The sequence below is a fragment of the Dermacentor silvarum genome, chromosome 8 (genome assembly GCF_013339745.2).
Source record: "Dermacentor silvarum isolate Dsil-2018 chromosome 8, BIME_Dsil_1.4, whole genome shotgun sequence".
Classification (NCBI taxonomy): domain Eukaryota; kingdom Metazoa; phylum Arthropoda; class Arachnida; order Ixodida; family Ixodidae; genus Dermacentor; species Dermacentor silvarum.
In genome coordinates, this window is record NC_051161.1 from 140,077,284 (window position 1) to 140,143,748 (window position 66,465).

The 66,465-nt window shown below is 44.0% G+C and overlaps 1 protein-coding gene and 1 long non-coding RNA gene across 2 annotated transcripts; one reads left to right on the plus strand and one right to left on the minus strand.

Annotated features, from left to right (window-relative positions):
- Window positions 1-34,380: 34,380 nt before the first annotated feature.
- LOC125947399 (uncharacterized) lies at window positions 34,381-49,113 on the plus strand. The gene is made up of 4 exons (XR_007468263.1): window positions 34,381-34,617; window positions 42,314-42,415; window positions 43,106-43,187; window positions 49,007-49,113. It is a non-coding gene; the product is annotated as an uncharacterized LOC125947399 (long non-coding RNA).
- LOC125947398 (uncharacterized) lies at window positions 39,927-52,051 on the minus strand. The gene is made up of 3 exons (XM_049672050.1): window positions 51,719-52,051; window positions 46,046-46,740; window positions 39,927-42,315 (listed from the first exon to the last, which is right to left on the minus strand). The coding sequence occupies exons 2-3, from the start codon at window positions 46,544-46,546 to the stop codon at window positions 41,848-41,850; spliced, it is 969 nt and encodes a 322-aa protein (XP_049528007.1). The 5' UTR covers window positions 46,547-46,740; window positions 51,719-52,051; the 3' UTR covers window positions 39,927-41,847.
- Window positions 52,052-66,465: the final 14,414 nt, after the last annotated feature.

The following is a 66,465-nucleotide window of genomic DNA, read 5'->3' on the forward strand; positions in this document are numbered from 1 at the left end:
CCGCGGTCTAGCCGGTCGTGGAAAAAAGAAAAAGAGCATTGTCACAATCAAGTCAAAGAAACTTATATCGGTCAAAGAGGCACGAAGGCGGGGGGTTCTGTCATACTGCCCAAAAGACACTTTTGCCGAAGTGGCGCGTCAGGGGCAGCGTCGCAACGGCTTCCGGCGGCTGTCCGGCCCACACACAGTGAGCCGGCAGTGACGCCGTCCGCCCCCTCGGCGGCTGCAGCTCGCGCTGCTCCGCAAACTCACAAGAAGGGGCCTCGACCTCCGCGCTGGTGGCCTCCAGGGCCTCGTCCCTCGGGCGGCCTTCTCGTCAAACCAACCGCTCGCAAGAGCGCGTGTCCAGCGCCTCGCAAGAGGCTATGGACACAACAACCAGCCAGACGGCGCCAATTGCGCCTAAGGAGCCGCGAGAATCTCGCGATCGCTCCAAAAAAGAAAAAGCCCGCATCACAGGGCCCGACAAGGGCTCTGTAAGTTAAGTTAGTCTCTTAACACACAGCACACAAAACACTTTCAACATGAATACACAAATAATACATTGGAACGTCAGAGGACTCCTACACAACCTCGATGACGTTAAAGAAATCCTACACAGGTTTAATCCTAAGGTGCTGTGTGTTCAAGAGACACACCTTAAATCTACACAATCCAACTTTCTCCGCAATACGCCATTTTCAGGAAGACCGAGACGACGCTCTTGCGTCGTCCGGTGGTGTAGCAATAGTTGTAGACAAGTCCGTAGCTTGTCAGCATGTACCCCTTCAGACGGCCCTTGAGGCAGTGTCAATTCAGGCAATTCTTTTCAATAAATTGGTCACAGTATGTTCTATATACATACCCCCAAATTATATTCTCGGAAAAACTGAATTTCATAACCTCATTGACCAGCTTTCCCGAACCTTACATTCTCGTGGGAGATTTTTAATGCTCACAACACGTTGTGGGGAGACTCGCGATGCGACGCGAGAGGTCGACTCATTGAAAATTTCCTTCTGACCTCTGGTTCCTGCCTTTTTAATAAGAATAAGCCGACCTACTATAACGCCCAACACGATTCGTACTCATCAATAGATCTAGCAATTGGATCTGCATCTCTTATGCCTGACCTTGAATGGAATGTCATTAACAATCCTTTTGGAAGTGACCACTTCCCTGTAATTTTAAACTTAATAACGCAGCACGATAACCCTCCCAATATTCCTCGATGGAAATTAGCATCGGCTGACTGGGAGCATTTTAAAGATTCAACTTTTTTACCACGAGATTTTATAAACAATTTTAGTATCGACGATGCCGTTGCATATTTTACCGCTTTTATTATTAATGCTGCTGAAAAGTTTATCCACCAACTAACGGTGGTTCACTTAAAAGACGTGTTCCCTGGTGGAACAAAGACTGCAGAGAGGCGCGAAAGAGACAGAATAAGGCATGGGGCATATTGCGTAGATCGCCAAATGCAGAAAATCTTATTCAATTTAAACTCATTAAATCGCAGGGAAGGCGGACACGACGTCAGGCAAAGAGAGAATGCTGGGTGAGGTTTCTATCGGGTATAAATTCATACACACAGGAGGCAAAAGTGTGGAACGGCGTAAGGAAGCTAAAGGGGCAACAAATCCATCCGTTGCCTCTGGTGAATGACCAAGGCAATACCTTGCAGGACCAGGCAGACTGTCTTGGGGAGCACTTTGAGCGTGTTTCAAGCTCAATCCATTATTCACACCCCTTTATTAAATATAAACAGAGAGAAGAATGTAAGCCATTCGTACGCAAATGTCGACAGAACGAACCATATAACCTTCCTTCAGTATTGCCGAGTTGAGAGCTGCCTTGATCGCATGTAAGAGCTCTGCACCGGGACCCGACAGAGTCATGTATGACATGATTAAGAACGTACACCCTGATACACAACTGACACTACTCGCACTTTTCAACACTATTTGGGCTGCCGGACATCTTCCGTCCGCATGGAAAGAAGCGATTGTGGTCCCTGTATTGAAGCAAGGTAAAGACCCTACCTCGGCGGCAAGTTACCGTCCCATAGCTCTCACAAGTTGTGTATGTAAGCTATTTGAAAAAATGGTTAATCGACGACTCATACATTTCCTTGAACTGAACAAAATGCTTGATCCCTATCAGTGTGGCTTTAGAGAAGGGCGATCCACAACTGATCACCTTGTGCGCATTGAAGGAAATATTCGAGACGCATTTGTACATAAACAGTTTTTCTTATCGGTATTCCTCGATATGGAGAAGGCGTACGACACAACATGGCGTTACGGAATCCTGAGAGACTTGTCGCGAATGGGTATCCATGGCAATATGCTAAGCATAATAGAAAGCTATTTGTCTAAGCGTACCTTCCGTGTCAGAATCGGCAATGCACTGTCACGTCCATTTATACAAGAAACTGGTGTACCCCAAGGAGGAGTGCTCAGCTGCACACTCTTCATCGTTAAGATGAACACACTCCGAGCCTCATTACCACCGGCTGTTTTTTATTCCGTCTACGTAGACGACATACAAATAGCTTCAAGTCATGTAACCTCGCAGTGTGCGAGAGACAGGTACAGCAGGGCTTGAACAAGGTGTCCAAGTGGGCAGACGAAAACGGATTCAAAGTGAACCCCCACAAAAGCTCTTGTGTTCTTTTCACCAGGAAGAAAGGGCTTGTTCCAGATCCCACAATCAAAATGTATGGACAACAAATACCTGTGAACAAAGAGCACAAGTTCCTAGGCATCATACTTGATTCTAAACTTACTTTCATTCCGCATATAAAATATCTCAAGATGAAATGTCTAAAAACAATGAACTTACTGAAAATTTTATCTCACGCATCCTGGCGTAGCGACAGGAAGTGTTTAATGAATCTCTACAAGAGTCTAATTTCATCACGACTGGATTATGGTAGCGTGGTATATCACTCTGCTGCCCCTAGTGCGCTGAAGATGCTGGACCCCGTCCACCATCTAGGTATCCGCCTGGCCACTGGCGCTTTCAGAACAAGCCCCATTGAAAGTTTATACGTCGAATCAAATGAGTGGTCACTCCATCTGCAGAGAACATACACCAGCCTCACATATTTCCTTAAAGTCCACTCTAATCATCAGCATCCGTGTTTTAATACCGTTAACGATATGACGTGCGCTACACTTTTTCGTAATCGTCCCTCTGTAAGACAACCTTTCTCACTGCGTATCAGGGAGCTTAGTGAAGAAATGGATATCCCACTCTTCGAACATCGTCTAATGCCCTCAGCCAAGCTGTTACCACCTTGGGAGTGGCAGGTAGTAGCATGTGATATATCATTTGTAGAAGTTACAAAGCACGCTTCAGAGGTCGAAATCCGAATGCATTTCCTAGAATTACAATCCAAGTACTCGTGCACAGAATTCTACACAGACGCTTCTAAATCGCATGTCGGAGTATCTTATGCAGCCGTCGGTCCGTCCTTCTCGGAATCTGGCGTACTCCACCCCGAAACAAGCATCTTTACGGCTGAGGCCTACGCAATATGGTCAGCTGTAAAGCATATAAAGGAATCTAAACTTCAAAAAACTATTATATTTACAGACTCCCAAAGCGTCGTAAAAGCCTTGAAGTCACCCTGTAAACAGAAAAACCCTGTTCTCATTGAGCTCTATTCTGTTCTTTGTAGAGCATACGCAACTAACCAGCATGTCATTATATGCTGGGTGCCAGGGCATAGAGGCATCGAGGGCAATGTTCTTGCCGACCAAATGGCCACATCAGTCACATCACCCGCTATCAACCCTACAGCTGCTGTTCCTGCAACAGATTTAAAACCTTTCTTGCGAAGGAAACTGCGAAGCCACTGGCAACGCTTGTGGGATGCAGAAACAAGTAATAAGCTTCATTTGATTAAGCCACAATTAGGTTACTGGCCTTCCGTAACAAAAACCCGGCGAACTGATATCCTATTCTGTCGTCTAAGAATAGGACACACGTACGGCACCCACAATTTTCTATTGAGTGGTAACGACCCTCCAACCTGTGGTAGATGTGGCGAGAGGCTCACCGTCCTCCACGTCCTCCTGGAGTGTCGGGAAGCCGAAAGAGAAAGAAAGAAACACTTTCCTCTAGCATATCGCTATTATGTCCCTCTACATCCCGCTATGTTCCTCTGTAAAGAACCGCTCTTTAACACCAAAGCAGTCCTCGCATTCCTGAATGATGTCGTGCTACATGTTATTAGCCCAACAAGTTCGTAGCGCATCCTCTCTCCAGAGGATGTTGCTGTGATTGTTTTTTATAGCACATGCCTCCAGGCCCTTGTGTCTCAAGGGCTCTGTTTAGGCACTTGTGCCTTCTGGCTAATTCTTGCATCTACAATATTTTGGAAGTCATATCATTCTTTCGCAATGTATTGTTCATGTCTATAGTACACATCATTAGTCATTGCCATAATCTTATTACGTATAGATTTTACGCACTTTACAGCGACTGCTTTTAGGCCCCTATACAGCCATGCCACATCTAACCTTCATATAATTGACTATTCATATACCACTAACGAGCCATTACCATCGTCCTGGCGCTCTTTGGCCACACCTGGCCCTTGCGCCAATAAACAACAATAATCATCAACCTCGAAAAATGAGATCACTTCCATGCATGTAAACATGTTTCATAATCCTAAAAAATAAAAAGTCCAAGCTTGACTTGAGCACCTCTCATGCGCTCACCAACAGAATTAGATCAACTGATGCATTAGTCTTCATGACTTGATGAATTAATTTGAGCTTCAGTCCACTGCAACACTTTTGGTGATAGCCATGCACTTCGCTTAGACATAAAGCAGTTGCCCCAGAAAGATGGATCATAATTTTTCAGTTACAAGCCTATATTTTGAAGAAAGTACATACGGTTAAATTATAGCAGCCTGCTACAGTTCGACGGATGACACAATTCAGAATTCATAAATACAACTACTCTACCTTAATATTGACTCTATAACTCACTTTCCAGAGTCAATTGTACCTGCAATCTTGAAATAAACATTCAAATTCCGATTAGTTCTTTTCCACCTTATTAAGTAACTCACACAAATATGATACGTCGCCAACAGAAAACACACTGCAATGTTATATCGCCAACACAATACAAGACGTGGTTCTCAGATAGGAGGCGGATGACGGCGGCACATCAAATGCACCGGGTGCAGTGAGCAGCTCCTGGCAGTGAAAATACATAGTACCCGAAACAACATAAATGGCTGAGATATAACAGTACATGCCATCGGACATTTTTACATAGGAAGAGCACGTTTTTCTTGGAACAGAGTACTCAGAACTGTGAAGACAATCGGGCCAACCTGGCACCTCAAATACTTGCACATTTGTGGGAGGGTACTAAATCATGATACGAAAAGCCTTTTCACATTTTGTGGAATATCATGAATTGGTCGTGCTTGTCCAAGAGCACATGTTTGAAAGCACCTCTTAAACATGTTCTCCAGCTCTTTCTTTGCAGACAACAGACAAGGCGAAAGTTCCACTTGTGCTGAAGCAGTCCGGTGGGCCTGGTGCATGATGCACCGTTCAGCAATTTGAACAGGCACATGCTTGGCAGCTGTTTCAAGCTGGAGTGCCTTACCAATGCCATCTTCAAATGGAAATGTTGAGGTACCCCAAAGAGGGATAAAATCCCCGCAGGGGCGTCTGCGCAAGCAGGCGTTTGGTGAGTTGCGCCACCACGTACCCGAGCACACGAGGGTTGGACCCTCCCGCGTGTAGCCGTGCGCGGCTTAGCCGTGTCCGGGGAAAGGGGGATCCTGGGAGTTGAGCCGATGCCGGGTGCTTGGACCTTTACGGCCCCCCGGCGGAGGCAACACACTCCTTTGGCCTCTGCTTCACGTAGACGGCACCCTCGGACTGACCCACCCGGGGGAAATCGGCAGTCGCCCTTTCCTGTCCTCCTCCTCTATCTTCGTCTTTCTCTCTGACTTTCAATCTTTCCTGTCTCCTACTCGCTTCCTTTTACTTCTGATTTTCTGGGCGGCAAGGGTTAACCTTGTGTGGGTAGCCAACCTTGGGTATTCCATATTTCGTTATAGTAGTGACGTACAGCTGGCGTCTGCAGGTCTTGTGTTCACAGGCCATGCAGCGTCCCCTTGTTGGGCTCCATGGTGGGTGGCTGGCGTTGCTGCCGAAAACCCGGATATTCTTATGGCTAGCCCTTTTCCACCACTCCCTGATCGCCGTCAAAAGAGAGGGCGCACCGAAGATGTATTCCAGTTCTTTGGACGTCAAAGACAAGATTTCCCACGATTTTATGTCATCCACTCAGAAAAACCAGAAAAACAAGTTCGAACAATCTCCCCTTTTCTTGTTTCGAAATCTCTAACTCAGGCTCTAGGACCAAGCTATAAGGCAACGAGGATGGCAAGTGGTGATCTCCTCTTGGAGCTCCACGATCGCAAACAATATGAAAAGCTGCCGAATCTAGTGTCCTTTGGGGACGTCCAAGTAACAGTAACTCAGCACCGTACTATGAACACCACCCGCGGAGTTGTTTCAGACGAAGATTTGATGGAGCTGACTGAGGCTGAACTCTTGGAGGGCTTCAGTGAGCAGAATGTCATCCATGTTAAACGGATTAAGATGAGACGAGACGGCAAGGAAATTCAGACTAAGCACCTTGTGCTCACTTTTGGTTCATGTGATCTGCCCGACTCCATCGAGGCCGGGTACATTAAACTTCGTGTTAGACCATACGTGCCAAATCCCCTCAGATGTTTCAAATGCCAGCGATTCGGCCACAGTTCGCAAAACTGCCGAGGCCGCCAAACTTGTGCGAAATGCAGTGCACACGAACACACTTCTGAATCTTGTGAAAACTCTCTCCACTGTGTAAACTGTGATGGGGAACATGCCGCATACTCGCGGTCCTGCCCATCCTGGAAAAAAGAAAAGGAAATTGTTACAATTAAAGTCAGACAAAACATTTCGTTTAAAGAGGCACGAAGGCAGGTGTCCTACCTGCCAAAAACCAGCTTTGCCGAAGTGGTGCGTCAGGGGGCTGCGCCACAACGGCTTTCGGCGGCTGTCTGGCACACGCGTAGTGAGCCAGCGGTGACGCCATCCGTCCCCTCGGCGGCTGCAGCTAGTGCTGCTCCGCCGTCTCAGAAAAAGGGGCCATCGACCTCCGGGCTGGTGGCCTCCAGGGTCTCGTCCCTCGAGACGAGGCCTTCAACACGAACAAACCGCTCTCAAGAGCGGGTGTCCAGCGCGCCGCAAGAGCCGATGGACACATCTTCTAGCCAGACGGCGCAGCCAGCGCCTAAGGAGCGGCGAGAATCTCTCGACCGCTCCAAAAAAGAGAAACCCCGCATTACAGGGCCTCTAAAGGGTTCTGTAAGCTAACTTTCTTGTCCTAAACACACAGCACAACACTCCTTTTAATATGGGCACTCAAATAGTTCACTGGAACGTCAGAGGTCTCCTCCAAAATCTTGATGACGTTAAAGAACTCCTCCGCAAGTTTAGTCCCAGGGTGCTGTGTGTTCAGGAAACACACCTCAAACATACACAAACAAATTTCCTAACACAGTATGCTATTTTTCGCAAAGACCGCGATGACACTGTTGTGTCATCCGGTGGTGTTGCTATTATAGTTGACAGAGGTGTTGCCTGTCGGGAAATAAAACTTCGCACGCCCCTGGAGGCAGTTGCTATCCAAGGGGTGCTGTTTGACAAGCTAGTCACTATCAGTTCTATATACATCCCTCCAAGTTATCAAATTAATAAAACAGAATTTCAAAACTACATAGATGAACTTCCGGCTCCATACATAGTTGTCGGAGATTTAAACGCACATAACTCATTGTGGGGAGACTCTCGTTGCGATGCGAGAGGTCGCCTAATCGAAAACTTTCTCTTTTCCTCAGGAGCATGTATACTTAATAAGAAAGAGCCAACATACTACAGTGTGGCGCATAATACATACTCCTCCATAGATTTAACTATAGTATCAAGCACACTAATGCCGTACCTAGAGTGGTCCGTTCTCAAGAACCCTTTTGGGAGCGACCACTTCCCTATTATATTAAACTTAACGAAACAAGATATAAGCTCACCACACATTCCCCGATGGAAGGTTGACACAGCTAACTGGGGACGTTTCCGAGAACTTACGTATTTAACCACGGATGATATTGCCTCCTTTAATATAGAAGACGCTGTGGCGTATATTACAGGCTTTATAATTGACGCTGCCACGAAATGCATCCGTCAAACTAATGGACTAGCGAATAAACGTCGCATTCGGTGGTGGAATGAAGAATGTAAACAAGCCCGGAAAAATCAAAACAAGGCTTGGGTACGACTTCGCGACTCACCAACTGCCGAAAACTTGATTACTTTCAAACAAATAAAGTCCCAGGGTAGAAGAACGCGTCGACGAGCTAAAAGGGAGAGTTGGGAAAAGTACATCTCCGGTATAAATTCTTACACTGATGAGACAAAAGTGTGGAATAGAGTAAATAAATTAAAAGGCCGGGAGGTACACCCACTCCCCTTAGTCAGTACCCAAGGTGAGAGCCTGGAAGACCAGGCAGACTGTCTGGGCGAACACTTCGAACATGTATCCAGTGCGTCCCATTACACAAAAACATTTCTAAGGATCAAAGAACGCGAAGAGCGCCAGCCCCTTAAACGTAAAGAATCATCGAGTGAGGCCTACAACTATCCATTTACTTTAACTGAACTTAAGGCATCCCTCGCTTGCTGCAATAACTCGGCGCCAGGTGGTGATCGTGTCATATATGAAATGATTAAGTACGTACATCCTGAAACTCTGAAAACACTCCTGTATCTTTTCAATGCCATGTGGGCGGATGGGTATATCCCGTCTTCGTGGAAGGAAGCTATAGTCATCCCCGTGCTTAAACAAGGCAAAGACCCATCCCTAGCCAGCAGCTATAGGCCAATAGCGCTAACAAGCTGCCTGTGCAAACTATTTGAAAAAATGATAAACAGGCGCTTAATCTGTTTCCTTGAATATAACAAACTACTAGACCCCTTGCAATGTGGTTTCAGGGAAGGTATGTCCACAACACACCACCTTGTTCGCATTGAGTCTTATATCAGGGATGCTTTTATACATAAGCAGTTCTGCCTCTCAGTGTTTCTCGACCTAGAAAAAGCTTACGACACGACATGGCGCTACGGCATTCTCCGAGATCTCTCTGCGATGGGTGTCCGTGGCAACATGTTAAACTCAATCGAAAGTTACCTATCGAATCGCACATTCCGCGTAAGAGTGGGTAACGCTCTTTCTAAGTCATTCACCCAAGAGACCGGTGTGCCACAAGGGGGCGTGCTTAGTTGCACACTATTTATCGTAAAAATGAGTTCCCTGCACACAGTCATCCCACGCACTATGTTTTATTCTGTTTATGTCGACGATGTGCAGATAGCCTTCAAGTCATGCAATATTGCCATCTGCGAACGACAAGTGCAGCTTGTAATAAACAAGTTGTCCAAATGGGCAGATGAAAATGGTTTTAAGGTAAATCCCCAGAAGAGCACTTGCGTACTCTTTACTAACAAGAGAGGCGTAACGCCAGTCCCAAGTATTGCAATCAAAGGAGATGCGCTCTCTGTGAGCAGCGAGCATAAGTTTCTAGGCATTGTTTTAGATTCGAAGCTTACATTTATTCCTCATATTAAGTATCTGAGGGCAAAATGCCTGAAGACAATGAACCTTTTAAAGCTTCTGTCGCGTACGACTTGGGGCAGTGATCGAAAGTGTCTGCTGAACCTCTATAAAAGTCTTGTCCGCTCACGCCTCGATTACGGAGCTATAGTGTATAATTCCGCAACGCCAGCTGCATTAAAAATACTAGACCCCGTTCACCATCTGGGTATCCGCCTTGCGACCGGTGCTTTCAGGACAAGTCCAATCCAGAGCCTCTACGTAGAATCGAATCAGTGGTCGCTTCATCTGCAGCGGTCATACAGCAGTTTTACATATTTTCTGAAAGTACAAGCAAACATTGAACATCCTTCTTATTCAACAATAAACGATGTGACCGCTGCCACACTCTTCCGTAACCGACCTGCAGCGAGAAAGCCGTTCTCTTTGCGTGTGAGGAACCTCAGTGAGGAAATGGGTGTTCCGCTGCTTGAACAATGTCCTATGGCTCCAGCGAAACTATTGCCACCGTGGCACTGGCAACTCATAGAGTGTGACACATCGTTCATAGAGGTCACTAAACACGCGCCAGAGGCACACATTAAAATGCATTTCTTAGAACTCCAATCTAAATACTCGTGTACACAGTTTTACACAGATGCTTCCAAGTCACATGCCAGGGTATCTTATGCAGCCGTCGGCCCATCCTTTTCGGAATCCGGTGTACTCCACCCGGAAACGAGTATCTTTACCGCTGAGGCCTATGCACTATTGTCGGCTGTGAATCATATAAGGGCATCAAAACTTCAAAAAGCAGTTATATTTACAGACTCCCTAAGCGTGGTGAAAGCTCTGATGTCACTCTGCAAAAACAAAAATCCTGTACTTACTGAGCTCTATTCCAGTTTATGCAGAGCATATATATCTAACCAGCATGTGACTGTATGCTGGGTGCCTGGCCATAGAGGCATTGAGGGTAATGTGCTTGCAGACAAGTTGGCCACATCAACTACATCGCAAGCTATTAATCCTGCGGCTACTATTCCTCCCGCAGATTTGAAGCCTTTTCTGCGAAGAAAACTGCGAGACCACTGGCAGCGCTTGTGGGACGCTGAAAGAAATAATAAGCTTCACTTGATAAAACCACAGTTAGGTTTCTGGCCACCCGTAATGAAAACACGACGAACTGATGTCCTGTTCTGTCGTCTAAGAATAGGACATACATATGGCACCCACAATTTTCTGCTTACTGGTGATGAACCACCAACCTGTGGTAGATGTGGTGAGAGGCTGACCGTCCTCCATGTCCTCGTGGAGTGCCGGGAAGCCGAAGCCGAGAGAAGGAAACATTTTCCGGTAGCATACCGATACCATATCCCTATCCATCCCAATATGTTTCTTGGCAAAGAACCGATTTTTAATACCAAAGCAGTCCTAGATTTCTTGAATGACGTGGTACTACATGTAATTAGCCCAGATATTCGCAGCACATCCTCCCGCCAGAGGACGCTGTTGCGATAGTGTTTAGTATAGCACATGCCTCCAGGCCTTTATGTTCAAGGGTTCTGTTGAGGCAATAGTGCTTCATGCCAATTTTCGCATCGGACATATTTTGGAAATAGTAATATTTATTTGCAATGCATATTCAATGTTCATAGCACACGCCATTAGTCATTCCCATAATCTTATTACCTGTAGATTTTATGCACTTTACAGCGACAATTTTAGGCCCCTTTACAGCCACGTCATATCCACCACTCGTAATCCATCGCATCAATTAAAACTCATTAACACTGGCCCGGCGCTCTTTGGCCAATATTGGCCCTTGCGCCGTTAAACCCCATATATCATCAAAGAGGGATAAAACATCTGTGCGCACTTTGAAAGATGCAACAACTAATGCATGTTAAATGTCATTGCACTTTCTCCGTACAGCTTTGCAGTCTGCTGAACAAATGCTAAGAGCAAGTTTTCAGCGGCACAGATTTGAGCTTCTGTGACAATATCTTTCAACAAAAAAAGACTGCTTGTGTAAGTAGCACAAAATGCGCCACGTATGCTCGAGGAAGTATGCATCATGACAGACAATACTACAATAAAAGCCGAGAGCGCCATTCAGCAGCCTTCCAATATGACCGATCTGACAAGGGCCGTCCCGACCTTGACAAAATTATGGGTGGCCTTACTGAACGTAATCTTGCATCCACAATTAAACTTCAAGTGCCTGCCTATGTACCACGAAGAACCAGTACATCATAGCCACAATTCAATCACTTTCTTTGTCATGCCTTCCCAAACACAATGCATATAGTCAGGTGGCAGCCCTCAAACAAGATCAAGGCCTTGCAACTTGATAAGAGTTGATGGTCCCTTGATGCCACAAACAGGTTCCTTAAGCTGAGCTGTTTGAACCATTCCTTTGAGCCCACCACTGTGTGTCCTGTCAGGTGCATTCTGGCTGTTGAAAGGGTACTTCATTGTGTCTGTAGCCAAAGCATCAATTGTACTAAACATCAGGATGATATCTGCATTTAGAATGTTCAGATGGACACTGCAGTGAAAATATGCAAGGTTTTAAAACACTTCCAGTAGTCAAACATTTCACAAATGGCCCTCATGCAAAATTGATGGCATCTCTCGACAGCACAGCACAGCACAAGTGGGGAAAAGGCGCCATGTTGCAAGACTGCACCCACCGCAAAGAGAAAGAACCTGCCTAGGACTGTCCAAGACCTGCAGTTTGCATGAGCAATGCAAAATATTCCTAACATTCCTAGGGTTCATCTTTTACCGCGACAAAAAGGGCAGCGAAAGAGAAATTTCAGATACCAGCTAGAAACGAAGGACACATATTTTTTTCTTGCGCATATATGCCACAAAACAACTAACATGAGCAGCATTTTATCACAGCCTATTTTGCCAGATTTTCTAGAAGTATAGCTACTGTTGAAGTAAAATATGATTGATTTAACTACATTATGCATTTTTATGCAAGGAAGTGAACGCTTGCTATTTTTTTTCCATTTGTGATTCTGACAAGTTTCTTTGAAACTTACAGTTGCACGACATCCTGAACTACACTTAACTGAGGTGTGAATTACAATGTCAACATCAGTGCACTGTAATGTTTCGAGTGGCTCGTGAGCATTGATTAAAATAATTTCAATTTTCAACAAACACAATCACTCCAGTGCAAGTGGTGTTTCGCATGGCTCACGAATACCGCACGTCTTGGACAGTCCTAGTCAGGTTATTTCAGCTTTGTGACGGGTACAGTCCTATAATATTGTTGCGGGCGAGACAAAAGAGACAGCCAGAAGTCAACGTCTTTATCGGAACCAGACCAAAAGAACAACGTTCTTTTGGTCGTGGTCATATGTGTCGGCACATGCCGACACATATGAGCCAATATGGTGCACGCAAGGTCTATAGCGGCATTGCCATGCAGTTTCTGTTACACGAGCAACTAAGAGGTCAGCTTCTGTGCCTTGGGCCAAATGCTACTTAGAAACGACACATCTGAATGGTAAAAGAAATGCAAACTGTCAAATTCCAAGAAGAATGAAAAACAAGTTAGTGCAATGCAGCTGTGTGTACTGTATCCTGAATTCACACGTCTTTATCAACATCACTCACCTCATGACGACACTAAAATCACTGTTTCCTTTTTTTTCCCTTCCCACCATACAGCAGAAACTTTTCTTGCAAGTTTTTCAGCGATAGAAAAAATTGCACTAAAAAGTGATGCACATGAGCTAAACTGCCATAATTAATAGTGCTTCAAATAGTTTTCTGGTTTTCAGCTTTGTATTGCTGTTTCCTAGATTCGGAAATACAGCAGTTGGCCAAACTGGAAAGTGCAAGAGCTAATTCTGCGCTTCTTATACAGTATCAGCTACTAGCTAGGGGCACTTTCTGCACAAATCTGTGTCGTTACATCCAGGCAGACCCCACTTAACTATGATCATAGGCTGCTGTCTGCCAATGCCAAACACGATATCATTAAGGTATTACATGTTTTGTCAGATTTCCAACAAATGTTAAAACAATTAAATGGCAGGCCACTGAAAGTGATGACATAATTGCATCATGAAATAGTGTGGAAAGTATGCAGTCAACATAAAAATACATCAGGCACGGTCAACCAAAACTTCTGATGCACCAAACAATTAAAACAAAAAGCAGTAAGTGGATAGCTTCAATTGTTAATGACTACAAACTTTCCAGTGTATGTAAAATCCAGTGAATAGGTTTGACAAGTTATTTGGTATTCTTCAAATCTGCAGCACATACACTAAAACACGAATCAGAGAAACATGAGACATAAAGCTTTTTTGACAGCCTGTGCTTTAGTGTGTGCACATCACATTCAAATAATACCAGGATGCATAAGCAAAGAGCCCACATTCCTTCTCTCATAGACTTGACAATAGCCATTACAATTAATGGCAAAATGCTCTTTAACTGAGCTCACTTACCATCTGTAAGCATACCTTGCTCCAAGCACCAGCTGCATCCAAAGTACCCATTATACTGCTTCCTGTTTAGGATAGCTGCTCTTGCTGGGGAGTCAACACAACAGACAACAACGTGCACTGCTGTCTGAACAGTTCTTCCAGTGTGCGACCACACTAGCTTTCGAACGCTGTTGATCTCTTCGACAAATTGCTTCAGGGAGAGCATTTGAATACAGCACACCTGAAGCTAGCACATTTTGCCACAGAGTTAAAACTGGAAGTTCATTAATCATCACTTGAATTGGCCATATGGAGTTTTTGCTCGTATCAAACACAGGTGCTCCATCTGTGTTCATGGTCAAAGTGATGTCGCTCCATGTTATGTTCCTCTGCTTTCTAACACTGCGGTAGAGAATGCCATTCGTGATGTCAGCAAAAACACTTGACACATGAGGAGCGCAGATGCAATCTTCTGCAAATTAGAAAGCAAGGTACTGCCAACCTGTTTTAGCAGTACCAGAAGCTGCTGCTTAATATTGAATATCAGAAAAAAACTTGCAGTAATAATTAAATGTTGCAGCTTCTCACTGCTGCAAGAAGCACAATTGATGGTGTCTTCGTCTTTGGCATCATTGTATCTTCCCAGTTATTGATGACAGGGCTGGCAGTATAGATGGATCCTCAGTGCTTTTCTGTTTTTCCACAGCCTCCTCATATCATATGTAGTGCATGGCACAACTTTCTCCCCAAACAGAGCATTTATTAAAATGAGAAGTCCTTGTAGTTGTGCCCACGTAAGACCTGAAATAACAACATATGCCAGTATGAGCAGCATAGCCTGTGCCCTTGTTGTTTTCTGGTTTGGAAGGTACTCCTCCGAGAGCTTTGTGAAGTACGTGTACTGCATGCTCACTTTCTTCAGCACCATTCTCTGGTTCACTGTCTGCATCACCCTTGTGCCCTTCATCCATCCACTTCCGAACCATCATCACTCAACTCAAAGACAGAACTGAATTCATCGCAACTGAAGTTCACTGTACATTCATACGCAGTGCCTATTTCACTTGCAGCTTGGTTAGTGTCTTCTACGTCGCTGACATGTGCACTCGTGCTTGCACAAGCATACATTTCTGAAGAAAAATTGGAATTGATGTGCCTAAGATTATCAGCTTCATTCTCGCTCGATTAAACACTACTGACATTCATTGAAGGGCTGTTCAGGTTTTCCAGGTTCATCTGAAAGAGCAAACAAATAAGAAATTTTATCTTCTCCCCGCAGGGGCGTCTGCGCAAGCAGGCGTTTGGTGAGTCGCGCCACCACGTACCCGAGCACACGAGGGTTGGACCCTCCCGCGTCTAACCGTGCGCGGCTTAGCCGTGTCCGGGGAAAAGGGGATCCTGGGGGTTGAGCCGACGCTGAGTGTTTGGACCTTTAAGGCCCCTCAGCAGAGGCAACACACCCCTTTGGCCTCGGCTTCACGTAGACGGCACCCCCGGACTGACCCACCCGGGGGAAATCGGTAGTTGCCTTTTCCTGTCCCCCTCTCAAATCTTCGTCTTTCTCTCTCGCTTTAAATCTTTCCTGTCTTCTTTTCTCTTCTTCTTACTTCCGCATTTCTGGGCGGCAAGGGTTAACCGTGTGCAATGTATCCAGTCTTGGGTATGTACATTAGGTTATAGTGGCGGTGCATAGCTGGCGTCTGCAGGTTTCTCGTAACCTGTAGCGTCCCCTTGTTGGGCTCGGTGGTGGGTGGCTACCACCGCCGCCGAATTTTGAAACCATATTATGGCAGAACCGTTCCCCCGACTTTCAGATCGGCCTCTGAAAAGAGGTCGCACCGATGCAATCTTCCAATTTACCCTCCGAACCGACCTAGACACCTTCCCAAAGTACCATGTCCTTCATAGTGAAGGCAACACAAGCGTAAGAAAACTCTCACCCTTCCTTGTATCGAAATGTCTCGTAAACACGATTGGACCTGACTACAAAGCCACAAAGATGGCTAGCGGAGACCTCCTCCTCGAACTGAAAAAGAAAGACCAAGTTGAAAAGCTCGCCCAACTCGCCAGTATCGGCGACATTAATGTAACAATCTCCCCACATCGCTCCCTAAATACAAGCAGAGGAGTAATATCTGAAGATTTCCTGAATCTCAGTGATGAAGAGCTGCTTGAAGGTTTCCAAGAGCAAAATGTTATTAAAGTACAGCGAATTACACTTCGGCGAAACGACCAACAGATCCCCACGAAACACGTAATACTAACATTTGGAACCAGTACTGTGCCCACTTCACTCGACGCAGGATACTTGAAAATCAACGTCCGACCATACATACCGAACCCGAGGCGGTGCTTCAAGTGCCAGAGGTTCGGTCATGCATCACAATCATGCAGAGGTAAAGAAACATGCGCGAAGTGTAGTGCCAACGACCATCCTTCGGACAATTGCAACGCTCCAGCACTTTGTGTCAATTGCAAGGGAGACCATCCAGCTTACTCACGGAGCTGCCCTTGCTGGAAAAGAGAAAAAGAGATCATCGCAATCACAGTAAAAGAAAAAATCTCATTTTACGAAGCGAGGAAAAGGCTAGGGCACTTACCTCAAGTTAGCTATGCCAGTGCGGCGCGGCAGGGGGCAGCGCCACACCGGTTTCAGGAGTCTACAGGGTCCACGCACAGTGTGCCCGTAGAAACTCCATCCGCCCCCTTGATGGCTGCAGCCAGTGCTGCGCCATCATCATCGAAGACGGGCCTGCAGACCACAGTGTTGCAAGGCCCAAAGCTGAACCGAATTTCACGGCCCGAGACGCGCGTTTCGGCGCCTGGCTCCCGATCATCCAGCGCCTCGGAGAAGGCGATGGAGGTCGACGCGAAAACCCCGGCGCCATTGACGCCAAAAGATCCGCGCTCTCTGGAGCGCACCAAGAAGGAAAAACTTCTTGTAACTGCGCCGAGAAAGGGACCGGTAACCTGAGTGGTTACCGCTCTCGCAAATAGCACATCCCTTTTAACACATGTCACCTACAACTTTTGAATTCATATACATCAGTTAATATTTTCAATACCATCAGTATGGCTTTTATCATACATTGGAATTGTAGAGGCCTGATCAACAATTTAGGTGACATTAAAGACTTAATAAACAACCTCTCACCTGTAGCATTCTGCTTACAGGAAACAAATCTAGGCCCTAAATATACACATTTCCTTAAAGGTTTTACTGTCATACGAAAGGACCGCGAACACTCCAGCCGTCTATCTGGGGGAGTCGCTATTGTTGTGCAAAGCGGCATCCCTACACGAAACGTTTTATTAAATACCCCGTACGAGGCTGTAGCCGTCACCGTTTTATCCTATAAAACTGTCACCATTTGTTCACTGTACATTCCACCACATACACATTTCACAACTCGAGACCTGGAAAATCTAACAGACCAGTTGCCGGAGCCTTTTGTTTTAGTAGGTGATTTTAATGCGCACTGTACCCTTTGGGGCAGCGATAAAAATGATCAAAGAGGGCAACTTATCGAAGATTTCGTTTTAACTAATAACATTTGTCTTTTGAACACAGGTGCGCCAACATATTTTTCACCAAGCTCCCGCAATTTTAGCTGCCTCGATTTAGCCTTTTGCTCACCGTCTGTTTTTACCGATTTTAAATGGGAAGTACTGAATACCTCGTATGGCAGTGACCATTTCCCTGCTATCATCAAACTCACATCATCACCACTCATTATAAATTGTAAACCGCGTCGCTGGAAGGTACACCTTGCTGACTGGACACTCTTTACAGAAAATGCAAAGCTCGAACAAGTGTTTTCAAGTGAGCTAAGCGTTAACGAAATCAATGAAAGGTTCACTGCGGTTTTAATTTCAGCGGCAGAAAAGGCCATTCCCCAAACATCCAGCCTTGTACGCAAAAAACTTAACCCCTGGTGGACACCACAGTGCACAGAAGCAAAAAAACAACAAAATCGGGCCTGGGGAATCTTGCGAAGATACCCGACCTATACAAACCTCCTACATTTCAAACAGGCCAAATCCAAAGCACGATTTATACGAAGGCAGGCGGAAAAATCATCATGGAGGAAATACATATCTTCGATAAACAGCTCTGTCACCTCTAAACAAATGTGGGAAATGGTGAGGAAGTTTAGGGGAGATTACTCGTCGTATACAATACCGCTCCTTACAAGTCCAGGTACACAAACAACACTACAAGAACAGGCTGACATACTTGGTGAACACTTCCACAATGTTTCCAGCTCGGATAATTATTCAAAAGAATTTTTAAAGTACAAACAGTCTGCTGAAAAACAGAAGCTGCCCACTACTGGCGCGACAAATGAATTGTACAATGCCCCCCTTACACAGCAGGAATTAAACATAGTCCTTTCAGCTGGCAAAAAAACAGCGGTAGGTCACGACCGTATTCACTACTCCATGCTGGCACATCTATCCCAAGCATCTGTAGAGGCTCTCCTTGAATTTTTCAATTTAATCTGGGAATCTGGGAGAATGCCAGAAGAGTGGAAAAAAGCAATAGTAGTCCCATTTCTCAAAGCTAGTAAATCCCCAACATCCGCAAGTAGCTACAGACCCATTGCCCTGACCAGCTGTCTGGCAAAATCATATGAAAGCATTATTAATATAAGGCTCTCGTTCATTTTAGAGTCAAGAAACTTAATAGACCCTCACCAATGCGGTTATAAAAAGGGTTGTTCAACCACTGACCATCTTGTCCGACTGGAGCATGAAATTCGATATGCATTTTTACACAAGCAACATTGTCTGGCAGTTTTCTTTGATTTAGAAAAAGCCTATGATACCACGTGGAGATATGGAATTTTAAGAGACCTAGCTGACCTCGGCATCCGTGGTAAAATGCTTAACTGCCTAGCTGATTTCATGTCTAATAGAACATTTCAGGTTCGTCTCGGCACAGTACTTTCTCGTACATTTGCACAGGAAAATGGTGTTCCACAAGGCTGTGTTCTCAGCACAACACTTTTCATTGTAAAAATGAACTCGGTTAATAAGGTTATACCGTCGTCTGTTATGCACTCTATATACGTCGACGACCTGCAAGTGGCTTGCCGTGCCTCAAATTTATCAACTTGTGAGAGGCAGCTTCAGATCACAATAAATAAACTTGCAAAATGGGCTAACAAGAATGGCTTCTGCTTCTCCACCCAGAAAACAGTTACTGTTTTATTTTCTCAGAAACGTGGGCTATACTGCGACCCAGTCCTGAAATTAAATGACGCCACACTACCGGTCAAACAACATTACAAATTTTTAGGAGTAACCTTTGACACCAAACTGAATTTCCTGACCCACATAAACACACTAAAGATTAAGACAAATAAAGCGCTGAATATCCTTAAAGTGTTGTCCCATAAGCACTGGGGTTCTGACCGAACATGTCTTTTACGTATTTACCGGTCTGTTGTGCGTAGCCTTCTAGACTACGGCTGCGTAGTTTATGGCTCAGCCAGACATTCTTACATTCGACGACTTGATCCAGTACATAACCTTGGACTACGCCTAGCAAGTGGTGCTTACAGGACATCACCTGTCCCAAGTTTATACGTTGACTGTAATGAGCCTTCCTTACAGCAGCGCAGAGCGTTACTTACTTTTTCTTATGTACTCAAAATTCAGTCATCACCGCAGCACTTATGTTACAATATCGTCACACAATGCAACTCACGCTTACATTACACTAATAAGCCGAACATGATTCGGCCACTTCTTTTACGGCACGAGGAATACTGCAAGACTTATGATATTCCTCAAGAGGTACTGCAAGCTGCTGAAAGACCACAAAGATTGCCCCCGTGGTGCGATTTCACACAGTTATGTGATTGGACACTAACACATCTAAAGAAAAAGGACACCCCACAAGAACACATAATACAAGAGTTCCGAGCTATCCAAGAAAAATACAAAAATTACTCAGAATTTTACACTGATGGCTCTAAAACACAAAAACACGTGGGCGTGGGAATCGCAACGAAAAATTGGGAAACTAGTATTCGAATACACCATTCTGCTTCAATCTTTACCGCCGAAGTTTATGCAATATGGATAGCAGTAAAAAAAATTATCACCGAGAAGCTGAAAAATGCTATAATTTATACTGATTCGTTAAGTGCACTGAGAGCTTTAAATTTAAATTCCGCCTGCGAACCCCTACTTGGTGATATCTTAAACATGGTCTTTTGTAACAAATACGGAAGAACCATACGATTCTGCTGGGTCCCAAGCCATGTTGGGATACCAGGGAATGAAGCAGCAGACAGATGTGCGTCCATGGCAGCTCTCAAAAACGTAACTCGCACAACACTTCCATACAAAGACAGTATCCAAGCGATTCGTAAGGCCCTTGCGTCAAGATGGCAACAGGAATGGAACTCGTGCATAAACAACAAGTTACATGTGACTAAACCCCTGCTTGGCGAGTGGAAATCATGCAGTCACCAAGAGCGGTTCTATGAGGTAATCTTATGTCGACTTCGAATTGGGCACACACATCTAACACACAATTTTCTACTTCGAAAAGAAAACCCACCAACTTGCAAGAAGTGCCATGAACCACTTACTGTAATGCACATTATTATGACGTGTCCACATACCGAAACACAGAGACGGAAACTTTTACAAAATCTAGATACCTTGCATATACCTCTACACCCCTCCTTACTACTAGGAGACGACCCGCTAGTGCCATTCACGGAGTTGTTCAACTTTTTAGACGAAACTGGTTATTTACATCAACTATAAAGTAACACAGCTTTGACTGCCCTAACATTGTTTTTGTATTGTCTTGTGACTGGCGCAGCATGGCCTTAGTCGCTTTTGCGCCATTAAACCAGGATTAACTAACTAACTAACTAGAAGATTCCCAGGCTTTGTTCGTGCTACGGGAGCACGACTCTGATAGCGGGTTCGAGAACGCATGTGAAGGCTATAAAAACACCGGGAATCAGAAGGGGGATCAGACTGCGCCGGTGAAGAGATGTTACGTGAAGACTGACCGTCTACAGAAGAAGGCGATTCCCCGGCATGTTAGTCGACGAGTTCATCGAGCGACTGCATTTCCGGAAGAAGTTCCTTCTTCGAGATTTGCCTCGAGCTACACCGAGATCATCTGGCTCAAGACCAGCACGGGTCATACGATTAGACACTTAGTGTTCCTATTCATTTTGTACTTTACGTGTTGGACTCTTAGTGCTTGTCATTAAATATTTTCCTGTGTTTTATGAATACCCATCTGAATTTTATTGTGATGTGTCTAGCCTAAGTGTCCACTTATGTAACTGCCTTGTTTGAAGAATATATTTTGTTGTGTTTTGACAACTCTGGGCTCTGACTTGGTCTTTGGACCACAACCAACGTTCACTGGCGCACCAGAGGGCCCCTTACTAATTGTCCTTGCTTTCGTGAGGTTGTGTTCAGAAGCTGATAAGTCGGCTTCAGAATTTGGCCCGGCATTGGCGCCTCGTTCATGGCGTGTGTGACACTTGCCTATTTTTTCCTCAAATAATTATGTATTTCAACTATGGGAAACTCTGTGAGATTACTTTGTACTATGTTTTACTTGAATGATTAATATTTACTGAGATTACAGGTAACAGTGCCCTCAAGAGATGAGAAGCCACGAAAGGTGTTTGTTCTTGTGCGCACATACCATTAATTTTTATGTTGTTAGGACTTTTAAAAAAATGTATTTTTCCTCGCTAGGCCACGAGTGAAAGTAGGAAACAATTATATAGAAAATGCTTAATTTACTGGAATTTGAGGATTAGAATGGACCAGCTCAGCCACTCAAAAGTGGGAATGGTCTAACTCTCGCATTCCGAGGAGTTCAGAGCAGTGGAATTACGGGGATTTCTACTCTTTGCAATTAAATGGGAATGGAATGGAGGGCTCCATTTCATAACTAAGGTACACGTTGATACAGTCCTGCATGAGTGAGTACAAATTGCAGGATGCTTGAAACACTTCTAACAAGAAACTGTTTACTTCTTTCTATCCATAGTGCCTCCTGGAAAATTATCACAGTTTTTACAGACTACAAGGACTGTGCCAAACATTACGTAGCACACCTTACACATATACACTGGAAAATATTGAAGCTGAAAAAAAACATTACTAGATTAATAGAAATCTTTTTGCCAATTACGAATGCTATCTATGGTATTGTATACTTTGTACACTTTTCTTTTTCAATCTGCATGGAAGTATAATGCAGGTTATCTTTTGCTTTAATAGGTTTTAGTATATTTACTTGTTTTTTTACTTATTTACACTGTTTTTTCGCTACCATTGCCCTTATTGAGTGGATGGCGCGTTGTGAAGTTGCTATATTTGCAGCTTTTTGCCATCCCCCTTTTCAACAATTTGAAGGCTTGGTTAAATAAAGGCTCACTGAGATTGGAAAATCAGCTAAAAAATGCCTCGGTGTTCCACTTGAGATCATCCGAACCTATTAGAAACATGCTTTTGAAAAAATTTTAATTATAATGCCAGATTATTTCATAGCTGAAAGTAAAGGGACATTTAAGAGGAAGAGTCATAAATTGCACGACTGTTCATTTTGCTGGTCTTCTTGGTTTACAGTTACGATGATGGTGAAACAGTTACGATGACCGGACATATGAAAAACAAACAGGATGATGTGCTGGCTATCACCTAATCCTTTACTTGAAGCTATACAGAAATATAAGGCAGAAGACACAAAGGGCACAATACTATCTGTAAGTGACTCGGCCAGCTGGCATAGAAAAGCATTAGAAATCAATGAACAAGTCATGCTTAATGCTAAACATGACTTGACACCTGTAAAACTCAGAACAGTGCTAAAAGTAAATGATTACAACAATGAAACAAAAAAAAAACGTCGGCAGATCCCACGCCCTGTGGAAATCGATGTTATGCAAAGCAGTGAGCGGGGATACCAAGTTAACGAAACGACCCTGAGAGCACCAAACCAAGATGTAGGCGGCTCTTTCATGACCTACATGACACGCATGTCACGAGTCTTCAAGAGTCCCTTTACCTACACTTAAGAGACGATTAGGTGAAAGCCTTAGTCAGGCTCATGACTACGACTTCGACCATCAACCTTTAGCCTTTTCCTTCACCTAGCTCCACAACCGAACCCATTCCATTGGTTTTTGAGCGTTAATCTTTTTTCCCCCGAGTCATTCTCATTTTTGCTGAGTCATGGTCACGACTATGACTTCTACCAGCATCCTTTAGTGTTTCACTTAATGCCCACGTCCAAACCCATTTCAGTGGTTTTTGAGTATTAATCTTTTTCCACTGAGTCATTGTCATTTTTGCTGAGTCAAGCTCATGATTATGACTTCTACCATCATCCTTTAGCGTTTCCTTCACTTGGTACCCACGTCCGAACCCATTTCCGTGGTTTTTGAGTGTTAATCTTATTTCGTTGAGTCATTGTCATTTTTTCTCAGTCATTCTCATGACTATGACTTCTATCATCATCCTTTAGTATTTCCTTTGCTTAGTACCCACGTCCAAACCCATTTCACTGGTTTCTGAGTGTTGATCTTTTTTCGCTGAGTCAATGTCATTTATGCTGAGTCATTGTCATGTCAGAAACAGAAAATCAGTCTAGACTGATAAATTATTTTTTCAAAATCCTGTTATTAATTTCGTGGTAAGCAGTTGATACCGCATCACAAAATGAATGTGTGAAAGCTTCAATTTTTCAACTTTGCACTGACACCCCAGGGCCTGTATGTCAATGTGACATCATGTATTTCAAAGTATTTTTTCCTATTTGGGCAATTGCAGCTCAGCAAAAGTTCCTGAAACTTGCTGCATTCAGTCTTTGGTGCTTTTACAACACAATGTATATTTACTGATAAAAGCTAAATTAAACTAGGCCTGAGCACATGGCACTCCATGATGTCACGGCAAGCTGCTGTGGTAACATTAAGGTCGTGCCATCCAGCTGTTGTTTCTTTTTTTCACTTTTCTGGTTTACCAACCCTCTTCTCACAATAACAGTAGCTTTTTGGCATCGTAGCAGTGTCATATTCTGACACAGCCAAATTTCTCTTTAGTGTTCCTTTGAAAATCATGCATATTGAAAGTGGTGCCAGTCTTAAAATTTCTTCTAAGCAAACCTGACTTCACTAATCCACGACTTCAATTTCACTGCTACAAAATGTGCCTTAAAGTCATTAATGAAAAAAGTGAATAAGCATATTTTAGTTAATTAGCCAAAGTATTGTTGAAAATTTTCTTGCTGCTAATATCTGCTTACCCATGGAGTCTCATTACCCAAATATCGGTTTCTTTTTTAAAGAATTTTGCATAAAAAGATGCACCTGGAATACACCAATCAACAGAACACGAAAGCAAATCATGGAATGGTATCTGGATAGTGCTGCAAAACACGGACACAAGAAGAAATGAACACGAAGACAAGAGCTAACTATCAACAATGAAATTTATTTCCGGGATCGGTCGTACTTGTACACCAAAAAAAAAAAACATGGCCACAGCGATATCAACCCTGAAGATACCTACATGACAGCATGAAAACAATCTAAAACCGGTACAACAAGAAAACACCAAAAAACCTAAAGATCCATTGCAAATGCAGTCAACTTTCATGGCATGCACAAATGATCTAACTTTTTCGCAGACAATGACAGTGATAGCTTGCTGTTACATTGGTCAGCTTTTTACTATTAATCTTACACACTTGCGCTGATCCCTGTATACAATAGCACTGTCATTTAGAAGAGGGCGACATGGACATGTTTTGCAATGCAAAGCAAGAAATCCGTTACCTGATACACTTTATTTCTGTGCTCTCTTAAGTGCTCACTGATGCATCTTCTGGTTTGGCCTATGTAGCATCTACTGCATGACAGTGGAATATCATAGACCACGCCTACGGCACATCCGACAAGCTCATCTTTCCGATTCTGATCACAAACCGGCTTTTTTGTCCTTATTGGGTTAGTGGTTTTACACAAGGTGGCTTAGCTTATTTGGAGCTGAAAAAAACAACCCGCACATTACCTCGGCTTCCTATCTTTTTCAGGCTATGCAATATCTGGTGTATATACGAAAATCACGGCGGTTTTCACCTAGTTACGGCCGCTAGCTCTTGAATTTGCACGGAGGCATCGTCTCGAACGTTCCTGTATGAGCAGCCTTTCTGCCACCGACACCAACACGTGGTTAGGATAACTAGCCTCCTTAAGACATGCATGCAGACTGATGCTGGAAACTGATTTTCATTACGACGTTTTTTGACACACGTTACTTATGCCCCCTCTTCACCAACTTTGAATGGGCTGAATCAAATTGCAGAAGGGGTTTCTTAGCTCATGGACTGTAAGCCCACAAGTCCTACTATCAGTAGAGATGGACTGAAAGTCAAGAAACCGAAGCGTATTGCACTTCAAAAGTCACGTCAAGACTCGCAAAAAATCTTAGACATCAGAACAGTTTTCTAGGAAACTATTACTAGGGCAATCCAGAAACACTAAAAAATCATTGACAAATGTAAAAGCTTGCTGAAAAACTGGTAGTCCCGTGAGGCGGTCATATATGTGCCTATGTAATTGTGCTAAATATAGGTTGCTAACGACGGGAGCCAGACACGACCCTATGCAAATGCCTTTCTTCTGCAGATGCGGCCTATTTTTCCACTGTGCAAAGGTTGACAAGTTAAAACACAATAATTCCAAAAACCCTTCTTCTGAAACACCTGCTTCCTGTGAAAACCTTATGGCGCCATATTTGTCAATACAATCCTCGACACATTCAACAAGGTCATTGGGTGTGATAGAATAATATTGTTACGGGGAGTATTTAATTAACAGTAAGCGGCTAGCGCTTGTCAAGTCAAGACTGCACAGAGCGCACAGGTTCCAGCAGGTTTCAGTCCGACAAGAGAGACTCTGACCCAGCCCCACTACAATGTCTTTGCCTTTCTCATTGCTCGTGACAGAAGCACCGTCCCGGTGCTTGTTGTGGTCAAAATGGATTATCACAGTTGTAAAGTTTGAGGCGGGAAACATGTACGATGTCACTTCGTGGTGCGGCAGTCAATGAGGTAGATGCCATGGGAGATATTTCATAGGTGACAGGAGTCACCTGGCGCGGCATGCGGTAGGGCCCGACGTACCGCGACATTAACTTTTCACAGAGGCCGACACGACGAGATAGGAGCCAGAGAAGGATGAGACAGCCCGGTGGAAAATCAGTATCCTGGTGTTGACGATCGTAGATGGCCTTTTCTGCGGTCTGCGATGACGAGCGCACGCGTGATGGCATCTTGCGTATAGGAAGTCGTAAACGTGGAGGCCTGATCAGAAGGGAGCAAGGTGTCAAAGGGTAGTAAGGGATGGCCTCCAAAGAAAAGATAGAAGGGTGAGTAGCCGGCAGTTTCATGACGCGATGAGTTATATGCAAATGCGACGAACGGGAGCGCAACGTCCCAATCGTGGTAGTCATCGGAAACGTACATGGAAAGCTTGTCGGTCAGTGTACGGTTTAAACGTTTGGTGAGTCCATTAGTTTGCCAGTTATATGAGGTCGTGAAGTTGTGATGAGTAGCGCATGATCGGAGTAGATCGTCAACCACACGAGACAGGAAGCAGCGACCGCGATCTGTGAGTAGGTGACGTGGAGCACCATGTTGGACGATGACGTCGTAGAGTAGGAAGTCAGCTACGTCTGTGGCGCAGCTGGTTCGCAAGGCTCGAGTAATTGCAAATCGAGTGGTATAATCCATAGCGACTGTAATCCATTTGTTGCCTTTCGTGGAAATTGGAAAGGGACCCAGCAAGTCCAGGCCCACTCGATAAAACGACTCGGCTGGAACGTCAATTGGCTGAAGGAGACCAGCAGGTAGCGTCGCAATATAATTCTTTGACATCAGCTGAGAAGGCCTTGAAGCCCTTCTCGCCGTGAAACCTAACAAAGTCAAGGATTCTTCAGAACCTTTTACAACTGGTCATCAATCTCTTGAACGTTCAGTATGAAACCAGGTACCGGGCAGCTTGCTTCTGCCAGGTGCCCCTTTTGGAAATTATGACCTGAAAAAGAACATCCTCCTTGTGCGTCTTAGCACTAAAAATTACATCTCTGAACTTATCTGATTTCAGTATACCTTTCCTTAGTTTATCGAGATTCAACTTCCTGCAAATTTCACTTGGTCTCGCTGCTTTTAATAAGATACATCCTTGCACTCATTGAACACTGCAGAAATTGCTTGACTGGCTTTTTCCAAGAAACATTCATAGGAAAAAACCGCAAGACCACTCTCTCTGTTGGCTGGTATGGCACACAATGAATTACTCTTCAGGTAAGACTATGCGTTTTACAGGTAACTGAGAATGTTGGGCCTTACATCGTAACAGGGCGTCTAAGCCTTCAGAGTTCATCCTCACACCATCTTCTTCCGGGGTTCTTCTGGACACTTTACTTACAACGGACAGGGAAGTTCCGGTTTAGTCCAGCTGGTAGCTTTGGCAAATTTTGGACTGAGGCCAAGAACTTTGCGCACACTGTTGGGAAGGATGAAACCTTCAGAAACGTAGACATGTCTTGTTGCTTTCTGTCGATCCTTGTTCACGTGAGCCCGTAGTAGCCTTATTTGAGGTTGCCAAAGGAACTCTGTGATCTGATCAGCTAAGTGCAGGTGCCTCCACAGAAGATTCCTTCTGACGCACAGCTCATACTGATCAAACATCTGCATGCTGTGGTAATCTCGGTCGAGACACGCCTGCCGAAGTTGTTCAGCACGTATAATTTTCAAAATTCTTTTTCTGTGGCCAACATCCGGATGGTGTCAAACCACTAAACAACGAGTTTATGTCCTGTGGAAGCTACTTGTTATGGATACAGAACCTTATGACACGCGTGCTGCTGGCAACCGTGGCAATGAGGACAACACTACGCCCGGAATCCCGAGGAACATATTGAAAAGAGCCTGTTGTACTAGAAATGAAATCGACAAGGGTGGCAATATGGGCTTGTTGGTCGGTCATCATGGAATGGTATCTGGATAGCGCAGCAAAACACGGGCACAAGGAAAAGCTAGAACTACCTGTGAGCACATATATTCACGAGTGCATAGTTAAATAAACTTACAGGTGTTTTTAATTTGTTTTCTTCCGTTGCTACTTTCTCTTGCATTTTGACTGCTACATATATATTGTGGTTCCCGCAAAAAGCATTAGCTGGTAGTCACCGCTGTATTTTGCTATGCAATTTTTATTTTGTGGGTGACAAGTACGAGTGACAAGTGACACTTGCGTGTGACAAGTACAGCTTGGCTTAAGTAGTCTAATTGGGTGGACGAGAATGGTTCCAAACTAAACCCCCCAAAAAGTATGTGTGTCCTCCAACAAGAGAGGTATACTATCAGACCCCACTATAGACTTTCATGGAGAACGACTATCTGTAAGCTCCGAACATAATTTCTTAGGTATTATCTTAGACAATAAACTAACCTTTATTTCCCATGTGAAGTATCTTAAAGTGAGGTGCTTCAAGACTATGAACCTGTTGAAGCTCTTGTCACGCACATCCTGGGGAAGCGACAGCGATGCCTCATAAGCTTGTATAAAAGTATAATACGATCACAGCTTGACTACGGAGCCATAATCTATAATTCTGCTACGCCTAGTGCATTGAAAATGCTAGACGCTTTCTACCACTTGGGTATCCGCCTTGCTACAGGCGCCTTCAAGGCAAGTCCTGTACAAAGCCTGTACGTTGAATGCAATGTATGGTCTCTACACTTCCAAAGGTCATACTTAAGCTTCTCCTACGCCTTGAAGGTGAAATGAGATGTTCATCATCCGTGCCATTCAATTGCTCACGATTTGTCCATGGTGATTTTGGCCATGGCCGTGGATTTGTCCACGGTCAGGCTGTTCCGTAACCGCCCAGCCACTACGCATCCTCTGTTTCTCCTGTTGGAAGCACTGTCAGAAGACATCCCTCTTCTACACAATGTCCTAATGGCTACAACTCTGCTTCCACCGCCTTGGGAGTGGCAGACTATTCAATGTGACATCTCTTTCGTAGAAATATCAAAACGAGCACCTGAGGCACATATACATTCACATTTCCTTGAGCTTCAGGAGAAGTATTCCTGTCCTGAATTTTATGCAGACGCTTCAAATTCTCCTGCTACTGTTGCTCACGCAGCTCTAGGATCATCGTTTTTAGTATCCGGTACACTTAATCCATACACCAATATTTTTACGGCCGAAGCATACGCAATCCTCTCTGCAGTTAAACACGGAATGCAAACGAATCTCACTAGGGCTATTGTGTTCACCGACTCATTAAGTGTAGTCCGAGCTCTAATGACTTTACAAAAACATAAAGACACTGTCTTTAATGAACTCTATGCATTGCTATACTCAGCTTATATGGGCTAACAAGTCATCATCCTATGCTGGGTACCTGGACACAGTGGCATGAAAGGCAACGAAGATGCTGACTTCCTGGGAACACTACCTCAGTAGCTTTTAGCGACACTGACATAAGCATATCCATTCCAGCCACGGACATTAAACTATACTTACGGCATAAGCTGAAGAAGCACTGGCAGAAACAGTGGGATACCCAGGTATCTAATAAGTTGCACCTGATCAAACCTAAAATGGGCTACTGGGTATCGGAGAAAACAGCACAATACAAAGAAGTGCTCCTTTGTCGATTAAGAATAGCTCATACCTTCAGCACCCACTCGTTCCTATTGACTGGAAGTGATCCTCCATCATCTCGAAAGTTTGGCGACACCCTTAGAGTGCTCCATGTCCTCGTCCAGTGCAGAGAATTATAAACTGAGCGTAAAAAGTACTTACATTCTATCACCAGCATATTCCACTGCACCCAGCATTTTTTCTTAGTAACAAAGCACTTTTTAACCTGGAAACAGTTCTTAGCTTTTTAGATGAAGTTAACGTCTTAGAAATAATTTGGCCGGGTCATCTGTAACACAGCCTCGCCTTTGAGGCTGTAGGCGCACTGACATAAGTTCTTATAGCACGTGCCTCTCAGCTCTCTAACTCAAGAGCCCTGTGGAGGCAGTACTTGTATGCATCTTATTATGCCACCTTTTCGTGATGAGACTTTTATGCTGCTCTTTTTTTTGTCATGAGTCATTGTCGTTATATTTTAAGCACTTTAGAGCGACCTCTCTACAGCCACATTACATTACATATTCAGCTGAGCTTAATTATCTGATATGTAATACATTAAAAATTCATTACCATATGTCATGGCCCTCTTTGGCTATAGCTGGCTCTTGTGCCAATCAACACCACACATCGATCAATCAATGTATTTTGCTATTTTACTTTCACAACAGCTAAGTGCTCGAAACTGGGTTTGCCTTGTCCGTCCATTATGTTATGCTGACGACAACCATTGTCGTCATCGACCACACAGAACAGTGATTCTTTTTCATCGTCAGGTCACCTCATCATCCTGAGCTTCACCATTGCCACAGCGTGAAGAGGGAACTTCTCCACAACTGCCCCCTTTGGTATTTGAATCCTTGCCAGTGACGCTATGTCCATTTGGGAGTTCTAACTACTAAGCCACCGCGCCACAACTGTGCTTGGCAATTAGTGGAAAGCTCTGCACTCTACAAGGACTCCGAGAGCAGTGACAGGAATACATGTATTTTGGAGGCCAGAACGAGCAATACTGCATGTAACGAGGATAAAATTACGTGTATCTCATAGGAATTGTTCTTCACAAGACGGCGCTGTGTTTGCATTTAATTCTTGTTCCTTGTGTGGTGGCACAGAGGAGGTGTACAAGACAATGATGCTAAGCTTTAAACAATAGAGGATGCTCCGAGAATAAGGTTGTTGGTGGAAAACATTGTCAATGCCAACAGCGACACTGCAGTGACAATACCCTGTAGTAAGGAAACATAGGATGTGCATTCAACAACACTTTCCGGTAAATGATTCCATTCTTCATTTGTAAGTTGAAAAAATGATTTCTGAAAAATGTGTGCCGGCAAAGTATGACTGAACTAGTTTTGAATGAAAAAACATGTGACGACCTGTGTCGAGCACAATATATGTGGCATTTGCTAAACCTGTTTGGTTATGAAACAACGAGTAAGAAAATTTCTGCCTGGCAATTTTACACAATATTTACACAAAAACTGAATTTAAGATATGCTGTAAGGAGACTTCAAATGTAGTGCTGCAGTCATGTCAGGCAAGTAGGTGCTTGGACGTTGTCACTGAATGATGAAAGCAAGGAAATGACTCTTTTATGCAAAATAAACTACGCACCAAGATTGTTTGAATCAAATATATTTTTATAGTAAAATCTTGTACCGCCGCAAAAAAATGATATAAGCTTTTGGCCAAACAACTGTGAATTAAATATTCTATAAGCTCATTTTCACTAAATAAATATAGCCTACTTAGACAGGGAAAGTCTAAGGGCCCATTCACACTTGCGACTAGGCGAGGTCGCGCGACCAAATTGGTCGCAAAGCGACCAGTCGCAAGTAGTCGCAAATGGTCGCTTTTCTCGAAATGCGACCGTTTCCGGCCAGTCGCTCACTGCTCGATTTTTCAGTCGCGCGACCACAGTCGCAGAACAGCTGAACCAATCAGATGCGAAGGAACAGGACGTCCGTATACGCTGACGCTTATTTTACGCGGCGATGACATTTCAGGCAGACGTGAACGGCATATCGTGATACATTTCGGTTTAGCGACTCGTCGGTCGCATTTGTAAATGTGAGCATCGTTCGTCTTGAGTAGTTTTCTGGTCGCCAGTCGAAATTGGTCGCGCGACCTCGCCTAGTCGCAAGTGTGAATGGGCCCTAAGTGTGCTAAGGTCTGCCCATGTATGTAGTTCGAATTCCACAAGATGCATTACTATGTCACAAGGAAGAAAAGGTCAGAACTTACCTAATCCACATCATTCTTTCCGTACTACTATACAATTAGAAATATGTTTACCATATTATAATAAATAGTTATATTTTGTTTCTTGTTCTAAATTATAACTTTTTACACGACTGCACCCTTGCCCCTAACAAACATTCCTATAATCACTGGATTCTTGTCCAGATTTGCTCCGAGCATATGTCTCAGTGACCCGCTGCAAAACTTAAAAAGAAACTGCACCACAGTTAGCAAAAGCTTCCTCGAACTGTGTAGCCATTGATTTTACAAGACGTGAATATTCGCAAATACTATTTCAGTCTGAAAACCAGAACCCTTTCTCGATCGCAACTGGCAACCAAACCCTACCTGCTACATGACTGCCATAGAATAACTGGACATATTGCTGTGTGCTACAGTATCCATCGTTTACTGGTCAAAATTCAATATTGGAAGAAATTACATCGACACTACCAAGTATGTGCACAAATACCTCACTGAAAAAGATTTCAGGCATACCTTGGCTTTTACTAAAATTTGCAGCAACACTGCATTTATTTACTTCAAGTTATTTATGAATCACTAGATGCCATTATATACATTGTTCATACGTACTTTAGGCAGTGAAAATGGCGCATCCACCTGTGAGCTTCTCCGATACCGACGTGTCTGTTATAAGTTGATTACATATATTGTAATGAAGAGAATGACGCACTGCGGCTCCCGCGCTCGGACTGCGGGCACGTCCAGAGAGAGAGGACGACGAGGGAGAATAGAACAGCTGGTCTATTCACACGAGGTCTGTTCAAAAAGAAACCAAACTTTTTAAATAGAACCCCAACCGGCAGAGGGAGCGTGCAGCGGCTACTGAGCGCACGTAGCGCCAGGTTTAGACAAGAAACTGCCATTTGCGGTGTTTTGCTCTGACCGTTAATTGGTGAGCCACAGCCGCTGAAGTGAGCACGTGCACAAGCTGTTCGCCGGATTAGTGCCGAAGTGACAGTGGACCCTGCTGTGTCCCTTTGTGTTAATCATCTTTTTTCTTTAGCTCTCCTTAAGAACATCATAGCAGGCGATGAGACATGGGTTTATCTATGACACTGAAACTAAGGTGTAGTCTTTACAGTAGGTGGGCAAAGAGTCTCCTCGTCCAAAAAAGCACGCATGAGTCGGTCAAAGATGAAGGTGATGTTGGTTGTGTTTTTTTACTGCAAAGGCATTGTCCATCAGGAATTTGAACCACGTGGTCAGATGGTAGACAAGGAAGTGTACCAGGGAATTCTAGCGCATTTGAGGAATTCTGTGTGCAGTAAGAGGTCTGAATTGTGGCAAAACCAGACTTCGATCTTGCATCATGACAAATGCCTGCTCACACGTCGCTCCTTTTCCGCGGCTATTTAGCAAAATCAACCCACTAACGTTGCGCCCCACCCACCGCATTCTCCAGACCTAGCGCTAGCAGAATATTTCCTGTTTCCCAAACTTAAAACCACGTTGAAGGACGTCGTTTCCAAACCATAGAAGAGGTTCAGGGCAATGCGAGAAGAGACCTGCGAGAAGAGACCTGCGCGCTATCCCAGAACTTGCGTTCCAGAAGGCTTTCCAAAAATTGAAGAAACGACGGCAATATTGCATTGCTAGTAGAGGGGAATACTTTGAGGGGGACAGTGCTTAAAATGTTGTACAATAAGCAATAAAGATGCTATAGCAAAAGTTCGGTTTCTTTTCGAACACACCTCGTATATATTATTCTGGACAAATCGGGCGAAGCCAACATGCTAAGCATACATTGAACGATGCGTACCAAGAAATGGGATCTTGCTTTGAAATCTAACTAGAACTGAAGCAAACGAAAACGCAGGTTACGATTGCGGATCGCGGTAGGACCCATGTAGTGGTTTCACTACCACTTTTCATCAGGCCTATCAGGACGTGGTGGTCAGATGCAGCTGTATACCGATAAAGCATGTAGTTAAATAACAAATATTGTCCTTGCCACAAAGGTCGCCGCAAGCTGGCAGAGACCGTTTGCTTACCTCCAGGGATGGCGCGTATACAAAGACACACACGTATCGATGCAGGACTTTAGAGGCTCCCCAAATACTCGCAGCGTCTATTGAATGACATTGCGTTATGCATAACGTCACAAGAAAGCTTCGAGACTCAGCTGCGTTAGTTACGTCAACTTTGAAAGGTAGACAGGAAGCTGCCATGACACCTTTTACAGGAAGCAGGTGGCGCTTCGTGCATCAGAAACCGAAACAAAAACTAACAAAGTCAAACTTTTTTTTGTAAGCGTTAATCTCGTTCCCAGCCCTCGTAAGTTATTCTATGGGTTTGTTGTTCCGTGGCATTGAAAGGTTCAGTCCCAGGTTAAATGGTTTAAATCCTTCAAATGGTTTGTAATTTCTGCACCGCCAGTACACAGAAGCGTTTTATAACGATCTTTACTGATAAACCGATATGTGGGCATTGTTTATTCCGTCTTGAAAAGCACTCGCTCCGTCTTTCCAACAAGACGCGTAGGTTCGGCGCTCCGATTTGCATTAAAGGTGAGCTTTTGACAGCCTTACTTTATCCATTTACGCGCTGAAGAACATGCGAACATTTTAAACGAAGCAAAATCTCGGTAGTGCATTGTACATTTTTCTAAACATAATGCAGGCACCACTCGCACCGTTAAAGCATGAATGTTCAGATGCATTTGAAGGAGCTCATTTGTCACTACGTTGGAGCAACAATATTGCTCATCTGCCTCTTTACCTTTCTTTACTGCTCCGAATTTTTGTGTATCCAGATATTTTAATGTTATGCTAACGACACCTTCCGTGTGAAAGAAAAAAAAAAGAATTTAAGGAAAGGAAGACGGAACAGTTGCGTGAAAGAAATAGTGCTTTACCAGAATCTGTAGTGACCTTGGTGATCGTGTGCCTTGGGGCGAATTCATTTTGTGTAAAAATGTGTTCCGGCTATAAGGTAAGCGTGACGTTGTGGCATCAACTGCTCTCTTGTTGAATGAATTTAGTATGCTTGCAAGACCTAGAAATTCTTTAAGGACGAAATTTCGGTACTTGTAAACAGTGCATAAAAGTAGAGCACTGTACACTTTCCCCTGGTCTGGCCCGGTCTGGCCTCAGCCAGTGCCATGCACTGGTCTGGGTCCCTATCAAAACGCCGAAAATCGAGAGGCCAAATTATGAAAAGGCCGAACGTCAGAACGCTGAAAAATTGAAATATCGAAAAATTCAAATGCCTAAGAAACGAAATGCCGAAAAGACACAACGCCGAAAACCACGTAAAAAAGAAATGATGCGCTTTTTGACTACCACTTGTTCGTTTTCCGCCATATTAATTTCCACTGACACGAGCCTGTTTAACTCGTTTGCAAAGGCACCAGTATCAGTAAATTAAACTGACGTAAAATTTCGTATTTTTTTATCTGTCCGAAAGCTAGGCATATCAGTCGGACAGGACAGCTCTTATGTGTTAGCAGAAAAAAAAACAGCATTGTCCAGTGTTCTGAGTACAAGAACAGCAGCGATGTGGGGCTGTAATGATTTCATTGATTCGGGGGGAAATGGACGAAGACGCGGTTGTGGTGTGCTCCCAGAAGGGAAAAGCAAAACTTTTCAGACTGTGTCGCCGCTCTTGTAACAGTTATACACAACTCATGGTTATCTTCATGGCCATGTGTTCTCTCTTGTTTACTGCCTAATGACTCGACGAACGCAGACGACGTACGAGGCGCTCTTCGAAGAAGTGCTGAACTTCACCGCAGATATGGGACTAAATCCAAAAATTGCCAGTGCAGACTTGGAACTAGCAGCAATCAACGCTATTCGGTCGTTGCTCCCGTTGTCGGATGTGCATGGTTGTCTGTTGTACTTGTGCCAATCAGTATGGAGGAGAGTTCAGCACCTATAGGACTGGCAGTGCTCTACAAAAATAATGTAGTCATCAAGGTATGACAACCCTTTCCTTCTTACCCACCAAAGAAATAAGAGATGCGTCCTTGAAACCACTCTTCCCGCAAGAAGCCTCTGCTGCGATGTTGGTAGGACCTGCTTGGGAAAATCACGCCGCCGTCATCAGTGGACCGGTATCCCTCTGGGATGTGCTTGCCCTCGCTCAGAACGGAATTCCAAGGGGCAACGACGCCGTTGAGGCATGGCACCGACGATGGGACATATTGGTTGGCGAACACCATGTAAGCGTTTTCCGGCTCATCACCACCATGAAAAGGGAGCAAGCTAGTGTCGAAGACGACATCGAGGGAGCGGTCAGAGGCCAGCCACGCTGCTCACTTAGCCAGAAGCAAAAGTTAAGCGAAAATCGTTTGGCAGCTGCTCTGGGCAATCGGGTCAATGTCGACATTCAAAGTTTTCTACGAGAAATTGCAGCGAACTTATCTGTCTGAAATGCAATAAACAAGGAAACACTCTGCTATGCAATATGCAGAAATATATTTTTCCTCTTTTGAAGGCTTGAACCATGAGAAGGGGAATCTTTCATGGTTCCCATGGCTATTAGAAAAGAGGGCAAAGGCACGTGCACATCACACAAGGACGGTGGAACCTTTATCTTGCTGAGATACTTTATCTTCCACCATAGCTAGGTGATGGCAGTATTTTGATGTTTCGGCTTTTTGAATTTTCGGTGTTTTCAATTTCGGGCATTTCGATATTTCGTCATTTTCATTTTTGGCGCACCAACATTGCCAGTTATTACAGCGTCCATGCTGTTTTGGGAGTAATTATCTGAGTAGACTTGAAAGTCTGAATTCAAATATGCTTAATAATGCACGAACTTATGACATACTATTCATCACGCTTGAACAGTAAAGAACTTAAATGGAACCATTAGCAGGTTGCACTATGCCTTAGCATATAACATAATTTGTGAACGTGTCTTGAAAAATTTATTTGCTGGTGCATTAATGAATTATCTTGTTGCTCTGGGGAAGCTTTTTTAAAAGTGCTTGCATTAAAGCGTCTACAGGGCAAGGTCAATGCAAGGTAGCACATTACCACATTACTCAGAGCCACCATATGTGTATATCTTTCTGCAGTAATTAAAACGTCCAACGACTCTCCTTTAAGCATGTCTCCTGCTCTTGTAAATGTAACCAGCTGCACTGAAATTTGTTACTTACGATTGTGGCTGCTATTATCCAGAATACCTTAAAGGGTCCCTGAAACGGTTCAGATAAATTTTGTAGACGTGCAGGGTACAGCTACAGTAAAACATTCCCGTCACAATTTAAGTGGAACGCCTCATATTAAGAGAGCTACGGACGATTACGAATTACCCTCCTCCCTAGCCATTCATTTCCTCCTCAACTCGTTCACCAAGTGATTGGGGCTAAGCTTCGCCTTCGCTGGCACTACGTCAACTTGTGACGTGTTGTCGTCTACTTCCGGTTATCTTGAAGCCATTGTGCGAAGGCTCTCCAACCTCTCCTCCGCTAGCCGCCCGGCCATCGATCCTCAGCGAGAGCAATCAAGCAGCGTGCGTTGAGTGTTCTGTCGCAGCGCCGAGCGTGTCTGGTATTCCGGTAACCACGGGCGAGCTCGGTGTTTTCACGGATAGCCAGAGGCGTAAACTAAAGCCCCTCCATACCGCTGTGATGAAGGAGCTTCGTAGACGTACATGAGCGGCCTGATCGGCATGCACGGTTCAGCCATCTGGTGGCGCAGTGCTTAACCAGCCAAATACATATCTAATATTCCTGTAACCAAGTGTAAAACATTTGAAACATATAAAAAACGTGTTCAAGATTACGCTCCTGCCGAAAATGTGAGCCAGCAGCAAAGTAGAAAAAAACTTGTTTACTGCTATATTAGCTGTGTGTTTGGTTGAGCTTTGTGCCGCCAGGTGGCTGCACCGTGCAAGCAGTTCACGTTTGCGCCTGGTAAAATGTCCAGTACACTTGCGCTTGCGTTTACCTGAATACCGGACACGCTAAACTCTATAGTGGCAATCCTCCGACGTGAAGTGACGGCCACAAACGTGTAAATGCTGGCACCATTGGGATACCGACAGTCCGATGAACAGCAGCCACTGTGCTCGTCTGCTGCCTTGCAGCGGGCACAATGTCGCAGCTTGACATGTCGCCGATCGTTACGTTTGCAGCCCACAACGTAACAAGGGCGAACCATGGTGCTCGCGAAAAGAAAGAACAAGACCAACACTGGACCGTGCGAACACATTCAGACGACACTTGCTGTGGGCCGGAAGTGCTTTTAGTGTAGTGATACATGTCCTTGTGCATTCTCTTTCTGTTATTTTCTTTTTATAGAAACAAATTAACATCTAAATTATTACGAACATTTGTTCAACTTAATGTTGGAAAAATTATCGATGTGCCCTGGGCAGCCAATCGGATAGCTGGCCCTATGACGTGTTATGGTCGAATCGCCTCATTGGGTCACACAACTCAGCCGATTGGTGTACTGCGATCGGTAGTGATGTACCTTTTTAAAACCTTATAATAAATTACATGCTTTACGTGGAGCGCTTACATGCGTCAAATTATGATCAGAAGGACCTACTCCAGCCACTCAGTATGTTTGTACATAATCGTCAAAATCGTTTCAGGGTCCCTTTAAGCAACTGAATGCATTTTAGGAAATTTTTCATGTCTGTGTGCCTTCCACTAATAAATCAAGACGCCCATCTCTACAATGCCACCATAAATCTGTGTAATTCGACATCAATTTATCGTGACTCTCTGACATCTTGTTAGTCCTTCGGCTTCACTCCCCACTCAGCTAATGCTGTCTGTCTGTTGGGAGCCTCTCATCATGACCTGCATTCAACCGAGTCATCAGTCTTTCATCTCACTGCAAAGTTCGCCTAAGTATCAGAAGATTTAAAAACGTTAAAAGCATGTTAATCAGTATATCCCAGTGTCTGGAGAACAGAAATTGCTGCAAAGTGAAAGTGGTAATGACACAAAAACGCATTCGTCGTGACGTCAGACTGATGTCATCACACGTGCCATAGCGGCTTGATGTCTTTAAAAAGGCTGTCACTGAATAAACGCGCGTAGTGTTCCTGTTCTTGTGCGAGCGTTATGCTCCTGGCTGTCTAGCCGAATGCCGTACCTGCCCGCTAGCAAGTTATAACAGAAATAAAGTGAAGTGCAGTTAACACAGAGGTTGTCACTGTTCTGCCAGGTATTTGGGTGCATTCCTAACGTGCACCATCGGCCAATATGAACAGGAACCCCTCATGTGTGTTTGAACCGCGATTCCTGCAACATACAAATCAGAACATCACTCGCTCCTATTGGTTATGTTGCTTTCCTGTTGGAAAATCCTGCTCATGGAACTTGTCCTTGTTACAAGGCCGCACAAAGAAAATTACTGGCTTTGAACATGTACCCAGTGTCACTTTTCATATTGGCTGAGGGCACTGTGTACACTAATCGGTGGAGTGTGCTACTGTGTCATGGTTTGCCTGCTTCTGCTTTCCCATAGGCCGACAGATATCACTCGACTCGAAGTTCCGTAAAGGTGGCAATTGACGTCCACAGTACTGGTGAAATTACACATAGCAAAACCAGCTCTATTGCAGACCTCACAATCACTGGAGACTGAAGCTCCTGGGCCTGGGCCTGCATCATAACTTGTTTATGTGTTCCAAGCCCGGGCCACACATGGGGTTTGGTTGAGCCAGAGCCCATGCAGTGCTCTAATAGAAACATTGCAAAATTTTAAACTTAATTATAATCCCAAAGTGCAAACAGCTCAACAGTGCTACACAACAGCAGCTGCACTTAAATTGACATAATTAGATAAACAAAATTTAATTTGCTATACATATTTTATTCCTCTCATAACTAACACACAACACAATTTTACAAAGTGGTCTATTCAGTTGCCCTAATAAAAAAAAACATCTATGTAAGGCACACATGAAATTACACGGAAAGAATGTTACCTACAAATGCAGTCAAACATCAGTATAATGAACAATGTTATAATTATTAGTCGTAGACGTATTTTTACCTATATTAGTGTATGAAGCATATATTCTTACAGCAAGTATAGGATATTATGGAGGTATGTTGTGTGATGCAACATCATTTGAGTGAGGTTCAACTCTACTTGTGCTTTTCAAGAACGATCAGTGAAATACATGTAGTGGTACAAATCTAGGGTAATGAAGCATAGAGACCTAATATACATTGCTAAGCAGACAATTGTACAAAACCAGACAACAAAGCAAAATTCTAAAATGCAGCATATCAAGTTCCAGAAAAACTGCATGTCAATGCAATGCTCGAGCAAGGACATCTCATGCAAAGATTTTTCATATGTCGGATGTACAAACCAAATGCACATTTGCTTTACAGGCGGCTCTACCAACCAGCGAATAAATGCAAGAAAGCACTGGGCAGCAGGCATTTGTACAAACGTGGCCAACGAAACACAATTCTATAAGAAGCACGTGCAGTCGCAGTAAAAGAGAAAACATAGTAATAGAAAGGTTGCTCTTATGTACAAATAAAATGCACATTTGCTATACAGCCACCTGTGTGGACTAGCCAACATACAAAACAAGTTGATGCAAAACAATTCTAAAAATCAGCATATCAAGTTGCAGTAAAAATAAAATTGTAATACAAAGGTTGAACAAGGACGTCATACAAAGGTTGTTCTTGTCCAATGTATGAGCACAATACACATTTGTTTTACAGGCAACTGTACCAACAAATAAGACCAAGCGCTATGCTAAGTAGGCATTTATACAAAAATAGCCAATGAAAAACATTTTTAAAAAGTAGCATGTGAAGTTGCAGTAAGAAAAAAAGACGATAATACAAAGCTTGAGCAGGGACATGTCATACAAAGATTGTTGTCATGTACAAATAAAATGCACATTTGCTATACAGGCACCTGTACTGACTAGCCAACACAAGAGAACACCGTCTTAAGTTGCAATACCAAAAAACAAAAAAAGTTTAGGCACAAATCACAAGCACAGAAATGAAATTACTCAATGATGTAGTGGCACAAAATGAATTAAGTTATTTTTTACAAAGTCATTACTGCAAGTGCTGTCATTAACAAAGAATGATTTTGTCTTAAAGGGCCCCTAAACAACTATTAGGTTGAAAATGTTATACAGTGGTTCCCCTGTACCAGCCTACAATGAGCATACAGTCACTAGGATTGCGTGGAAGGATGTTGTAATTGCGCAAAGTTATGTGCTTTTGATGAATGGATACATGGCTGCTGCAGTTTCTCTCTTGCCTTTGCAACCCTCCCCACAGTTGCTTTCTTCTTGGCATGTATTCTGACAACTTCATGCAGTGCAGTGAAATCTATGGGTTGAATCAATGCACTAGAAAAAAAGCTGCTCCTCTGTCCACCCATAATGCCCCTCTGTGCAAAACTGAGTGAATGGAAGCTTCATTAATGCTTCAGTTGTGTACAATGGGCCCTGCCCTTTTCAGAATACATAGCCAGCGTTTATCACCTTGGCGTTATCGTCCCTCATCAGCTGACCGATAGACAGCGTTTACCTTGGTGAAGTCACGAGCAGTTCCCTGCTGGTGTCACAGCATGCAAAAAAAGTTATGGAAAAGGCCTGGAGAGAAGCATGGGATTGTTTAGTGAATTTGTGGCAATCCCACAGTATTGTTGCATTCGCACTGCCATGTTCATAATAGGTCAAAATAGGCATCACGGTGTACTTAACGGAATTTGCATGTTTAATTTCAAGTGTTAAAAAAATGCCATAGGTGGTTTAGGGACCCTTTAAATGTTTAATTTCTATTGTGTGCTCTTGCTGCTGCAAGCGCTTTGTTTAGCGTAATCGTGGTCAAAACCTGTGTGGTACCCTTCAGTACTTGAATTTGACAGCATGTCAATGATACCTTTCTGCTCAACTAAAGTTGGCTTTGGCATTCGTTGGCTTGTGCTAACAGCTTTGCGTTTAGTTGAGTAGAAGCGCTGCTGCTTTTCAATTTTCTTATTTGGTGGAAGTGAACTTGTCAAGGAGGTGTCTTTTACAAGCGGAGAAATGCTGTCCAGTTTTGTCAAAACTTTAGAGAGTATCGGCTTGAGCCAAGGTGCGGCTTGTTCTTCTACCGTTGGTTTCTGCAAGTGGGTGATTATTGCTTGAAGCATTGGGATGCAGTCACTGTGTTTAGTGCACGTTGTGCTTCCTTTTTCTTCTAGTTCATTCAGCGAACACACTGAACTGATGATATCGTCAATTGCTTCCTTGTCTTTGCAGTCCTGTAAAAAGAAGAAAAAGGAAAAAGGGATTTTTGTAACGAAAGTTTTAACTTTTATGAAAACACGGAAGCTGCATATACAGCAATACAATATCGAAATGGTACTGTACTAATTTGCGAAGTCTTTGCAAAATGCTGGCTGCTTTTCAAAATAGCTTTGAAAGGTCGTCCATTAACCACACTGTCCACTCATTTTAAGTACAGTGAATAGGAAGACTAATGACTGGTACTGGTATTAAGAGGAAGCTTTAGCTCCATGATGCCCTATTGATATGTGTAAAATACACAAATGCTCAGCTTACGAAATGTCTTTAGGTTGCTGCATTTGAAATGAATATGGTATTCTTTTTATAGTATTTTTCTATTAACTTTACAGCAGTACTAAAGTATGCTCAAGGTCCTCTTGCGAGAGCCATGGAAAAGATAGAGCAGCAGAAGCAGTATTTTATCACAGAGGAGCACTCTGCTCAGTGAAGAGCTCTCATGAATATGAGGGGCTGCTCTCTTAAATATGAAAGGAGACTTATGCATTAGAAAGCTATAGCAGCAACAACAATGTATACCCTGCATAATTTCTAATATTCCTACCAATGTGCAGTTGTCACCTGCTCTGTAGTAAAGCAGTGAGCAATACCAATACTGAGCATGTGCACTCCTACACAGGCGGTGATACCACACCCTTCTTGCTTGTTCATGCCACAGCTGCTGCACGCTCAATTTAATGCACAACACACAAAGAACAATTTTGAATTGAGCTGTCTATTTTTTTCCTTTTGTTTTGCCTGCCCCAGGTATTTCGCATCTGGCTGCTTCTGGCTGGCGGATTCGCCGAATAGTTCAACACAAGACAGCACGAGTGAAAGAAATGCATGGGTAAGGGTGTGAAGGGATGTTGCCATGCTTTGGCTGAGAGAAACAAGAGTAGGAGACTTCTTTGTTTGAAGGTCAAAAGGCAGAAAAACACTGCCAGATATATTGAGTGCTACATGTAAGAGTGATAGATGTGTTTGTAAAGGTATGGAAGAGAAATGTGCTGCGCTTGCGTTTCTCTGAAATAAGCCCCTCTTTATCCCACAAGCTGCCATTGCCAGTGTGCTATTAACATTTGTCACATTCCTCTCCCCATCCTCCATTAAGTCTCGCCCTTCTACAATAGAGCCCAGGTTTTCCCTAGAAGCCGCTTTATTCCACTCCTTTCTTCCCACAAATTAATGCATACAGAGAACAGCAGACAACTGGCATTTGGCAGAAGTGTGCCACTAGTTTTAAGAAAGATAGACATTTATTGCACTTGTGTGTCTATTTATACAGGCACGCAATATATGTGCATACACTTAAACAGATGCTTGCTTTAGGTAGAAGGCCTGTCTGAAAAGCATCTGACCTTATTTATTTTGTAGAAAACTAGAGAGTAGGATGGCCACGCTCTGTGATATGAAAGGAGGGTTTGTGATGTGTCTAGCCTGCAAGTGGCGTGTCCTTCAGTAGCATATGCTGCTGTGCAGGAACACTTGTGTTGGGTGCCGTTATCTCAGATCAGTGAGAAGTGAGCACAAAAGATGCAGCGCAGCAGCTTTAACTATGATACTGCATAAATTTATGTGCAAAGCTTGTTGACTGCTAAGAAACTATTTCAAGGATCCTAACAGTGTTTGGAGATATTATGAAGCAGATGAAAATTTAGTAACAACTGCTTCAACAAAGGCCAAACCCCTGTCAAAAGAGCTGCATTGTAGAAGCCCTTTACTAGCCACAATGATGCAGTTGTTTACAAAGAGTGAGTCATGTTAATTAGAGATTGTCGGCTAACTCAAAAAATTTCACAGCTGGAAACAGTAACAAAGATCCTGTGAATGGCATTTGAGAGAACATTTGGGTGTCCACAAAATTTTGCCCAGAATTTCAAAAGCCGAATTTTAGGACCTGACAACTGTACCATTGAGCTCTTCATACGGCTCAGGTGATTTTGTTTCTTTGACATGGCATACCATTTCTGCGGTTCATCAAGGTTCTTTAGCTGTGGCTTATGATGGCACTCTCAAATTGCTTCAGAGCCTCAAAGTTAAATGTGCAGGTGGTCCAAATGACATTTCTAATTATATTTGTTGCATTTATGCTCTGAAACAAAAACATATTAGTTTGTTTTTCTTTACTATAAATCACTTTGAACTAGCTTATTAAACCCATGCAGTGGAAGATCACTAATACAGTTCCAATATGCGCAAGCAGTACAGGGAACACTATTTCTGATTATAGACCAATGTCTCTCTAACAATGTTGGCTGCGAAAAACCACAACATATCATAAAACAGTACTGTGCATGAGTAAAAATTTGGGCGTTAACAGTGACTTTACTCAAATCCAGCCGAACTTTCAATCTGGATTATCTTGTAAAGCACAATCACTTTAATTTTGTCACATTTCTTTCCTCATTTGATCAAAGGCTTGGTAGTATGTTCCATCTTAGATATTAGAAAAACATTTAATTATGCGCCACATATTCTTTACACAAGTTGCTCTCCAAAATATTTACCCACCGGTTCTTGAATAAATTCGTGCATATCTTTCAAGCAGACCACAACATAATAATTACTGGAAGTGGGTCCGATAAGTGAAAGTTGGTTCAAGCGTGCCTCATGAATCCGTGCTCGGGCCTTTGCTGTATTGCTCATAACCTTGGCTGTAAAATCTGCCTCTACACCGTCTGTGTCACATTCCGAGATCAGCAATGTGTTTGAACATAAACATGTCACTGCATTTTATTTTCTTGAAAATACCCTTGAGTCTTCTTTTTTTTGTATTTCTTACCGATGTCCCCCCCCCCTGCAATAACAATAATGCCAGTATGACACTGAATAAATAAATAAAACGACCGTTAGACTTGGTGTGCAGAAGCAGGATGTAACTACCTTGAAGAGGACTAGGACAACAATAACGCCACGCAGCGGCTTTTTAAAAATTTTTCCTGGTAGCACGGTGGTCAGATACATTTCAGACAAGTCTTGCATTTCCAATTAAGTCATGTGTGAAGCCAGTCAGATCTCTCGCCTCAATGACATACCCCATTCTAAATAGAATGTGCAGATATGCTTGAAAACGCTGGCAGTAGCATCACTGCAATGTGTAGCAATGCATATGTTTGGAACCTTATCATAAATTGCATGGTTTATGCAGAGTTCCTGAATGTTGCTCTTGATATCTGGGCCCTTGCAGCTTGGTGCATTTGTTTGAAACCATCAAAATTGTTTTGCACCAAAATCGGTTTAGTTTATGGGATCGTGAATTCAAATGGCATCGAGAAAGCAACTCTTTCAAGTTCATACTCAAGTAGACGGAAAAAGGCATTAAGAAACTGGTAACATGGCACCGCACACTTGTTGACATTCGTATGTTACATGCACGTTCCCTTCAGGACACTCGACTTATGGCCGTCGCATTCCTTCTGCAAATCGATAACCTGGCTACTTTGCCGAAGTTTCACACCTTTATATTTGAGCCCCCAAAGAACTCATTGATGCACAGATACCAAAATGAGTCTTGAAAATTTTGGAAATGTACGTGGTGAACTGGGAGGAAGGCTTTAGTATAGTTTACAGCCAGCACGTCAAGATAGTGTCTCTGCCATCACGATTAGTTGCACCTCTTTTAAGTGCCACACACTCTCTGGTCTCCACAGCCAATGGCAGCATGCTTATAGTCTGGAGTTTGGACAAGCAAATCAGTAAGCTTACCTGGGACTGTTGCTCGACATCTGTAGTTTCGTCCTCTTCGTTATTATCCCTTTGCTGGCACAGGTTGCTGCTCTCATGCTTACATACAGCGTGCATGTGTTTGCAGATGTTTCTCCTCAATACACTATCGTGACATGAGCACGTAATTGTATGGACACATATTTTGCACCTTGTGCAGCCAAATGTACATGTAGCACTCTTGCATGTGCCTTCTTGTCTAACGACATACTTATGCCCGTCATGGGTTTGAGAAACAACGGTCCACTGATTGAATGCAACTTTGTTGATGTCTTTGTCCAAAATGGTTTGGCTGGTGTCATGCCGAATTCTGGTTGCACGTTCGAATTCACTCTCAGCATTTTTTATGAACTTTGTTAGGCGGTCAAAAACTTTGTTTCTAGTGAGTTTTAGGAGTGCCGATATCAATTTGTCGACTCTCTTGTTGGTCTTTCCATGTAAATAGCAGTACTTTATCACCCTATGTAATGCCTCAAGTCTCATGTTTGTATTAATTCCAGTAGTTGCGCGAAAACAGGCTGCCCAAACCTCTGTGCGATTTCCGTAGTTACTTTCAAAATATTCTTTAAATCTGAGCAGGCCTGGCTCTGTTGCCCCTTCTCTATGACACCACTCGTAGAGAGGAGACGGTTCTTCAATGACGCTGCGTCAGGAGCGTCCATCACTGTTCGAAGAATCTGTAAATAAAGTAAAATTATATAAGATTACATCTTTTGATTGTACAGATAAATTGACTAAACAGCTAACAATTCAGCCACCTGCCAGCATATGTCATAGTTCACAGGAAGACTTGCTTGTATTTCTCTGTTATGCTCTATACAACTTCACTGCTGTATGCCCTTCAGAATTCTCTCAAGCCTGTTAAGTATAAAGTCTAAACAGTGCCTTCAATAATCTGGCACAAAGATGTTCAGTAGTCTCTCCTTTCATTTCTTGCTCTTACTGCCATCTTATTGCATACATCTTCAAGGAAGACAGCTTTACATGTAATGTATTAGATCATCCTTGTCAATGCTAGCTTTCTATTCACATACATGGAGCTCTACTCGCGTTATGAAGAGTAAGTACGAAGCTGTAAGGACATGTTGTGTTGCTGGGTTAGTTACGGGTTAGTACGAGGTGAGACGGCGCGCAAGCTAGTATGTGAAAGCTTGCAGTGAACACAAGCATCGCGCCAGCGTCAATATGCATCACAACTTAGAGAAGCGCTTTTTTGGAATATGCGTGTGAGTCGCCGATTGTGACAGAAGCAAAAACAGACAAGTGAAGGGTGGGGAGACAGGCGGCCGGGGCAAAGGCGCCACCGGGGTAATAAAAAATCGCAAGGTGTAATGGGGGAGGGGGTATGCCGCCGCCGCAGTTTGGCACGACGGATACTAACGGCATAGAGCGGTTACGCGTAGAACTGAGGACAAGCTCACGCTTCGGAGCAACTCAGTCTATAAGGACAGAATTGTGCTAGGCGCGTTGCTTCTAAATGTATTGTACTTATAATCAGCCAAGCCATTTTAAAAATACTGCTTTATTGTTAAATTCGAGGCTCTGACTTACTATTGTTTGAATGTGGGCTGGTTTGTTCTTCGGCATATTTTGACAAAAAACAGTGCGTAGATGAAAAAGCGTTCCATTTTCTGAAAAACGTGTAATTCCATTCCCATTCCATTCCTCCAAGCGTTGTCACCATTCCATTCCGGAGTGCTAACTCTGCAACACTGGTTGGTATGGTCTTTGCATTCCTATATGACATCAGTGACATAGGAAAGAAATGCGAAAACATACCGATACGCCAGTGATACTGAAAGATTTAAAGGGACACTAAAGAGAAACACATAATCGGTTTGAAACTGATATAGTATTCTTGAAGAATTGTTGATAGGATAATAGGTTAACCAGGAGAGAAAATGAGTCAAAGGTTCAATTTTGAATTTCATGTGTGATGTCACGGATGACAAAGTATTTTTTCGCACTGTAGTTGTTCAGTTAAAGTTCTTTAAGCTGCCTAGGTACAGTCTCTCGTTTATTTAGAATACAATGTGATGAATATTTATTAATAAAAATTAAACTAGGCTTTGAGGGGATGGAGTCGGAGTCCATGACATCATAGTGAACTGGTGCGGGAATTTTATTTTTCATTTTGTGCATCTTCTCTGGCTTACCAGATATTTTCTCATATTAAGAGTGGCTGTTTTGGTATTGTGAGTGTAATTTACTGACACAGCTCAATTCGTTTTTCTGTAAGTGTCCTTCTTGCCTTCTTGTGGGCCCTTATGTTTAGCACGTAAGCTTTTGTCAAAAGGAACAAACGAACGTAGTGAATGCAAGTACTAGCTGATTCTGAGTAGTGCAGCCAACTGTTCCAAAAGCCAAGGTTGAAAGCTATGAAAAGTGACTGAACTCTTCCAAACCTCTAAGGACTTTAGCAGGACCTGCCATGATGCCTCAGGGGCTATGGTATTGTGCTGCTGAGCACAAAGTTGCCGGACTCAATTCCCAGTCATAGCAGCCACATTTTGATCAGAGCAAAACGTAAAAGACTTGTATATTTGAATTTAGACATAAATTAAGAACCATGTGGGAATTCTTGTGTCGTGCGGCAAAAGTCGCGTTGGGTGCTAGCGCAAGCAGGTTTGGGGAGAGGTGGGGGGGAGCCTTCTTTTCATGGGCAGCACAATTTCCACAATTTGTAAGGAGTACTGACACATTTTTAAACTTTTGAAAAGTCTTCCACATGCTGTTCCCATGTAAGAGGACGAGAGTCGGCAAATATGAAGATTAGGAAACATTTCAATGAAGTTGCTTTCAACATGCCAGACCTCACATCAGTGACATTTGTGCGACGTAACCCAAGGCGAAATTTGCTCTACTTGTGTATCAATAAGGCTAGTAAAACTAACATTGCCCATAAACAAAAGAAAACAACCATGCTGTACACATTTCTTCCAGCTGCGCTCCTGTATGCCTGCTACAGCAATCCCAGGTATGGAGCAAACCATAACAAACCAAACATAAGCCATCCACCTCCTGGGCACTGAAACTGGTTTATGAATATGGTTAGTTATATAAGGTGCTCTAATGATAAGGAATGTGTCTTCTGGGTGTCTAGGAATCAACGGCCGGCAACGATGGTATTCAACCTGTTCATATGACATGCTTGCGGCGATCGCGTGTTCACACTGAAAAGCCTCCAACTGAAATTTTTTTAATGTCATATCAATAGTTCTTTAAAAATGTTGGTGGCACCATTTCTTCAATGTTTCTTTGAGTCTAACATGCTGCAGGCAATGCACAATTAAAAAAAATTCTGAATGAGCCTTGTAAATGCCTTGCCGAGATGTGGTTGTGCACAATAGCACAATTTAAGATCTATGAATGCAGGAAGACATTCATAAAAAATCATAATGAAAGCCATTATGCATTGAGGTGTGCACAGCTGATGTGAGAGAGGAAGGAAAGACAAGCCGCTTCACTCGTTTTAACATACATGCCTGCACAACACACAAGCTGGGCCGTATGTCCATGTCATCATAACCTGCCACGGTGGCTTAGCTGCTATGATGTTGCGCTGCCATGCACAAGGTTGTGGGATCGAATCCTGGGCGTGGCAGCCACATCTCGATAGAGGCGATATGCAAAAACATCCATGTCCCTGCATTGGGGGCATGTTAGAGATCCCCTGGTGGTCAAAATTAATCCGAGTCCCCCAATACGGCGTGCCCACATAATCTAATTGTGGTTATGGCACGTAAAACCCCACAATTCAATTCAATGTCATCAGACAAAACTAGATGGTTTTCTCTTGATACCATACTCAAGTGTTGACATTAGTGCTCACATGGTCTAAAGACATTTAAATTCTTCAAAAATAGATATAAGCGTGGTGTTGCTGCCGAGCTTGGCTATCACAGTGAGCATGAAATAACGGCAATATACATAACACTAACACTACTGCAACCTAGTTTGTAAACACTAAACATGTCCTTATTTCCGCCTACATTAGGTTCTCGGCGTTTACCACATCAAAAGTCAGGCAACCGTGGCCTACGTCTGCGACACTACGAAAAAGTCGTCTTACTGCGCTCGTCTTCGCACGTATGTTCCGGTCTGGAGCTTGTCGGCTCTCTTCCCAAGAAATCGGTGCTCTTGTAGATGGTGTAATCGTTGCCTTGCCGTCGTCACGTCGCCTCGTTCGTCTTAGATGTCGACATCACGTACTTCGTCAGTGATGAAGCGCGGCATTGCTTAGGCCCACCTGGATAGGTCTAACGTCGGGATACGTCGCAACTTCGTGAGTGACGACGTGGCGTCCCGAGGAATATCGAACGTGCCGGTCTGCCGCAGAAGAGGGATCCTCTCTGGGGTGCCCGGTCCCGCTGTGAGAGGCTGCAGCCAGTCCAGGAGCCTCGCTCGAACTTTGCCGGGGTCGACGCCCACACCTTGGACGGCCAACATCACGGACTCAGCCAGACCCCCAAGTCTCCCGTCGCCAGAGCGTAGCTGACGATGCGACCTTCCTGGCCCGGAGCCACGTCGATAATCGCCGGACAGCGCCGTTCACCATTCGATTACGCCTCGGGTCACGCGCCTCGAGGGCTCGTGCCGTTCCGAACGCCGTGCTTCTCGTGCTCCTGTTCCTTTTCGCGCCACAGGCGGCCTCTTACTTATGACAGTCATGCAGGTTTTAACAAAACTAGCTCCGTTGCCAAGAAGGGTCTTCTCCTGCCTGTCAACCATCATATGTTCCTCTCGGAATATTTCATCAAGACGTGTGGTAGTGTTAATGTCATCATGTCATGTCTACTTCTTGCAGTATAGGGAGGGATCTTTCTTCTTTGAATACACGTTAAGATGCCCTCATTAGTATGCCTGACCAAAATTAGCAAAATCAAATTAGGAAATATTGAATGGTACCCCAAAGCAAGTTCTTAGCTGTTGTGTATTTCGGTAGTTTTTTCAAGCCTAATTACTAAAATAATTACTTGTCTCATAGAGATTGTCTTTACTACCACTACTTTTACTGCCAAGGTGCCAAATGGAAAATTGTAGGCTCTATTCACAAACTCGTATACCCTTTCCAACTGGATTAGCTCGATATGAACTTTTAAGCATTCATATGCAGTGTCACACCAGAGGATTTTGGTTGGATGATACTTTAGTCTACAACATGGAGTACCTGTTAATTGACTGGATGTGCAGCGACCTATCTTGTAAGTGTGATCAGGACGCTCTTGGTATTAGTGCTTTGTCTTCTAGTGTGGGGCATTGGTCTTGAACCTTAAGTACAATGTATAAACAAGAACTTTTTTTTACTCTCGCACCTGCATTTAGAGCAAGTGCACTCAATGTCTACCCCAGTGTTGGTACGGCCTGTACAGGGACTACTGGTTTGGTGACGAAACACCTTATGCCGAACACTGGCAGCAAGTATGTCATATGAACAGGTTGAATACTATCGTTGCCGACCGTTCATTCCCTCTGTTCCTGCAATCCACAGCAAAAAAATGGCTGCTACCTACAAGCATTCAAAATTCGTCTTTAAATACAGACCAAAACATTACACTGCAGGTTGGGAAATGATGGCAGCAATTCTACTCGCAGACTGCTTTGTTTCTTGTTCCGTTCATGTTGAAAAATGATATTTATCAAAGTGCAACAAACCTTGTAGGTGAAAGCCCTCAGGGTTTTGTCTTGGATGTACTTGTTGGCACTCTCACGCCAGTTTTTGTCAACGTGCCACGCACACAACAGCCGATGTTGAGGCGGTCCCATTACTTCAGTCCAGGCATTGTAGAATGAGGGAGCATCATCTGTCATGAAAACGTTTGCTGCTATTTGCCCAGTTTTAGACATGATCGATGCGAAAAATGTTGCCATGGCCTTTCGGTCTGTGCGGTTGGTGATGCAATAAGCTACGGGAAATCCCGTGCCAAATTCATCCACGACAAGGACTGTGACGAGTTGGAAGTCAAAGCCTGCAGGTTTGAGGGGAAAGGCATGTCGTGAGTAATAAAGAAGCTAAAAGCACTGAAAGAAAACCTCTGTTAATGTCTTTAGTATATTAGTTTGGCAAAGAAACATCACTTTAGAGCACAGAAGAGAAGACACACTAGTTCTGACCAGCGACAACAAAGTTTATTCAAAGTGGAAGGCTACAGTAATGAACAAGGACATGTGCTGTTGTTTGTTGTGAAAAATTCATTGTTTCTTTGCTATTAGTACCTGTCGTCTATTCAGTTAGGCGATTATGAGTCATTCCACGCCAACTGATCCAGACTTTGCATGCAACGATCTTCAATTTCTTCTAAAATAATTATGGCTTATTCTGTGTGTTACTGTGACAAACATTAACCCCGCTTGGTTTTGGCAAAAAAAAAACGTTTCGCGCGCTGTGGCCGCCATCTTAAATTTGAAAGTGGTCGCATTTTTTATCAATGGCTATGAAACTTTTTCATACATATAAAAGAGATTTATATATATATATATATATATATGAACTTCAACTGAATTTGTTTTACTTTTGTTTAAATATAATACGTGGAAGAAGGTACAAAAAGGTGGAAATTTGAACATTTTTATGAAATTTTATGCTGTCACGGTAGTCATTTCAACTATTTCTCCAAATTGCCCAGAAGACAAATAAGCCAATAAAAATATTTCAGAGATAAAAAAACATAACATGTGTGAGCAAAAAAATTGCAAACATGAGAAAATTTGCTTTTTCGAGGCATATTGACACAGTGATGTGGGGCTTCCGCACCGTGGGATGGCGCAAGCAAAGGTCGGCGCCTTGAAAGACGAAGCACGTAAGCTGCACGCTCTTCTTCTGGCCCGTCATTAAAGAAACGAGTCTATTTTACAAGCCCCCGTCTTCAACCTACGTTACAATATTCAGCCATTAATTGCATAGTGACGTGGTCCAAGTTATAATATGAAAGATAGTAAGTTACAAATTACCATTCAATGGCATTTGTTCTGAAAGTTTAATCGGAACAATTTTTGTTTTAAGCAAGAAAATAATTCAGGAAGTTTGACTCCTTGCATTCAACCCCAGCATTGCTCCGTGCTGGCTTTTCACTGCAGCACACTTTGCCACTGACAGCAAATATACACAGAAGCAGCACTCCACTACTCGAACACAATTGTGCGCTAGGCTTGGACGCTGCCAGCTTCGGCAATACGGATACCTGCTGAAGGGCACGGACACAAAAATATCACCGGCCCTTCCAGTCCGTGAAGATGGTCAAACAGCGAAGCTGTATTAGCTATGCCGAGCGTTACACCATGCAAGTCAAACTTCGCAAGCACTCCACACTGTTTGCGTGTGTATGGAACATCAAAATTTCAAGCTCATGCTACACGCAACAGTGCTTAAAGAGAGCACTGAAGAAGTTCTGGCGACAACGGTATGCAAGCTGGATGAGGAAGACTGCATGTTAGGAAGATGCGACATGTGCTACTGACCATATAGAGTCTGCTCCAGGATGCACTGCACCTTGAAATCGAATAAGTTATGCAGGTACTGTAGTGGTCAGTGGTGTACGGTGTCGGCTAGAGACAATTATTTGAAGTCTAGAAGACTTCTGTGAAAAATTCACGGAAATGCTCAAGCACCTAAAAATTCATCACTTTGTGAGCAAGGAACAAGCAAAATACTTGTGAGAGTTGAAAGCAAACATTAAAAAAGATGAGGCAGTCGCACTCATGGACTATGCAGATAACTAGTTTTATTGTTCAAGTCGCCACACAATCATACCACTGGGTAGATACGCAGGCCACGTTGCATCCAATTATCATATACTTCATGAGCGAACAGTGCAGACATTTCAATCAAGTCGTTTGTTGTGATTTCAGACTGGCTAGAACACAACACAGTTGCTGTCTGGTCATTTCAGAAAGAAGTGCTGAAGAAGTTGAGAACTAATCTACCAAAGTTTAAAAAATTCATTACTTTTTCGACGGTGTGGCTTCTCAGTAAAGAATAAAAGGAACGTCGTGAACCTCTGCTACCATGAAAACAATTTCAATTTTTAAGCGGAACGGAATTTGCCACCTCGACACCAAAAGTGCTTGCGACAGCGTTTCTGGAACTGTGAAGTGCTTGGCAGCAAGAGCAAGTATCCGAGGCCATAGAAAGATCAAATACTGACCCCCTATGAGCTGTTTACATGGGCGGAGAAAACTATCAAGCGTGTCCGAGCCCTCTGGGTGCCCCAAGAAATTATTCAGGAAAATGAAGCTAATGGGTGGTTTGCAAGAGCGTTAACATTGAAGTTGAATACGTCGGTTTCACTACATCAAGCCTTTATCCCTTTTAATGGTGCATGTGGGACTTACATCATACACAGCGACCCAAGAGTTTAAAGTGACAAAATGTGAATGAACACGCCAGGGAAGTTTTCAAAAGCGAAATATAAAGGGCTTCCACTTTGAGCACGTGCAGTGTGTGTGTCTCCTTGACGTCGGCTGTTTTGGCACATAAAACCCCAGAAAGAAGTGTGCACTGCAGTGAAGAGCAAGCATGGAGCAACGCTGAGGTTGAATGCAAGGACTCGACTTACCGAATTATTTTCTCGCTTAAAAGAAAATTTGTTTTGATCAAACTTTCATGAATAAATGTTATTAGTTATTAAATGGTACTGGGTAACGTACTGCCTTTCATATTTTTACTTGGACCACTTCACTATGCAATTGACAGCTGAATATGCCTCAAAAAGCAAATTTTCTCATGTTGCAATTTTTTTTGCTCGCGTTTTTTCATCTGTGAAACATTTTTGTAGGCTTCTTTGCCTTCTGGACAACTTACAGGAATAGTTGGAATGACTACCGTAAGAACATAAATTTTGTTTAAAATTTCGAATTTCCACCTTTTTGTATGTTCTTCCATGTTTTATATTTAAACAAAAGTAAAACAAATTCAGTTAAGTTAATATATAAGTTTCATAGTCATCGATAAAAAATGTTCATATTGTAAAAATGTTTTTGTTAGGCTAGGTTTTGTGACTGCTTGCAAATTTCAAATGGCGGCCACAGCGCAAAAAGAAATTTTTCGTCAAGACCAAGCTGGGTTAAATGTCACAGTAATGCAATAAGCCACGATTTTTTTTAATCAAAGGTGGTCGAACGCAAGGTCTGGATCGGGGTGCACACTGCTGCAGCCAAACGGAAAGAGAGGGATAAGATTTGTTTGCATATAGTGCCATAGGAAGTCCAGTTTCCACTTAGTTAATTTCATTGTGCTGACTGTTGTCTCCATTTCTGATCACTTGTGATAATTAACCTGCATGCGAAGCTGTTCACTTGGAGGACCTCACGAGTTATAACTAAAATTTCTCACCAGCACACTCATATTTTCACATATTGTCACATCGTTTATGTTACTATACAGTTTCCTTGTGATACATTCTTGGGACGCACAAGTTATGGGCTATGTAGTGCAAGTAACATAACCAGCTAGTGAGTATTTGGCTATTCCCCTAGGCTAGCGGTCTGGCGTAACGCAGTACCAATTTTTGAGCACTTCACCTCGGGGGACCCACCATTCAAAATATTGTCTTTTGTGTTCACTGCTGTAGATAGATTATATTCAGCTTGACTTTCAGATAGATTCATGTTGCACCAGGCAAGCATGGCTACACCAGCAGCTCCCGCAAAAATTCAATCACACTGAATTGTGAGAACTGTTTAAGCGCCTATCTGTACAGGAATGAAAATTCAATTTTTACCGAAGAAGTTCTTTGTAGTTTTTGGTCAAATTTATTATTTTCTTCAGAATTAATAAATAGATGTTCCGAAATTTGGCGAAATCAGGAACTACATAATACTAACTGTCTGTTGTAAGCTCCCGCAGGGGCGTCTGCGTAAGCAGGCGTTTGGTATGTTGCGACACCACGGACCCGAGCACATGGGGGTTGGACCCTCCCGCGTCTAACCGTGCGCGGCTTAGCCGTGTCCGGGGAAAAGGGGATCCTGGAGGTTGAGCCGAAGCCGGGTGTTTGGACCTTTATGGCCCCCCGGCGGAGGCAACACACCTCTTTGGCCTCGGCTTCACGTAGACGGCACCCCCGGACAGACCCACCCGGGGGAAATCGGTAGTTGCCTTTTCCTGTCTCTCTCTCTCCCTCCAACCTTCGTCTTTCTCTCTCACTTTCCATCTCTCCTGTCTCCTCTTCACTTCGTTTTACTTCCAATTTTCCAGGCAGCAAGGGTTAACCTGGTGTAGTTTATCCAGCCTTGGGTCTATTATATTAGGTTATAGTGGCTTTGTACAGCTGGCGTCTTCGTTGCCTTCGGGTTTCGTAGCGTCCCCATGTTGGGCTCGGTGGTGGGTGGCTGGCATAGCTACCGAAATTATTGTTCCCTTTATGGCTTTTTCGTCATTCCCCCGACTCCCCGATCGCCCTCTTTCCAAGAGAGGGCGCACCGATGACTCTCTGAAGCTTTTTGTCCAGACCAAAGAAATATACCCGAAGTACCACGTGCTAAGTTGTCAAAACAGTGATAAAACTGCAAGAACACTATCACCATTTGTCGTTGCGAAATGCCTTACTGAGAAACTAGGTCCCGGCTATAAGGTCACAAAAATGGCCAGCGGTGATCTATTGATAGAACTTAATGACAAGAATCAGTTTGAGAAACTGTCCGGACTTGCTGAAATTGGTAATACCCCTGTCTCGATGAACCCCCACCGATCTCTGAACAGTTCACGCGGAGTTATATCAGAACAAGATTTCCTTGACTTGAGTGAAACCGAGCTCCTTGAGGGCTGGAAGGAACAGCATGTGACAAATGTCCAAAGAATTAAGATCAGGCGGGATGACAAAGAGATCCCCACTAAACACCTAATTTTGACGTTTTGCACAAGTACCTTACCAGAATATATTGAAACAGGCTATCTGAAAATCAAACTTAGGCCCTACATTCCAAACCCTCGCCGCTGCTTTAAGTGCCAGCGATTTGGTCACGGCTCTCAAAGCTGCCGGGGCCGTACCACATGTGCAAAGTGTGCGTCGCACGATCATCCTGCTGACAATTGTACTGAGACACTACACTGCGCAAACTGCGACGGTGATCACCCTGCATACTCCCGCTCATGTCCTTCCTGGAAGAGGGAAAAAGAAATAATTACGTTAAAGTTCAAAGAAAACATTTCCTTTCAGGAAGCGCGAAAGCGCATTTCCTTCCTACATATCGCAGGGTATGCTGATGCGGCGCGTAAGGGGGCAACGCCGCAGCAGACTCCGGCATCAGCCCGGCCCACAAAGAGTGTGGCCGCGGCTGTGCCACCAGCCCCCCAGGCGACAGCAGCCAGTGCTGCTGCGCCATCTCTTAAGGAGGGCCCATCGACCTCTGGGTTGGTGGCCTCCAAGGCCCTGCTTTCTGAGGCAAGGCCTACCCTGAAAACACCCCGCTCGAATGAGCGGAAGTCCAGCGGCTCTCAGGAATCGATGGACACAACTACAAGTCAGCCGGCGCACCCAGCGCCTCCTGAGCGGCGCGAATCTCGCGACCGCTCCAAGAAAGACAAAACACGGATTACGGGGCCTGGAAAGGCTCCGTAAGCCAATTGGACTTCCCTTGACACACAACACAAGAAAACAAACAATATGGATACACAAATATTACACTGGAACGTGAGAGGTCTTATGCACAACCTCGATGACGTTAAAGAACTTCTACACAAATACAATCCAAAGGTGCTGTGTGTTCAGGAGACACACCTCAAACCAACACAAGGTAACTTCCTCAGGAAATACGCCATTTTCCGAAAAGATCGAGATGACGCACTCGCCTCTTCGGGCGGCGTCGCAATCATAGTGAGCAAAGATGTTGCTTGTCAGCAGTTGCTTCTCCGAACTCCTCTTGAGGCAGTCGCAGTCCGAGCGGTGCTCTTTCAGAAGTTGGTCACTATAACTTCCCTATACATCCCTCCGAATTACGAACTCTCTAGATCAGAGTTTCTAAGCTTTATCGCTGAACTTCCCCAACCATATATCGTTGTTGGAGATCTAAATGCCCATAGCAGCCTGTGGGGCGATTCTCGTTGTGACGTGCGAGGGCGCTTAATTGAAAACTTTCTTTTCTCATCTGATGCGTCCTTGTTAAATAAAAAAGAGCCCACATTCTACAGCGTTGCACACAAAACATACTCATCTATAGATTTAAGCATCGCATCAAGTACACTCATGCCATATCTGCAGTGGAATGTTATCAAAAACCCTTATGGGAGTGACCACTTCCCGATCATATTAACATTGACAAAAAGTGAAGAAAACTCTCCTCATGTTCCCCAGTGGAAGATTGATTCTGCCGACTGGAAGCAATACAGAGAGCTCACCCACCTAACATGGGATGACATCCGTAATCTTAACATAGACGACGCAGTAGCATATTTCACAGCATTTATTGTGAATATAGCTTCCATATGCATCCCAGAAACACAAGGAAAGCATTCGAAACGACGTGTTCCTTGGTGGAACAATGACTGTAGGGAAGCACGAAGAAAGCAAAATAAGGCTTGGGGACGCCTTCGTGACTCTCCAACAACAGAAAATCTCATAAACTTTAAAAAGTAAAGAGTGAGGGTCGAAGAACGCGCCGCCGTGCTAAAAGGGAAAGCTGGCAAAAATACATATCAGGCATAAATTCTTACACAGACGGAAAGAAAGCCTGGAACCGAGTTAACAAATTAAACGGCCGGCAAACTCATCATCTGCCATTAGTAAACAACCAGGGAAACACTCTTGAAGACCAGGCTGATTTTCTAGGTGCCCACTTTGAGTACATTTCTAGTTCGGCCCATTACACAGATACATTTCTGCGGTACCAGCGGCAAGCAGAGCGATTGCCCCTGGATCAGAAAATAACAAAGAATGAACCTTACAACCGTCCATTCACCATGGCGGAATTTCAGGCCTCACTGAGTTGCTCTAATAAGACAGCGCCAGGAAGAGACAGAATAGCTTATGACATGATCAAACACTTACACCCTGAAGCACACAAAACACTTTTGTCGATATTTAACTCCATATTCTGTGGTGGGTACATCCCGGCTGCCTGGAAAGAGGCAATAATAATTCCCATTCTCAAAGAGGGCAAGGACCCCTCTTCGGCCAGCAGTTATAGGCCTATAGCCCTAACAAGTTGCCTGTGCAAACTCTTTGAGAAAATGACTAACCGGCGCCTGATCCATTTTATTGAAAGTAACAAAATACTAGATCCCTTACAGTGTGGCTTCAGGGAAGGTAGATCCACAACAGACCACCTTGTCCGCATCGAGACAAATATCCGGGATGCCTTTGTGCATAAACAGTTTTTCTTGTCGGTGTTCTTAGACATGGAGAAAGCCTATGACACCACATGGCGTTTTGGAATCCTTCGTGATCTGGCAGGAATGGGCATCCGAGGGAATTTGCTGAACGTGATTCAAAGTTATCTCTCGAACCGCACATTCCGTGTTCGCGTTGGTAACGTCTTATCTCGTCTATTCACCCAAGAAACTGGTGTACCACAAGGAGGTGTGCTGAGTTGCACCCTATTTGTTGTAAAAATGAATTCTCTCCACCGTGTGATACCACGCACAATGTTTTATTCGGTGTACGTGGATGATGTGCAAATCGGTTACAAATCTTGTAATCTTGCTATCTGCGAGCGACAGGTGCAGCTTGGCCTCAACAAGATTTCCAAGTGGGCGGACGAGAATGGATTTAGACTAAACCCACAAAAAAGCACGTGCGTCCTCTTCTCGAACAAAAGAGGTCTGCAACCAGACCCCTCTGTTGACCTTAATGGAGAACGGCTATCTGTGAGTCATGAATATAAATTTCTAGGCCTCATCTTAGACTCTAAGTTAACTTTTGTCCCGCACCTTAAGTACCTGAAAACAAAGTGCCTGAAGGCTATGAATCTGCTGAAGCTCTTGTCACGCACATCATGGGGAAGCGACAGGAGATGCCTCCTTAGCTTATACAAAAGCCTTGTACGGTCACGCCTTGACTACGGAGCCATAGTTTATAACTCTGCAACACCTAGCGCTTTAAAGATGTTAGACCCCGTTCACCATCTGGGTATTCGGCTTGCTACAGGCGCCTTCAGGACTAGCCCTGTAGAAAGCCTGTATGTTGAGTCGGATGAATGGTCCCTGCATCTCCAAAGAGCATACTTAGCTCTATCTTACTCCCTGAAGGTAAAGGCAGATGTAGAACACCCATGCCATTCCACTATAAGCGACATATCGGCTGCCAGGCTGTATCAAAACCGGCCGTCTGTGAGGACTCCCTTGTCCATGCGTCTAGAAGCGTCGGCTGAAGAAACAGGCATCCTACTGCAGGAGAATGTCTTAACTGCTCCCAGTTGGCTTCCACCACCTTGGGAGTGGCAGACTATTGAGTGCGATGTCTCCTTCATAGAGATCTCCAAGCACGCACCTGAGACTCATATACGCTCACACTTTCTCGAGCTTCAGGCGAATTACTCATGTGCAGAATTTTACACAGACGCTTCCAAATCTCCAGCTGGTGTTGCGTACGCAGCTCTGGGACCGTCTTTTTCGACATCTGGTACACTAAATCCACATACAAGTATTTTTACAGCTGAAGCATACGCAATCCTCTCAGCAGTTAAACACATAAAGCGAATGAATGTTACCAAAGCAGTTGTGTTCACAGACTCATTGAGCGTCGTTAGAGCTCTAATGAGTCTACGAAAATACAAGAATTCAGTTTTTAACGAACTCTACAGCTGCTTATGCTCAGCCTACATGGGCAACCAAACGGTCATAGTATGCTGGGTACCTGGCCATAGAGGCATAAAAGGCAATGTAGCTGCAGACGAAAGTGCCACGTCAGTTGTTTTTAAGTATACAGACACAAACATACCTATCTCTCCCACAGACCTAAAGCCTTTCTTGCGCCATCAGTTGCGGAGATGTTGGCAAAGGCAGTGGGACAACGAAGTGTCAAACAAGCTACATATGATCAAACCAAGAATAGGCAAATGGATGTCCGAGAAAATGGCAAGACACAAGGAAGTGCTTCTTTGCAGGTTAAGAATAGGTCATACTTTTGGCACACGCTCGTACCTCCTTTCTGGAAGTGATCCTCCAAAATGTGATAGGTGTGGCGACATTCTTACAGTCCTCCATGTTCTTGTCGAGTGCCCTGAAATAGAAGGCCAGCGTAAAAAGTACTTTTATCCCGCATATCGTGAGCACATCCCTCTTCACCCAGCATTCTTTCTTAGCCATGAGCCGCTTTTTGATTTTAATACAGTCTTAAAGTTTTTAGCAGATGTAAACATTTTACAAATCATCTGGCCAGGGTATCTATAGCGCAGCCTCGTCTTGCAGGCTGCAGCTGCAGTGCAAATGTTTGTACAGCAGGTGCCTCTCAGCCCTTGATTTCAAGGAACCACTTGAGGCACTAGTGCAAATGTATACGTTTTAATACATCATTATTTGTAACAGAATTTTTTTTTTTTTTTTATAGTGCCCGCAGGGGCGTCTGCGTCAGCAGGCGTTTGGTGTGTTGCGACACCACGGACCCGAGCACATGAGGGTTGGACCCTCCCGCGTCTAACCGTGCGCGGCTTAGCCGTGTCCGGGGAAAGGGGGATCCTGGGGGTTGAGCCGATGCCGGGTGTTTGGACCTTTATGGCCCCTCGGCGGAGGCAACACACCTCTTTGGCCTCTGCTTCACGTAGACGGCACCCCCGGACTGACCCACCCGGGGGAAATCGGTAGTTGCCTTTTCCTGTCTCTCTCTCCAATCTTCGTCTTTCTCTCTCACTTTCAATCTATCCTGTCCTCTTCTCACTTCATTTTACTTCCAATTTCCCAGGCAGCTAGGGTTAACCTTGTGTGGGTAGCCAACCTTGGATATTCCATATCTGGTTATAGTGGCGGCGTACAGCTGGCGTTTGCAGGACCTATGTTTTCCAGGTCCTGCAGCGTCCCCTCGTTGGGCTCCATGGTGGGTGGCTGGCGCTGCTGCCGAAACATTCACCTATACTTATGGAAAGTTCTTTCCCCCAACTCCCTGATCGCCGTCTGAAACGAGGGCGCACCGAAGAAGTCTTCAAGTTTTTTGGACGAAATACTGAGAATTTTCCTCGATTTCATGTGATTCACTCTGAGAAAAAAGAAAAGGCAGCGAAAATGATCTCACCTTTTCTGGTTGCAAAAACACTGACTGAAGTTTTTGGTCCAGGCTATAAAGTTTCCAGGCTGGCAAGCGGTGATCTCCTTCTGGAACTCCGCGAAAAGAAACAACACGAAAAACTGTCACATCTATTGTCATTCGGGGATCTCCCAGTGACAGTCACACCACACCGCACTATGAACACAATTCGTGGAGTCGTTTCCGATGCTGATCTTATGGAACTCTCTGAAGCTGAGCTACTAGAAGGCTGGAGTGACCAAAATGTGATCAATGTCAAGAGAATTAAGATGAGGCGCGATGGAAAAGAGATCGAAACAAAGCACCTAATTCTAACTTTCGGAACAAGCACGCTGCCCGAGACCATTGAGACTGGGTACCTAAAGATGCGGGTCAGACCGTACATCCCCAATCCTCTCCGATGCTTTAATTGCCAAAGATTTGGCCACAGTTCACAGAACTGCCGAGGCCGCAAGACTTGCGCTAAATGTAGTGCCCAAGAACACCCATCTGAAAATTGTGAGAGTACTCCACACTGCGTGAACTGTGATGGGGAGCACCCCGCATACTCGCGATCATGCCCATCCTGGAGAAAAAAAAAAGAAATCGTGACAATCAAAGTTAAGGAAAATATATCGTTCAAAGAGGCACGCAGGCGGGTAGTGTACCTGCCAAAGAACACCTTTGCCGACGTGGCGCGTCAGGGGGCAGCGCCACAACGGCCTCCGGCGACTGTTTGGCCCACACAACGTGAGCCGGCGGTGACGCCATCCGCCCCCTTGGCGGCTGCAGCTAGCGCTGCTCCGCCATCTCAGAACAAGGGGCCATCGACCTCCGGGCTGATGGCCTCCAGGGCCTCGTCCCTCGAGACGAGGCCTTCACGTCAAACTAACCGCTCGCAAGAGCGCGTGTCCAGCGCCTCGCAAGAGGACATGGACACAACACCAAGCGTGAGGGCGCAGCCAGCGCCTAAGGAGCGGCGCGATTCCATCGACCGCTCCAAAAAAGAAAAATCGCGTGTCATGGCGCCTGGAAAGGGCCCGTGAGCTAACTTTGTATTCTTGAACGCACAGCACAAAAACACATTCAAAATGGACACACAAATTTTACAGTGGAATGTCCGAGGACTCCTCCACAACCTCGATGACATCAAAGAACTCCTACATAAATATAATCCAAAGGTGCTGTGTGTTCAAGAAACACACCTGAAACACACGCAAACAAACTTCCTCCGAAAATATGCTATTTATCGTAAAGACCGCGATGACACGGCCGTGTCATCCGGTGGTGTGGCTATCGCAGTGGACAGAGTTGTTGCCTGCCGAGAACTAAAACTCCGTACGCCCCTAGAGGCAGTTGCTGTTCGCGCGGTGTTGTTTAATAAACTAATTACTATTAGCTCTATATACATCCCGCCGAATTATAAACTCCGGAAAACCGAATTTCAAAACTACATTGATGAACTTCCGGAGCCATTCATAGTTGTCGGGGATTTAAACGCGCATAACACTTTGTGGGGAGACAGCCGTTGTGACGGAAGAGGGCGTTTAATAGAAAATTTTCTTTTTTCCTCGGATGCATGTTTACTCAATAAGAAGGAGCCGACGTATTATAGCGTTGCGCACAAAACCTACTCCTCAATAGACTTGAGCATAGTATCCAGTACACTAATACCTTACCTTGATTGGAACATTATTAAGAACCCTTACGGAAGTGACCACTTTCCAATAGTCATAAATGTAACAAAACAGACTGAATGCTCTCCAGATGTTCCCCGATGGAAAATTGAATCAGCAAACTGGGTTCTCTTCAGAGAAATAACATATTTAGCTCAGGGTGACATTGCAGGTTTTAACATAGACGATGCTGTGGCCTACTTTACAGGCTTCATAATAGAGGCTGCCACAAAATCCATCCAACAAACTAACGGGCTAGCCAAAAAGCGTCGCATCTCATGGTGGAACGACGATTGTAGAAAGGCGCGGAAACAACAAAACAAGGCTTGGAGATTGCTTCGCGAGTCTCCAACTGCCGAAAACCTCATAAATTTCAAACAGACAAAATCCCAAGGCAGAAGAACACGTCGACGTGCTAAGAGAGATAGTTGGGAGCACTATCTTTGCAGTATAAATTCCTATACAGACGAGAGAAAAGTGTGGAACAGAGTAAACACATTAAAAGGACGTCACACAAAATCACTCCCCTTGGTAAACACAGAAGGTGATAGCCTGGAAGATCAGGCTGACTTCCTGGGTGAACATTTTGAACGCATCTCCAGTGCATCACACTACACAGAACACTTCTTGAAGTTCAAAGAACGCGCAGAGCGACAGCCCCTCGAACGTAAATGTACGCAAAATGATACATACAATCGACCATTTTCGCTCGCTGAACTTAAGGCATCTCTAAACTGTTGCAATAACTCCGCACCAGGTGGCGATCGTATCATGTACGAAATGCTTAAGCACCTGCACCCTGAAACCCTAAAAACACTATTAAGTCTTTTCAATGCCATGTACGCAGCGGGTTACATTCCATCTTCGTGGAAGGAAAGTGTCATCATCCCTATAGATAAACAAGGCAAGGACCCATCCTTAGCCATTAGTTATAGACCAATAGCATTGACAAGCTGTATTTGCAAGTTATTTGAAAAAATGATAAACCGGCGCTTGATTTGTGTGCTTGAAAGTGGCAAAATCTTAGACCCCTTCCAATGTGGTTTCAGGGAAGGTATGTCCACAACAGACCACCTTGTTCGTATTGAGTCTTATATTAGAGATGCCTTTATACACAAGCAGTTTTGTCTCTCAGTATTTCTGGACCTAGAAAAGGCTTACGATACGACATGGCGCTATGGAATCCTCCGAGATCTTTCGGCGATGGGTGTCCGTGGCAACATGTTGAACACTATCGAAAGTTATCTATCTAATCGTACATTCCGTGTAAGAGTGGGTAACGCCCTGTCTAGGGCCTTCACCCAAGAGACTGGTGTACCGCAAGGGGGCGTGCTTAGCTGCACACTATTTATAGTAAAAATGAATTCCCTGCACACAGTCATTCCACGCACAATGTTTTATTCCGTTTATGTCGACGATGTGCAAATAGCCTTCAAGTCATGCAATATTGCCATCTGCGAAAGACAAGTGCAGCTTATAATAAACAAATTGTCCAAATGGGCAGATGAAAATGGTTTTAAAGTAAATGCCCAGAAGAGTACTTGCGTACTCTTTACTAACAAGAGAGGCGTAACGCCAGTTCCAAGCATTGCAATCAAAGGAGATGCGCTCTCCGTGAGCAGCGAGCACAAGTTTTTAGGATTGATTTTAGATTTTAAACTTACGTTTATTCCTCACCTTAAGTATCTGAGGGCAAATGCCTGAAGACAATGAACCTTTTAAAGCTTCTCTCGCGTACGACTTGGGGTAGTGATCGAAAGTGTTTGCTTAACTTGTATAAATGTCTTATCCTCTCACGCCTTGATTACGGGTCTATAATTTATAATTCAGCAACGCCAAGTGCATTAAAAATCCTAGACCCCGTCCACCACCTGGGTATCCGTCTCGCGACCGGTGCTTTCAGGACAAGTCCAATCCAGAGCCTGTATGTAGAGTCGAATCAGTGGTCGCTTCATCTGCAGCGGTCATACAACAGTTTCACGTACTTTCTGAAAGTACAAGCAAACATTGAACATCCTTGTTATTCAACTATAAATGACGTGACCGCTGCCACACTCTTCCATAATCGACCTGCCGCGAGAAAGCCATTCTCTTTGCGTGTGAGGAACCTCAGTGAGGAAATGGGTGTTCCGCTTCTTGAACAATGTCCTGTGGCTCCAGCGAAACTGTTGCCGCCGTGGCACTGGCAACTCATAGAGTGTGACACATCGTTCGTAGAGGTCACTAAACACGCACCAGAGGCACACATTAGAATGCATTTCTTAGAACTCCAATCTAAATACTCGTGTACAGTTTTATACAGATGCTTCCAAGTCACATGCCGGGGTATCTTATGCAGCCATCGGTCCATCGTTTTCGGAATCCGGTGTACTGCACCCGGAGACAAGTATCTTTACGGCTGAGGCCTATGCAATAATATCGGCTGTAAAGTTTATAATGAAATCTAAACTCAAAAAGACTATCATATTTACAGACTCGCAAAGTGTTGCGAAAGCATTGAAATCAATCTGTAAACACAAAAACCCTGTACTTAATGAGCTCTATTCCATTCTGTGTAAGCGTATATATCTAACCGCAT

Coding starts and splice junctions, on each gene's coding strand:
- LOC125947398 (XM_049672050.1), bottom strand. CDS start 46,546: ATGAGACTTGAGGCATTACATAGGGTGATAAAGTACTGCTATTTACAT. Junction 42,316..46,045: donor ATGTCGAGCAACAGTCCCAG/GTAAGCTTACTG, acceptor TTCTTTTTACAG/GACTGCAAAGACAAGGAAGC.